We start from the raw sequence: 72,089 nt of genomic DNA, 5'->3' as shown, positions 1-72,089 counted from the left end.
TTGAGTGAATGTGGTAGGGGGACGCGGACATCTCGTCAAAATGCCTGTCCGAATTTCACACCGGCCAAGACGAATTTCGTATGCAGTTGCCATGATTAATATTCGAGAAGCAGCGGTGCATTTCCGGCATTTAACTACGTAAGAAGAATAACTTTAATTAATTTCACTGAAGAAATCATTTTAGAGTAATTAATAGGAGGAAAGGTGTCGTTCTTAGTTTATGCCGATTTCAGAGTAAAATAAACAAGTGAGGAATAAAGTAGTCTTAATATGAAGGTGAGTGTCTAAGCAGCCACAGTTGGTCAAGCACTCGAATATCGTGCTCAGGTTTCCAGTCAGATTCACTGTCACCCTGAGGAAGACATTTTAAGGAGCAGTATTTCGACAATCCAACGTTTAGTAAGATAATAGTAAATGAATGAATGTTAATTACAATGTTGTAAGATGAAGCCGAGTAATGGCAGTAAAATTGAATGGAAAAGCACGTGTTAATTTTTTGCCCTTCATCTGTCTTCTTCATTTCACCTTCTGCTGTGTATTCATGTTAGGAACTTGAAATATCCTTCGACATGAGTCCCTGGTTCTTATTTGAATAGAAATTGCCAGATAATCTGTATTTCCTATCTTCTGTAATCTATGATGACAGACCTATGTATAACTGCAGATATTATGTTTGAGGGTGATTCGACTCCTTGGTTAGGGATGAGGCCTTCAATTCAGAAAGTCTCTGGTTCGATTTCCGGCCGGGCCGGGGATTTTAATCGCTTGTGATTAATTATTCTGGCTCGGGGTCCGGGTGTTTGTGTTTGTCCCAACAATATTCTCTCCTTATACAGAAAACATATCACACTACCAACTACCAAATAGACACGCAATAGTAATTACATCCCTCCATATAGGGTCAGCGTCAGGAAGTGCATCTTGCTGAAAAACAGAGCCAAATTCACATGTGTGACATAATTCGCACCTGCGAACCCACACTGTGTAATAAGCGGTAGAAGAAGAATGAAAATGAAGTTTAATAATAATGTTATTTGTTTTACGTCCCACCATATACCTTTACGGTTTTGGGAGACGCTGAGATGCCGGAATTTCGTCCTACAGGAGTTATTTTACGTGCCGGTAAATCTACCAACACGAGGCTGACGTATTTGAGCACCTTCAAATACCACCGGACTGAGCCAGGGTCGAACCTGCCACGTTGGGGTCAGAAGGCCAGCGCCTCAACCGTCTGAGACACTCAGCCCGGCAAAATTAAGTTTACGGGTGAGTACAGATGTCCAAGGACTAGAAATGAATTACTGTTTTTGTCTTAGTCTAGAATCAGTGTGAAAATCTAGAGAGAAAATCGCCACTAGGGTAGCCAGTCACTGTTGTGATATGAGCCAAGGTTCTCAGAATAATGCCGTTTCCGTACCTCTCATGAAGTATGAGTTACTATTCTCCGGTCGAAAAAGCCACGAAAAAACGGATGTGAGGTTTCGTCGCACTGATCACTCGTTACATCGTAATGTACAGACCTTCGAATTGAGCAGCGGCCACTTGGTAGGCCATCAGTGCCATAGGTTCATTTTTTTCAGTTAATATTCCTAGTTACGAAGACTGGTCACGATCATTCACTGACTGATGAGTAGGGTATTTTTCGGCATTCTCTTCAAGAATAAAGCAAGCGATTTGGGTCAGTGATTGGTAAGGTTAGTATGAGCCAGCCCGCAGCGTTACCTACTCGTAGAAGCAACTTCTGCTCAGGGATGGTACGGAGTGGTGGCGTCCCGAACTTGACTGCAACGATACTCCACACGCTGCGGAGAGGTAGGCTATATGAATTTGATCAAGAAAATTTTCTTCGATGACAATCTGCAAGCAGTTCGGAGGCTAAAATATGCAAAAAATTTGACTCCGAATTTTGAACCTGTAGTTAAGAGCAAAATAATGTAAGGGATGTGAATAAGGTAGTGGAAATATTGATAGAATGCAATTTCTAATGAACTAACAAGTACAATTGCATTACATTCCTTCAGTGTAGTCACCCGCAAAGTATATTACTCTTTGCCAAATGTCGGAAAGATTTAGAGGACCATTGGCAAGGCGTTCTCTGTTGATGACAGCGACTGAGCACACTACTGCGCGGAGTACAGATGCCACGTCAGAAAATCGGCGGCCTCGGTGAGTACGGCGGGAGTTACAAGACCTCCCAATGCCACCGTTGCAATAAGAGCTCGACATTGTTTGCGACTTGACAACGTGCGTTTTCATGCAACACGAAGGAGTGATCCTCCCGCTATAAACATGGACGTTTTGCGCAGCATAGTCGGACGCAGATATCACTCCAGAAATCGGCAATAGTAGTCACTGTTCACGGTTTGTCCCTCATGCACAGCATGCATACGAATAACACCCTCCTATCCGTATGCCAGAATCAGTATAAGCTTCATCCGACTGGGTTCCTGTCGAATTTTCTATGGATGTGGCGAACCTGGGTGAAGCCATTCTTTCGATTGACGTTTTAATTCAGGCTCTTCGGATCGTGCCCACGTCTCATCAGCGGCGAAAATACGTCACAGAAATGCGTCTCCTTCACTGCGGTACCTGCCCATATGGATGCCAGCCAGTGCTTACCGGTACCATTGCTGTACGTCGGTGAGTTGATGTGGAACAAAACAGGACGCAATATGTCTTATGTTAAGACATTTCGTCAGTATGTGCCACACCGTTCGATGACTGAGACCAGCCTCTGCGAGTAACTCCCGGCCAGTCCATCGATGGTCTACGGAAATGAGACCACTCACGATGTCGATCTGATCTTGAGGAATGGACGGTCGACCTGGCGGTCCAAATCCACACACTCATTCCAACCACACAGGAAACGCCTTGACCGATAGTGCAAACGTCCTATACGGTAATACATTGTCGCCAAAGGCTTCACGCATTTTTGCTACGGGAAACGTCAATTTTAATCCACGAACGCTGATCACCTTTTGAAGACATGCTTTGGAGCGGTGAAATCGACACTCTTCACTTCAACGCCCCGCAGCAACAACACTCCCAAATGGATGTCCATCACATGCACATTACCACATCGACAACAGCGGCACCTGACCGCTTCCACATCCTATTTGCGCATGCGCAATCTCCTGCGAGTGTCTGGACTACGTTTTCAGAACTTCATTTACAGCCGTATAAATATTACATTAGTAAATTTTTTAGAAGACCAAATGTGTTCTTTTGCAGATAATGTACACCTTCTGCGTTTACTAGTTAGTAACGCGTTAAATTTTATGAGTAAATAGCTGAAGAGATTAAGCCACGTTTCCGGAAAATATTGATTATGCATAAAATATATAATTGAGGAAGGAATCGTCCTTCAAATTTCTCGTGCCTAACGCACAATATCTACACAAGCAGAACTTGTCATCACTGGAATAGAAGTCCTTTTATTTACTGCCAAAGGAGTGGCCGAACTCACGTTAGTAAACCAAAACATAACATCTCCTGCACCAGTTCTTGAAACCACACAGTGGAGAAGAATCGTCATTTCCTGGAATCCGGTCACCCTAGTAACTTCAAGGCTTATGTTTGCAATCGCTTCGCTCAACCATGATTATTAAATTTACAGAGACGGCTTTCGCACACCTAATAACACTGACTTTGGCAAATTGGGATGCGCATTCCTTGTCTACGAGAACAACAGGAAAGTGTTTGCGGCCGAACACAAATTATCATCCAGCTGCTCAGTATTTCAAGCCGAGAAATGGGACATCAAGTCCGCTGTGCAGTGGTGTGAATACAACAGCAGTATTGCTCGGATACAAAGTGACTCGCAGACTGCATTTAATGCCCAATGTCAGTCCAGTAGCTGCTACTATAAAATCTAGAACAAACCAGTCTGTCTTCCCTGGATCCGAGGATACACCAGTTCTTCTGGAAATTAAAAGGTAGACATCGTCGCAAAAGCAGTCTCTTCATGCAACATAGAAATCACCTACAACAAATCCCCACCAACTATGCAAAAGCCCAAATCAAAACACATGTAATAAGACAGTCGAACAACCACTAAACATCAAGTACAAAAGAGTCTGTTACCAGAGAATTATTCTTTCCTGACATACATAGCCGACTCCAGTGCTAAACATCAGTCCCAAATTCATTCCCACTCACTTTCTCTCCAGCCATGGAAAGTTTAAGTGCTGCTCTGGACGCAGGCGATTACTTGTGCTTTCGTTGACCATTTACTGTTTGACTGTGCCATGCTTGGAAGAACAAGATTCGAACTTGAGTTTCACCTAAACAATTGTAATCTGGAAGTCTCAAAGCCATTATACAAACTGTTAAGTAAATCCTGCTGATAAAAAGAGTTTCTGAAATTAATTCACCACATCTTCACTAATTTAGTTTCCTAATTTTGTGTCAAGGGATAATAATTAAAAACTGATCAAAACGATAACCCTAATATATTCATGTACAATAGGGTTGAAACTGTTAGGATATTCCCACTCGCATGAAAAGTACGTAGCCGTCTAGCTAGGGCGAACTCTTGCCGTCTCTTATCTAGATAACCAATAAAAATGGAGGATCATAGCTTCCTCGTTGCGGGCACCGGCTACTGTACCTTCGTACCGTCCTTTACAGGCGGCCGAGCAAGCAAGTGACAACTTAACAGAGAACTTCCCCATCTCTTCCCGCAATGAGTTCTCCTTTCCGTCAGAGCAGTGGTTTCGTCACAGTGAGCGATTTACTCAGGCATTCCTTGTTCCTAACTAAAAGTCAGATTAAGGCAGGATGATATTCCTCCTCGATCACGGCCGAAGTCGGTGGGATTTTAAGGGCGTTTAAATGCAACAGCATCGTGACATTAAGTTATTACAAATTAAAGAATTTCCTTTCTACAAAATTCTGACAGTCCCTTAAAATTTGTAGCAAATGAAGAGGTGTTAAAGAAATAATATTACTGTTAAAAATTATCTTTTTATGTTCAAGGAATATCATTCGTCAACGATCAATATGTCCGGCCCCATGTTTAGTTTACTCGCCTTTGATCTAGAGGTCCCGGGTTTGATTCCCGGCCGGGTCGGGGAACTAACCTTCATTGGTTAATTACGACTGCTTGGGGGATGGGTGTGCATGCACCATCCTCACAGACCTGCAGGTCACTTATACGGCGTCCACTCGAAAGACCTGCACCAGGACTTTTCCGAGGCCACTTCAGAGGCCACACACCATTATTAACGACCAATATGAATGTAACAAGGTATAGCAGTCTTTCTGTCTGAGGGCCGCTGGTGTATTTGCGTCCACAATTTTTTAAAACTATAATCACCATCATTATCTCCAATTGCTGCTTTGTTTCACGAAAATATGATATGATTCCAATTTGTTTGCCTTCGATAATGCAAATAACTGGCAATAGTAATCATTCATGGGATTTTAATAAGATTTATGAGCAATTAAATGGGGGAGAATTATCAGTTAATATAGCTTATTTTTTCCTCTTAAAAGCCTGTTTTACATTTTACCTCATTATGAGCTCATTAACCTTTGTGTGCAGTGATAGAGCAGTAATGTTTTTGTTTGGTCCTAATTAGGTAGAGGATTGTTAAAGTAGCGAACAGTGGTTGGCTCATAGTAACAATACAGATCATCATACATTTGTCCTCGGACACTCCCGGCACTAAAAGCCATACGTCATTTCATCATACATTGGCCATTGGCATTCCGATTGTTGCATCAGTAGATTGGCTGTTTTATTGAAATTTGATAGGGTAAAGGAATGTCGGGACTCCCAATCGGCACAGGACAAAACATCAGGAAAAGTCTGCTAGTGAATCAATAAAATTAAGACCGATAAATTCATGTGATGAGTAATTAAATTGTTTAGCTTCCTTTAGCGAGCGAGTGGATGAGGGGTTTGGGTTACGTAGAGAGTGCATTCGCGAGATAGTGGGATTGAATCCCACTGTCGGCAGACCTGCAGGTGTTTTTTCATGGTTTCCCCTTTTCACACGTGACAAATGCTGTTGATGTACCTTGATTGAGGGCATGGTCGCTTCCTTTCTAATACCATCGTCAACATAAGAACTATCTGTGCCGGTGTAACGTAAAGCAAAGTGTAGAAAAGTCTCCTTCCCTTCCATTGCAGAAGATTTTAAGAGTCGCCGGGATATGGTAATTTTGTCTCAAATGCGTTTTAGCCCGGTTGAGCCACTCAAACTGTAAAGCGCTGCCCTTCTGATACCAAGGTAGTGTGTTCGATCCCGACTCAGTCCGGTAGCATATGAAATTGTTCAAATACGCTAGCTTGTTTTCGGTAGGTTTACAAGACGTAAAACAACCCATACACGACAACATTTTGGCACCTCGACATTTCTGAAAATTGTAAAAGTAGATAGTGAGAAGTAAAAGTATTAATTTTACCCGTAATCTAGAACGTTTCGTAACGTGCCAGGAATCACGACCCAGAGTTACCGCATTTAAACTTACCATTATATTTAATTTTGTGAACACGTTCCTAATAATTGTTGAAATGTTTGAAATTATGTTAATGTTTACCCGTACTGTGTTTTCTCTGTCGTCACTAGTCCAGCTCGGACTGCAGTGCGTTGTACCTGGTGACTCGCCAGTTAGCCTGTTTATCGGTAACTTTCCGTTACATCATTTTCCTGTGACGTCATCGGCTTTCACAGACTGTACTTGTGGCCTTTGATTACTATTTATAATAATAATAATAATAGTAATAATAATAATAATAATAATAATAATAATAATAATAATAATAAATTGTTTTGGAATTATTTGGGTGGTGTATTAGTGAATTAATACATTACATCGTCGTTGCGCCTAGAAAAATGGCTATGTGTGGTATTTTATTTTGGAACTCTAACCAGAAAGTATCTGTCATCTAAGGTTCAATATTGCATGAACTAGGCCTACATCAACGATTTTTCATTTCTGGTGATATATGTGCTGCGGGTCAGTGTTTCTCCGAAAACATTGTCACATGACGGTATTTCGAGGCGCAAAGACGATATGATTTACTGGAGTTTGAATGGTTTACTGATGTGCGACATATTTTAGAAGAGTGAATAGGGGGGAAACTTTTAAGTGTATGTGTGATCGTTGAGGTTGTTCTGGTTGGCTTTTATCGCGATGTACATTTCTATTTCCTCCTTCACATTTGATAATTTTCTATTATTTTCAACGTGTAAGATTTTAAGATCTGTTCTGATATCCGTGAAGTGATGACCATGGCAATACATATTTTCACAGAAGACTGGATTTTTGCGTTCATTGTACCTCGTGTGGAAATAACGTTTTGTTTGGTCGCCATATATTGCACTACAATTTGTTACTTGGTATATGAGTGTCCGCCTCTGGTTAGTGTGATTAGCTGCCACCCTCGGAGGACCGGGTTCGTTTCCCGGCTCTGCCACGAAATTTGAAAAGTGGTACGAGGGCTGGAACGCGGTCCACTCAGCCTCGAGTGGTCAGCTGAGTAGAGGTGGTTTCAATTCCCACCTCAGACATCCTGGAAGTGGTTTTCCGTGGTTTCCCACTTCTCCTCCAGGCAAATGCCGGGATGGTACCTAACTTAAGGCCACGGCCGTTTCCATCCTTCATCCTTCTCTATCCCTTCCAATCTTCCCATCCCCCGCAAGGCCCGTGTTCAGCACAGCACGTGAGGCCGCCTGGGCGAGGTACTGGTTATCCTGCCTAGTTGTATTCCCCAACTCACCGTCTGAAGCTCCAGGACACTGCCCTTAAGGCGGTAGAGGTGGGATCCCTCCCTGAGTCCGAGGGAGAAACCGACCCTGGAGGTTAAACAGATAAAGGAGAATAAGAAGAAGAAGAAGATATTTGAGTTAATATATTCCTGACCTGGAAAAAGTGACGTTCTGTTTTAGATTGCATTTGCTAATTTGCCTTTTAATGTGATGTTAGGTCTGAATGCTATAATGGAATATCCAGTACCGGGCACGTTATTTTAAAGGATATAAATGCACAGTAAATTTCTTGACAATGATAGAGATTATGCGAGTTATTTCTGTGGAAAAAAAAGGCTACGCTATGTTTCCCCTACCTCAACTTCTTTCTTCATACTAAAATTGTGCAATAGAAGAAATGTCAGTAATAGTTTCCATTTTTTAAAACGCCTTCTAATGTCATTTTTCAACTAAACACTAATATATAATTTAAGCAATATGTATTACAGCAGGAACATCACATTTCACATTCCGTGAAATTGCATTGTGAGCTTGGTACACAGAAACGCAACATTAAAATGTAATATTACAACTGTATTCTAGCCAAGTACTCATATTTCAGTCGAGCTCTTCTCCAAAATTTTCGTCTAATTGCGTTGGTTGCCTGCCGTGCTACGAGTCCACAACTCCACGTAGTGTAGAAAGTGAGAGTGGGCTTACCTGCAAGCAAACAGAGAGAGAATACGGTATTAGTTTTAGGATTCATATCGTAACAGAGAACAATAGTACGTACACATCAAACCAGCCATTATCCTTTTATTCAGTGAAAGAGAGAAAATAATGTTCCAGACCGCTTGCATGTTCACAGGTACAGAATAGCAAATGGTGATCCCCACAACGATTTGCTTTAATTAAACTCTAAACTCAGACATCCTCTTTTGAAACTTTTAACGCCATGAAAACAAAAAATGAAATTTCAACACTGCAAGTATACATGGTGTACGTTTAAAATATAGACAGAAAACACATTGACACACATATGAATTGCAAAGCAGGGGTGGCCACCATGAAACGACCGAGGCACACGAAAACACCCTCCACTCATGGTACTGTTGGTAGGACACATTTATTATTTAATTCGGGGTATGTGGTGGTTACAACCTTGCGTTTGTCGCTCATCCGATAGTTTTGTTTCTGATCCTTTATCTTAGGTCACTGCAGTGGTGCCCGGCTTCATGGCTATATGATTAACGCGCTGGCTTTTGGTCACAAGGGCCCTGGGTTCGATTGCCGGCAGTGTCGGGGATTTTAACCATCATTGGTTAATTTTGCTGCCACGAAGGCTGGGTGTATTTCTCGTCTACATCATCATTTCATCCTCATCCCGACACGCAGGTCGCCTACGGGAGTCTAATCAAAAGACCTGCATCTGGTGACACGAATATGTCCTCGGACACTCCGGGAACAAAAAGCCATAAGCCATTTCATTTTTACCGCAGTGGTATAGGTCGTAGGGGTTCGGGCAAAGGCTCATATTTCACAGTGCTCTTTCTATCCATTATCTTCTTAAGACTGGTCACTCCTCCCAGCCATATAAACTTACGGATATGCAGTCCGCCAGAAAAATTTTCGTTGTTTTCTTTATTGTATGCTAATGTGTAAAGGAAAATGAACCTTAAGTACATTACAGTGTAGGATTGCGTAAATAAGTCGTGCAAACATACATTCCTAGAGTGCAGTGCGGTAATGGTTCATTTTCCTTTACGTAAGCATAGGAAAATGAACACAACGAATATTTTTCTGATGGTCTGCATATACGCCTACATATGTGGCTGGAAGGCATGACCAGTTTTAAGGAAAATAATGTATAGGAAGTGCTTTGGGACATATGACCTTTACACCGAACAGAGACGAGTTGTTAGCTTAGAAATTTCATTCTGGAGATAGTGGGTTCGAAGACCACTGTCGGCACCTCTGAAGATGGTTTTCCGTGGATTCCCATTTTCACACCAGGTAAATGCTGGGGCTGTACCTTAAATAAGGCCACGCCGCTTCCATCCCACTCCTATGCCTCTCATATCTCATCGTCGCAATAAGACCTATCTGTGTCGGTGCGACGTAAGGCAACTTGTAAAAAACTGGAGATGTTTCAACTAGAATGTGAAGATTTAAATACAAGATAAGGGCAGATTAAGGAGGAAAGGGATGCTCGCCAACTGCGATCTGCAAAAGCTATCGCTTAAATTTGCCGGTGTGGTAGACCACATCTCTATTGGTCGACATTCACTATTTCCCGGAGTGCCGTTCTTCCTCCAGTTCGACACGACCCAATATTTGTCTTACCACGGCGAGCCAACGAGGTTTGAGGAGGGGGAGGGGCGATAAATTGTGAGCAGATGGCCGAGGTTTTGTTTGTCTCGCACGAGCAGCTATCAGTAGCCGAAGGTCCTTAAGGTTCTTGATCGCCCGCAGGACTTGCACAACATTATCCACCCAGGTTCGATTGCAAACGAGAAGCACCGTCTGAGCCTTGCTTCCGCACTATAGAGTGTAAATGACATGCGGTAGCAGTTTTGAAGGGGTTGTACCTCGATACAGGACTATGAAATAGACCAGCTGCGTTCTTGCTGATATTCAGTTTGGAATAATGAGGCACCTGTTATCTCGTCAGTGGTTTAGGGACTCTGAGTCTTATAATTAAACTTAATAAAACATGAACCATCAGAATGATATGCTATATTAGATTTCGTGTTCTGTTTATGCATGTATAGTGAAATATTATTATTAATACTATTATTATATGTTATTATTGTTATTAATATGCGTGAATGGTCCCTTTCTGAGCACACGAAGCTTTATTTATGATTTCGCTTGTGGAGGGCCCAGGATGCTTTCATATGTTCACTAAAGATCTTCTTCCTTTCTTCCGTTCACTTGGCACCTGCTCTTTTTGGTACTTCATTCTCTGGAGTAACTTCCCACTTGTCTATTTTCTTTCTATATATATTTCGATTCAAAATTTCTTCAAGTTGAATTTGAGTGTTCTTCATGTCTGCTTTTGCTTGTTGTGTCCAAGGGAAATTATTCAGTTTATCAACTCTTCCAAGAATTTGGTGGGTTAGTCCGGTTTCCGGAAGCTTTTTAACATGCCCATCAAATTTTATCCTTCTTTTCCTGAGGTCTGCCAGAATATTAGATAATTTTTCTGTTGATTTCCGGGATTAGAGGCTGTACCCTACTTCCGTGTGCCTTCTTCCTAAAAATTTCCTCATGATTTTTTGCTCTCCTTCTAGGAAATTTTCGAGCTCGCCCTTTGATGAAGCTTAGAGTTTCCCCTGCATATAAAGCCTCAGATTTGATTTCTTCTTCTTCTTCTTCTTCTTCTTCTTCTTCTTCTTCTTCTTCTTCTTCTTCTTATTATTATTATTATTATTATTATTATTATTATTATCATTATCATTATTAACCGAGAAGGGCAAATCTTGTCTACAGACGCTAATATGTTAATCTTAATATTTAGACCATGAGTTTTAAGGTAATAAGTTAATTATGTTATAACATTAATTACTATATATTATTAAATAATTATTAACGTTTCGTGGGGTGCTAAATAATGGTGGTGTCAGAAGAAAAGACTATCGCCGAGAGTCAAGAATACGGAAGAGAATACTGGAATTTCCTTGCTTTCTCCTTTGTGTACGAGTTCTCGTATAAGTTACAGCACATAGCAATGGGTTGCCGACCGCTGATGTATAATTGTATTGTTATGTTCCAGACCTTTGTCTCTAGCCTACCTTCAGTATTTCCTGAAAGGCAAGGGTAAGCAAGGTCGATGATCTCCTAGACGTCCCAAAGACATGCCACGGAACACGAAACGGGATCTCCGATGGTTCTAGCACTCCATCACCAGGGAAGGCAAGCTCCTAACAGCAAGAGTGTAGTCGAAATGGACAGCAGTAGTGCCGGCTGTCTTCGTTGTTGTTAGTGTTGTTGTTGGTGGTGGTGTTTTGTAGTATTTGAGTGTCGAGTGCGTGGTGGTTGTTCCACCATTCAGTGTTAATTGTCGTTGTTGTGAGTAGTATTGTAGTGCTGGTTAACACTGTTGAGTTGTTGCTGTTATGTGGCCATAGTTTAGTTTTCAGTGGTGAGTAGTTCACTGTGTGGAGCTGTCTTATTGAGTTAATTTAGTTGACTGAGATGATTTTGTTAATTACCGGACTCATCTGGAGTCGGGCCAGGAACAGTCGTGCGCCGTGATTGCTAACAAATTCTAGGTTCAAACCTGTCTGCATGCAACTGTTGTGTGAAGTGACTGGGCGCTCAGGGTGAAATGGGTGTGAGGCCTCTCAATAAGGATTAAAGCCCGTTCCAGGTAAAGACTGACCAGCTGGAATCCTCCTGTGAAAACATTGAAAATAGTCACTAATTAGGGAACTATTGCCGTCGATTCTCAGATATAATTTTGTTTACTAACTGGATTATCCCGAATTAAATTAGGCCGATAAAACAAATAATAATTTATTCCTAACTATCTACATTGACAACAACACAAGTAGGCTACATATTTTATGTTCCCTATCGACAAATGTTGGAATTAATTTTGTAGGTACTTGTAAAGTATGGACTGTCAAAATAAATTAGCCATTCTACAGTGTTTCTTGACGTCACATCTCATGAGCATAAACCTCGGGACAGGCAATCTTTCATGATATCTAAATTAGATGGTTTTAGTTTTCAGTCTTTAAAGTTTAATGTGCACTGACCAAGAAACGAAGGAAATCCCGTTGATAATATGGCAGTTATCCACACCCTCCTAGTCGAAAGTGAGCCGACTCATTATATTATTATCCAGAAAGAAATAGACATTTCGAGAAATATGAACATTTAAATACGTTATGGAAATTAAGTCGGTAGAAATAGAGCTTCAAGAATTTAGATCTGGAAGTTTGGTTTTTCATTACGAAGAAACAAAAAGCGATTACGGGACTATGCTGCTGTATTTCGCGAAGCACGTATGACAGGAGGTCTGGTTGATAATGTTCGGTCGAGCAGGTGTACTGTATTTTTTCGCACGTTGCACGTCAGGGGAAGAATAGTTGTTGAGCGCGTTTCATACTGGCTGATACTGCGGGATCGAATCGTGGGATAGGAGGGTATTCAGCATTCGATGGTGCTTAAATGTGGTAGCCCCGTGTTGATGCATCTCCCTCCACGTTAATGAAGCCGTTTTCAAGACCAGAATCTAGCACTCCTGCTTCTGAGAAGATCGACAAATATCAAAGCGTCGTTAAACACATTATATTATTACTTAAGCACCACGATCTATTTTACAGTGTAAATTATCGTAATATGTTTAATTCTACTCCGCTAGCTTAAATGTAATAAAATTCCATTTTTAGATGAACAATTAAAAATCTTTTAAAAAGTTTAACTTCAGTTACTATTCACTAAACAATGTTCAGATTTGTAAAGCCCTGTAATTACGTGTAAAAGTTAATCAAATTTGCATATAATTTTCCGAAGCGAAACCGAGCAGGTTTGCCGAGCGGACAAGGTCTTGCAGCTGTGAGCTTGCATTCGGTAGATAGCGACTTCGAAACTCACTGTCTGCAGCCCTCGTTTCCCATTTTCACACCGGGCAAATGCTTGAGCTGTACTGCTGGCGTTTTCTTCCCACTCCTAGCCCTTCCCTATCCCATCGTCACCATAAAACATACCTGCGTCGGTGCGACGTAAAACTAATTATAAATTTTAAAAATTTGCAGCCAAATAGGAGTTTGTATTGTAAATACTACACTTCATACAGTTCATCGAATATTTACAGGATTCATTCACTGGAATGGTTTAAATAATGATATTAACAATCCAATGAAGGATACCGGGCGGGTTGGTCGTGCGGTTAGGGGCGCGCAGCTGTGAGCTTGTACCCGGGGGATAGTGGGTTCGAATCCCACGGTCGGCAGCCCTGAAGACGGTTTTCTGTGGTTTCCCATTTTCACACCACGGCCGCTTCCTTCCAACTCCTAGGTCTTTCCTCTCCCATCGTCGCCATAAGACATATCTGTGTCTAGCAATAAAATCCTGAAGAATATTATTTTCTCAATCGTTCCCCTAGGTTCTTGTTTTTGTTACATTTTGTTCCAGCCTTCGTACCACTTTGAAAATTTTGTGGCAGAGCAGGGAATCGACCCCGGGCCTCCGGGGGTGGCAGCTATTCACACTAACCACTACACTACAGAGGCGGACATTATTATTATTATTATTATTATTATTATTATTATTATTATTATTATTATTATTATTATTATAGCGTGAGGAAGAATGTAATGTCTTCTTCTTCTCCTTCATCTTCTTCTGACGAAAAATCGTAAAAGTAGTTAGTGGGACGTAATGCAAATCATTTTCTTATTCCTCTACCGTTTTACCCACATCTGAGGGGTCGCTCGTGAAAAATGTGTAGCACATGCGGACTTGGCCCCGTTTTAGGGCGGGATGCCCTTCTTGACGACAACCCTATATGGAGGGACGTAATCACTATTGCGTGTTTCTGCGGTTGTTGGTAGTGTAGTATGTCGTCCGAATATGATGATAAAAGTGTTGGGACAAACACCCAGTGCCAGAGCCAGAAGAATTAAACTGACGCGATTAAAATCCCTGACCAGGTAGGGAACCGAAACCGGACCTTCTGAATCGAAGGCCTCAAAGCTGACCATTCGGCCAATGCGTCGGACGAGTAAGGAAGAAAAGTATAATTTCTTGATCCATAAAGGTATAGCTTCTCTCTTAAGGTGAAGCATGTAATTATATTTTAATATATAATTAATAGAGAAATTTGAGACACACATTAATTATCTCTGCTTTGTTCGTACGGTCCCACGATCTCGACAAGTATCATATTTCTGAGATTCCTCTCGAAGTGTCGCGATTAAGCAGGCCGTTTGAATGTCACTGCTCCCTGGGAAGATTGTACTATCTCCATGTCACGAAAGAACAACAGCAGATTGGTACTTCAGCTCTCCACGCCTTGACTTCCAAGGGCCACTTCAACTCTGTGGTCGATATACGCCTTTTCTAACCCTTCCGTACAATGTTGGTTGAGGATCTCTCGACCCGGTAGCTCTCCGCTTGTCGCACGCTTCCCCTCTCATCCTTCCTGCCTTCCTTCCTGCCTTCCGTCCTTCCTTCCCTCTATGTTTTCCACCATTCTCGTCTGCATACCAGTTTTTCTCCTCCACCGGCCAAGCCAAACTGGTGGAGCGACTTCCTTGTCTACTACAACAGTCTTGCAGTGAAGAAAGTAACATTTTGAAATTTCGACTCTGTAGTTATTGTAAAACTTTGAAATAGGTATTTTATATTTTGTCATGGAGAACGGTTTCTCTTAGATTAAGGTCAGGAGTGATATTCTAATTGAAATTTCTTCTTCTTCTACTCCTTACTGGCCTTTTCCCAATTGCCTTGTATGGATTTAGCCTATATTTCAGCCCGATGCCCTTTCCGCGTCCAGGGTTCTATTCACTGTTGCGTGTTTCGTTGATTGTTTGTAGCGTAGAATTAACCACAGTTGAAATCCCCGACAAGGTCGTGAATCGAACCCGGGGCCTTTTGAACCGAAGGCCATTACGCTGAGCATTCAGCAAAGGAAACGAACGATTGAAATGTCTCCTTGCCAATTATTATTTTCAAAATGTTAATCTTCTTTTTCGTTTTATGTCACTCTTCCCACACTCTGGTGTGGTCGCGGACACGACCTGGGTAGCATATGGAAAATTGGCCCAGTTTTACGACCAAGTTCCCTTCCTGACGCCGACACTATATACTACATTTTTCTGCGGTGTTGACGTGAGAGGTGCGTTGTAGTAAATGAAGAGGTATCTATTAAATAAGCACGAACACCCAGTCCTCGAGGCAGGATAATTAACCAGACAAGCGCTAAAATCAACGGACCTGCTGGAAATCGAACCCAGTACCCTATGAGCCGAAGGCCACCACGCTGAAAATCCAGCCAAGGAGCCGGACATTTCCAGAATATTAATAAATCTCTAAAACTGTTGCGCAGAATGCAAACCCTCCATGTATATTTTTGACATTTTCAGGTAAAAATATACATATTTACAATTATTCACTGAATCTGTTGTACAAATATACTTTATCAATTTCTCTCTCAATGCTTCCTCACACAAAATTATATTTCTATCTCCTAAGTCAGTATACAACTTGATATTAGTTTTTCCTGTCTTCTGTAACGTTGATGAATTTGACGAGGAAGGCTTACATTATACACTATCGAAATGTTTGTCATTAAAAGAAGGCGGGATACTTTTTATTTATGGGAAAACAAACGAATAAGCCATCTCAGGCTAAAATATGAACGGGAGAAATCTATCTATCATTCCATACGTTGCACATCTCATTCTAAATTAAGTCTGACTTTTGTAGAACCAGATAGGGGGAGATAATAATAATAATAATAATAATAATAATAATAATAATAATAATAATAATAATAATAATAATAATAATAATAATAATAATAATTGTACCGGGAGGTACACCTCAACGCCGCGCATTCAAAATTAGCGCCTAAATGAACTCCTCTATCGAACTAAAGTGGAAACTAATACAACTGGAACTTAGAACTTTAGTCAGAAGATGTCACCACCGAAATACTATGTAATTTTGTTATTGTGCAGTTTCCGAAACTGAGTGAATTTCTCCTTGTTTTGCTTGCCATTCATCAAGAAGTTTGGACATTCTTCCATAGATGACACTGCCAAGAACTATAATCATGCACCCTGGTGCAAGGTGTAAGAAGTTATAATTTAAAGAAGTTTTGTATTTCTAGGTTTTTTAACTGATTGATGTTCATTTATTTTTGGGTTGGCAAAATTTTAATTTTCTTTCCGCCAGTTTTGAATTTAGCCAATCACTAATTTCTGTAATTAATTTTCAACCTATCACAGGCTTCTTGTTCGATTCTGAGTGTAACTTTGAGATCAACCAATAAAATTGAGAGGGTGTGGCTAGTTTTGTCTTGAATGATCTCGAACCTTCTCTGAGGGTATATAAACTGCGGCTTTTCACGTTTCTTGGCCAATTGATCGTCGTCTATCTGAGTGTGTGTGTCAAGCAGGAGGCGGGCGGCCTCTTTCGCCGGCGACTAGAACATCTATAAGGTAGTGGCCACATAACTTTATTTTTCCTTGCAACCCCCGCATTTTAACCCGAGGGAAAGGTCCGAATCTTTAATTATGTAACAAACTTTTCTAAAATGTAAATCATCCTTCGGCTAATGTAAAAATTTCATAAAATCCTTAACTGTAAATCGGGGATAGAGAGTGAATTACCCTCACGATCTCCCCTTCATCTTGGTTTGAGGTGACTACGTTTTGTAACCTTTCTATCCTTCTGTAAGGTTTTAAAGTAAATTCTATACGAGTCACCTCAGTAGTTTAGGAACAGTCCCTGTTTCAACGGCCTAGAGCCCTTTAGGATTGTAAGTGTTCATTATCTTGGAACGCAGTGTGCGCCTCTATTCATTTTATGTTTCAGGCCGTTTACTTAACCTGTTCCTTTTCTCAAAGGCCCCGTAGGTTGGGTATTAAATACCCCTGTATAAATTATTTTTCTAACTATAAGTGGTGCCCTGAAAGGCCAGAGATTGTATGTTGCCTTGAGTAGGCTTGAGAAACTGAGAGCCTGTTAGCTCATTTCCAAAATGTTGCAAGAGTAACGAATGCTTCTTGAAGGCTAGATGTTGTAATTTTGGGAACAAGTGCTCTTTGAATTAGGGGATTTCTGCCCTTGAATAAATTTGTGCTCTTTGGTAAATTTCAGCTAAGAGCTCAGGAATTGTAAAACGAGGAGCTTGAAGCCCAGAATCTGTCAAGTTCACTAATCTTGTTTTTTCCTTGACTTGTTTTAGGATTGCCATTTTACCTGATGTTTCATTATTATGAAAAATTGTTAAGTTTGAAGTTCTGAAAATATAACCTTCAAGTTAAGTTTTAAATTAATTTTGATATAGTAGTTACACCCATTCAAGCCTGCACCTTCTTTCGCCTTTCGTTCCACAGATAACCCCGGAATAATAATAATAATAATAATAATAATAATAATAATAATAATAATAATAATAATAATAATAATAATAATAATAACGTGCAAACTTTTACTATTATAGTTAAATACAAAGCAATGGAGGAATGCCTTGTTTTGCACCGGTGTTAACAAAGTTAAGGCCTATTCATATGGTTCGAATTTCAAGCATAAATTAATGTCCTTTAGCTGCGATCACGATATGAGCAGTCACGCAAAACTGCAAGGTTGGTTCGTTTAGTTAGTTTATGAGCCTGATTAGTGCGAATTTCATAGTAGCGGGAACGCAAGGTAGACGATAAAAAGGAAAGCGTTTAGTGTTCATGCTTTTGCCGTAGAACTGGTATGTATCCTATTACTAGAGTTCAAAGTTACCATGCCATGCAAAGAAGAGTTATCAGACACCTCGAAGGGGCAAAATTCAGGTGACGATACCGTATGCCCTACATGTTCCAGAGAAAGTAATTTCTAGGATCTGACAGAAGTTTTGACATGGTGAATGTCAGTCAATAATTCAACATAAGTGTCCCAAAAAGTAGAATGCCAAGAAATCATCCTTATTTGAGCATAAGTGCCAGACGAGTAGGGAGAGTACAACAGTCTATCGCGCAGCAGACCTGAGAGGAACCACAAAAACAAGCATTTCCTGAGTGTCTGTATGCCTACGCTTGTATCAAGCGGGACAGTTTGTTGAGAGGCCTGAAAAATATATTCCATTGACCACTGCCAATTAGCGTGGTATAAAGAACATCAGCTCGGACTAGAGGTCATGGGGCTATGTACTGTTCCCAGGCAAAGATATACTAAGTGTTCGCAGGAATTCCCGAAGTTTAGACATAAAGTAGCAACATAAAAAAGTACAAACCAGCTATCATCATGAAGGGGACCATCAAGGTTATGGTGGTGTCTTAGTCTAAGGAGGCATCATACTGTTTGGGCTGATGTACACCCACCAAAGTGTGTCTCACCGTAGTACTTAACACATAAAGTTATAGATTATGGATGGCAGTGCCTATCCAGGTCAATCTGTATTGGTGGCTGATAACAGGAAACGTACGATAAGGTTCGTTTGGATTAACTGAGCCACTCCATTTCGTTTAGGATTTACCCAGGCATCGTATTGCAAGGCGTCAGGTGTCTCAACGAGCCATCCTGCAATCCCAAATGACTTTCATACATGAATAGTACTCTACATCCAAAGCAACGGAGAGGAATCTTGTTCTCAGAACGGAAGCTCGCTGTAAATTTGTTGGTAACACATGTCGTACTGCCTCACTACAACTACTACTACTACTACTACTACAGTACCGACATCGGTGATACCACATGGTATATGTCCATGTTACTCCTATCACCCTAACCAGGTAGAATTTCGGCCAGTTGTCAACGTATTCCGTTATCACTAACAACATTTCGGGCAAAATTCTGTTACGAATGTCCTCTTAAACTTAACTGGCACAATTTGTTTCTCTTTATACAAAGTACGAACCTAAATTCTTATTTAAGTTTGAAAATTATAGGGTTGGCGACAGGAAGGGTATCCGGCCGTTAAAATGGACCAAATGTACATCAATTGTCGAATTCAATCTTCTTCTATCGCTTCTCCCACATCTATGGGGTCGCGGAGCGAACTGCGTCGCACATGTAGATTTGGCCTTATTTTACGACCGGATGCCTTTCCTGACGTCAACCCTATATGGAGGGAGGTAATCACTATTGCATTTATCTGTGGTAGCTGGTAGTGGGGTTTTTTGTCTGAATATTAAGAGGAGAGTGTTATGACAGACACAAACCCCAGTCCCCGAGCCAGAAGAATTAATCTGAAGCGATCAAATTCCCCGAATTGGCCCGGAATCGAACCCGGGTCTCTTTGAACCGAAGGGCAGTACGCTGACCATTCAGTCAACGAGTCGAACAATTGTCGACCTCAATAAACGGCGAAAATGGCCAAGAACGAGAGGAAAGTTTATTTTAAGTACATAATGATAAAACCGATGGGAATCAAGCTTAGTGTGTTGTGCGGGAAAGCATACTGATCGGAGCTCATATCCAGAAACGCACGGCTAGACGCTGTAGCGCATCGAAGTGTGAGATGAGTGTGCGTTCCATATGTCCTCAAGAAACCGAACATGAGTAGCACATCAGGCTCATTACAAACTGGGTTCGAACTGTGTACCTTCTACACCAATGCAGAGCCTAGGCCCTATATCGGCGGTGCTGAGCCTCACGCACATGACCCAATACGTGCGATTGTCTTTGGAGAATGTCTATCGCTCCGTGGACTCGAGAAATTAGGTAATCCGTTGACGTTACCGGAGTGCCATACGCCATACTCTTCATAATACCCCACAGAAAGTAGTCGAGAGGGGTCAAATCTAGCGAGCGTGCTGGCCATGGAACTGGTCCACATCTACCAATGCATCGATCTGGATATGCGAGGTTGAGGTAATTCCGCACATTTTCATCAAAGTGTGCTGGAGCTCTGTCTTGTTTCAGCCATATTACCTGCCGAATATTTAGTGGCACTTCATCCAAAATGGTACTCAAAACATCTCTTATATATGTAAGGTAGATCTATCCTGCAGGTCTATTTGGCAGTAGATATGGCCCAATGATATGGCCGCCAATTATCTCAGCCTAGATGTCAATACCGAACCTTTTTGGTGATTTCGAATCACCTACGCACGCGGATTTTCGTCCGTCCAAACATGCATCTTGTGCCAGTTTAATACGCCGTCTGTAGTAAAAGTGCATACATCCATGAATCCTTCCGAGCTCGGGAAATGCGGCTGGAGGATACACCGTTGTAAATACCACTGCGCAAACTGTACTAGTTGTGGGTACTTCCTGGACTTTCTGCAGATAGTATGGACGGAGCTGCTGTTCATGGACAACACGCCACACAGCATTTAAATCTGTGTGCAGCGACTGTGCCACTAGCTGAATGCTGGTGGATGGGTCTTCTTAGAATATTGTTAGCACGTCCTCCTCGAACTGTAGTGTTCGAGCCGAGCGTGGACGATCCGCATCACGTTTATGCACCTAACAGAGGACAAACATTAGAATGGCGATAGTACGTATTCGCAAGTAACAAGTACAAAGCGCTACTACTTTACCATACAATGGACACACCTCAGACGGAAAGTACCTACGTGGAACTGTCCGGCTTCTCTTAGACATCTCTCGATGGCCGCGAACGTGGAATGGCGTGGGATCCGTCTGTTTGGGAAACTTTCGGCATACAGTTTTGCATCAGTTTTACCACTTCAACGCGCTTTGTCGTATGCAAGCACCATGTCGATCATTTCCGCTGCTGCGTACTGGTACATGCCGCACTGCTGTTAACAACATTACTGCGTTGGCAGACTACAGTACACAAGTAACGCAGTAGGATGCGCACCATCGACTGCTTGGAGGAATGTAGCGCATGCGCAGGAATGTTATTAGTCTGAGGTCATCCATCCGCAGTACACATATGGCTAAATGTTTGCATACATTCCGTATTAAGACACCAAATCGGAACAAATTGTCAAAACCGTTCTCAGACTTGGACGCTCTCCAGCGCCCGAACCATGCATTTCCGAACAGGGTCCCTTGCTTGAAAATCGATCAGTCCTCCATCCTAAGCCTTGTCGGTGTTTTTGGGGACACTCTGTATAATAGTAATGGTGATAACACATGATAGGTAAAACGTGTGAAGGAGACCAAATTTACGATAGCAGTCGTAATGTAATTACAGTGGGCCAGTATCCAATGCAGTGTACACTAACATTCCAAAAGTCAGGGAATAGGGCTCCAGGATCGTGCAGGCCCTCCTCTAGCTCGGCCATATGCAGCATATCACCGTGGCATCGACTACGCTAGTGTAAGAAACACCTATAGAGAGATTCAGACCCATGCCGTCTGGATAACTACCCACAGCTTTCGGCTATTCTGAGGTGCAAGGTCTTGGGTGGGAATAGACCTCGCCACCATCTCGCATAAATGCTCGACAGGGTTCCTAACAGGCTAATGACGTGGCTACAGCAGTCACTGAAACACTTCAGAACGCTCCACGAACTAGTTCGGGACAATTTGGGCCCGATGACAGTGCATTATCCTGCAGGAGTACATCAAAGTTGTATGGATTCGCGAAGTACATGAAGGGCTGCAAGTGGACACCAATCTGTTCAAAGCAGCAGTCGCTCGTCAACGACCTATTCAGGAGGATTAGGGAATCCAGCTCTTGCCACAGAAACACACCCCACATCATTAAGGAGCTACCACCACTCCGTACGATGCCTTGTTGACAACCGGGGTCCATGTCTTCGTGGGGTTTGTGCCATACCCGTACCCAATCATCACCTCGAAACAACTACAGCAGTGACTCCGCGCACGAAGTTACATGCCACCGGTCCTCCAGAGTCCAATTAGCAACGTCACGTGCCAACGTGAGACGCTGTACTTGGAGTAGTGGTGATTACAAGAGCAGTCTGATAGTTCTTCTGCTCTCATATCCCACTGACGTTAAAGAACGCTGCACTGACCTTCTGGATGTGCGTCTAGTGCCTCCTGTATTGAATATGGATGTGATTTGAACCAATTTGGCTTGTCTGTTACCACGGACAATTCTAGCCAAATACAGTACCGCTAATCGCGATCATTCCGCATTCGTGGTCAGTCACTTCGCTCTTCCATGAGATATTACCGATACAAAAGTGACTCCGCCGATCGAGGAATGTTAAATATTCGCACAACTTCGACAGTAGAGTGTTCCATTCTTTTGGACCCCACTATCATGCCCCTTTCGAAAGACGATAATTCACGTCGCCTTGTCACAACCCGCACAGACGGTGTACTACCAAGATGTCGGTGGCGCCACCGACTATCACAATTAGAAACTTATATCCCATGACTTTTGGCATGTCAGAGTATAGTGTAAAACAGCGAAAAGTGAGTCTAGGTGGATGGTTTCTTGTCAGAGATACGTATCTTTTAAGTGTATTGAACAAGTGTAAGAAGTAGAAAACATAAATCGCTATGTGTGTAATGTTAAAGTTGTACGTGCGCATGCAACTACTTACGAATTATCCTTGTATTCTGTTTGGTACGGCGACTTCATCAGTGTACGTCTTAACAGTTTAAGCGGTTTCAAACTCTCTATTCACACTCACATCCACGTAAATACGAGAAAGCAAACGTCTACAAAATGCCACTCAATCAGCGCACGAAGTAAAAGTTACAATGTAACTATAAGTTATCGTGTGCGAAAGCAGCCTTTCACAGCCAGATGTGGGCGAGTGCTGTAAATGTTGCCTGCTATGAGGCATTTAAAAAAAATGGCTTCCGTTATCGTTATCATTATTGATTGGCGAGGTATGTGGTGTAACCAGAGCGGCGTTGGTCTCCTGAACAGAAGCTGCGAGATTAAATCCCGATGCAGTCCGTCGTGTTAACAGGCTTTATTTGAAAGATCAGCGTCGGCAAACTTACTTGTGGGTGTATCAACCTGCTTTAAGGGGAGCGTGTGCTTTTAATACCGATGGTACTCTCAAGGGATTTAAGTTCATGGTATAATTATTTCTTTTTGTGATAGGTTTAACATATTAATGGTGTTCGGCGACGCAAGGATGGGAAAGGGCAAGGATTGGAAAGAAAGCGGAGTAGATACTTTACACGGGTTCTAGAGCCTTCACCTACACACGCTCCGCAGAAGCCTCCTCCGCATTGACTGCGCTGGCTAAGACTGCGTGCTTAACCTCACATCCGCCATCTTGGAGGGGCTTAACCTTACTTTTTACGCGTAAGAGAGCAAGCCTAACCATATGAAGGGGCCTAACCTCAGTTTTACGACGAGATGCCCTTCCTGATGCCTAAGAGAGTGAGCTGAACTTCACAGGCGCTATCTTGGAAGAGCTTAACCTAACGTTTTACGCGCAAGACAGCAAGCCTAACCTCAGAGCTGCTCTGCTTCTGCGGAGCGTGTGGAGGTGGAGGCGCTGAACCCGTGAAAAGTACCTACTAAGCTGCCATGGCCCTAAATAAGTTAGAGCCCGATGCAAAAATGGGAACACAGGAAAACTACCCTCCATCTTACGAATGCATGCTCACTCTGTATTATTATTATTATTATTATTATTATTATTATTATTATTATTATTATTATTATTATAACGGGCTACTTAGTATAATATTTATTCAGAATATTCACATATCTGATTTTAGTTACTATGTACCAAAATGCGTTACTATACGATGGTGATTTACTGTAATAACATGGTAACAACACCTCCCACTTCTACAGAGTCAGTCAGTCAGTCACCGAGCCCGATAGCTGCAGTCGCTTAAGTGCGGCCAGTATCCAGAAATCGGGAGATAGTGGGATCGAGTCCCACTGTCGGCAGCCTTGAAGATGGTTTTCCGTGGTTTCCCATTTTCACACCAGGCAAATGCCGGGGCTGTACCATAATTAAGGCCACGGCCGCTTCCTTCCAACTCCTAGGCCTTTCCTATTCCAGCGTCGCCATAAGACCTATCTGTGTCAGTGCGACGTAAAGCAAATAGCAAAAAAAAAAAAAAAAATAGTCAGTCAGTCAGTCAGTAAATCAGTCGTTATCTTTCTGTCTAGAACGTAATGGTTTTATTCCGGTTGACGTCAGTTGTATTTTACAGCGTTAAAGTATGCTAACTCGAAACTGTTGCTTCCCAGGACGGAACTCCAACTTCCTAGCGTCTGGAAGATCTATTAGTAGTTTTTGGATGATTGTACTTTTTTAATATTAATAATATGGCTCTGCAGTCTATGGTTAGTGTGCCTGCCTCTTACCGGGATACCGTGGCTTCGGTTCCTGGTGATTCCTTCGTGGTGACACGTAATGACTGTATTCGTTCGATTGGCGTTTCAGTTGTGGCTCATACGATTTGGACCATGTCTCATTCAGCGTAGAGATACGGCGTAAGAACAGCGTCGTATCGTAACAATTTCTGCATTTTCGTCAAATCACGTGGAACCCATCGTGATGTAATATTTCTCATGCTCAGGCCTTCAGAATATGAAGCACGTTCATATGCACTAATCCGGGGTCTCGGGCCAGCTCAAGAATTATATGGCGTCCATCAGTGTCCAGTAACGCGGCAAGAGCATGCACTACTTCAGTCGTACTAGGACGACGTGGCTGATTCATATCTCCCATATTTTGGTTCCCTCTTTAAAGGCTTTTACCAGCTGAGCCACTGTTCTGTAAGGCAAGGCAGATTCCATGCTAGCCTCTTGAAGACCTTGATGACACTGTCGTGCTGTACGACCTCTGTCACATTCAACACTTATCCAGCTCCGTTGTGAATGTTTCGTGACAACACTAGCTTTGGCCGCCAGCTAACGCGAGGCTCTGTCCCTCTCGCCGGTTCGCTTGCGCGTGATGTGGGAAGGGACAGTCCATGTGCTCCGAGGTAACATAGGTACGTAACTAACGTGTGCTATGAAAATCCACAGCCTGCTTCGAGTCATTTGACCGAGTCAGGAGTGGAATGAATGGATCTCCCATATAGCGGTGAGGATAGGAACTGTGCCGGCTGCCGAAGCCTGTCGCACTCCTCTGGGGCAATGATTAATGACTGACGGGTGATATGAAATGATATTGGAGAGTGCTGCTGGAATGAAATATGACATGGGAAAAACTCTTTTTCCAGCACAAAGCTCACATGGAATGACCGGGATTTGAACCGCGGAATCCAGAGGTGAGAGGCCGGCACGCAGCTACCTGAGCCACGGGGGCCTTCGCTAGCAGCGACGTTATTAGGTTCGGTTGCGTGGCTTCTGTACAGCGGTGCTGCCACTATTTATACTTCGAAAACTACTGTATAAATGGGTTTAATATTACATAATCTGTTGTCCATCTCACTGGTTGCGTTCTATGCATAGCAGCCTTTGGATTATAAACTTCCAGGGTCTATTCTTGGCCAGACTGGAGATTTTAGTCTCTTGCAGTTAATTCTTCCGACTCGGGATCTTCATTTAAACGTAACACATCACACTACTCAGAAAACCACCACACAAACGTACAATATTAAATACGTCCCTCTATGTAACATTGGGATCAGGAAGGGCATCCGACCATTAAAATGGGCCACGTCAAAATGCAGTGCATCTCTAAGTAACTAGGAATAAAATCAGGTAAAAGAAAGAATGTATACAGAAACTTCATTTAGTTAAGGTCACAGTAACGCAATAGTTTCCTGCGACGAAGCAATGGAAAAGGGTTTGGAATAAGAAGGAAGCGGCCGTGGGCTCGAATGCACAAGCTGTGCATTGCCTTGGTGCGAAAATGGGAAACAATTAAAAGTTCAAACCAACCATCTCCGGAATTCAATCTCACTATTAAACTACCTTCACCATTTAGCCACTCACTCGATTTACATTACGTGATATAATTCAATAACAAATGCGGTGTGTTGCTTCATATTTACTTGGACTGATTAATACTAGACAGGGAACCATTACACGAAAATGAAATTACCAAATGCCGCAAAGAACTGTGAAAATAACGAAAAGTAAGGAGAGTGATGAACAAAGTGTGAATATCTCAATATTTTGAAGCATTTGTAGAATGCGGAAAGTGTATTTACTCATGACCTGATTTGCTTTAAATCTGACTGAATATCTGTATTTTATATCTACATCACGATCGGCTAGCCATGAAAGAGATCCCTGGCATCGATACCAGGCTGATCAAGTGAAACGAGGAACACTTTTTCTATTTGTTTAATGTCGCAGTAACAGATAGAGAATCTGGCAACGATGGGACAGGAAAGGGCTAGGACTGGGAACTTATTTAAGGTACAGTCGTGCAAAAATGGAAATCTTAGAAAACGTTTTTTCCAGGAATGTCAATGGAGGTGGTCGGACCCATCAGTCCACAAGCTGTACTCTGCAGGAAACTTATTCTATACTACGGCAAGCGGCATTTCCCTTTAATTCATGCCAATTTTTCAGAAATAGATGAATTAAAACTACGCGCTCACATATCAGTTCTATCTCTAATTGGATATTACACTGAAACATGAAGACTTTTCTCATTTATGGCAGGATCCTCGCTGCTTCTCTGACATTAGGCGAGAAGTTTAAAAGGCTGGATGCCTTTCCTCTCGCTACGTGATTGTTCAGGTTTTTTACTTCGTGTGGCTATTTCTAGCCGAGTGCAGCCCTTGTAAGGCAGACCCTCCGATGAGGGTGGGCGGCACCTGATATGTGGAGGTAGCTGCGTGTTATTGTGGTCGAAGATAGTGTTAGGTGTGGTGTGTGAGTTGCAGGTATGTCGGAGACAGCACAAATACCCAGCCCCCAAACCATTGCAATTAACCAATGAAGGTTAAAATCTCCGACACGGCCGGGAATCGAACTCGGGGCCCTCTGAATCAAAGGCCGGTACGCTGACCATTCAGCTAAAGAGTCGGACATTTTTCAGGTGAAAATTACAACATGGTATCCCCTGGGATTCGGATTCTAGCCGTCCGGGTAGGAAGTCATCAGATATGACACCGAGGTATACAATTTTTCTGAAACACGTAGACATATAATCTGAAGTGTTTTGAGAGTAGGTTACATCTACAAATATGTAAAGTACATCACATTCTACTTTGCAATAGCTACTGAACCGCAGAATATTTTATTGTCCCCTGTACATTACCGATATGTTTTCTTATTTATTATTTTTTATATTATCTCACTATCAAGCCTTGCCCATTCAGCCAAGACTGTTTATTAGAAAATTAAAATTACAAGAGAATCAAAGACTTTAAGTACTGGAAGCGTAATCGAGTCCTTCGGAGTCCAGCATTGTAAGGAAAACCTGGGAACAAAAACAAGACAATCACAAACAAACCACACTAAAAGAAATCATTCCAAGTGATAAATGATGGGTCGGTAGATGTAGTCTCGACCCATAAGTGGCCACGGCTGGTCCGTGCTCTAACAGCTCTGCACTCTGACCGGCCAACCGAGCAGTGGAGGGGTGACCATGGCTCTACCGTGGTTCTACGCCTCTATCTCCTTCACCGTAACAAATCTCCCGGCCTGAGAGACGGCGTCACTGTCTAAGAGGCCCGTCTCCCCTTCAGGGGAGGAATGAAAACATTTTTACCAGTTGTTTTACATCGCACTGACACAGATAGGTCTTATGGCGACGATGGGATAGGAAAGGGCTAGGAGTGGGAAAAAGCGGCCGTGGCCTTAATTAAGGTGTGAAATGGGAAACAACGTAAAACCATCTTAAGGGCTGTCGACAGTGGGGTTCGAACCCACTATCTCCCGGATATTGGCCGCACATAAGCGACTGCAAGTATCGAGCTCGGTGAAAACATTTTTAGTAGTAGTGGTAGTGATAAATGATGTCTTGTAGACAGGGCATAAGAATTCATATTTTTCGTAAGTCTGGTCCAGCCCGTAAGGATAATCACAAGGTTTGTTGGTGATATGTGACCGACTAAAACAAGTTAAAATACAATATCATCAAAGACTAAGTTGAAGAAGTAAGCCAAACAAAACCAAAATAAAACACTCTTCACTAAATAATAAATGAAGGTCTTATGGAAACACTTATACAAGTTCACCCAGATGAATTTCTCTGATAATTAAAGCGAAAAGAAACATTTTAAGGTTAAAACACAGCCTATTCTTCACCGAACCAATGGTGTTTCTTCCTTCTTATGGGTTTCTACCATGAGAGTGAAACGTAGATAGAGCACACTGTTAGACAAGGAACATAGTTGACTGTGCATCTTTTAGCAGCGCAAAGAACAAACCTACATTTGTATACGTAACTCGCTATAGTTCAAACAATTTAAATAAATGCGCCCTTATATATTCCGTGTGAAGCAGATCATATGTTTGTCTTAAAGAGAAGACTGCAGATGAAAATATTCTAACTAGACAGTGGCTTCTTGCCCTTTGGGTCCAAGTTCGATTCCTAACTATGCCAGGTATTTGAGCCAGGCATTACAAACTAGAACCAGGAGCATGCAGCCTCAATTGATACATACAAGAAGAAAAATGTGTTATTATGTGGCTTTCAATTTTGAAAGTTCCATGCGAAGTACAGTCAATGACCCTTTTTCAACATACCTGACATATCACACACAAATTACAATTAAACGTTTACAACAACAACAACAATAACAACACAATTTGTTGAACCGCACACTTTAATCATTTGTGTTTGCTTCAGCCAGGCCAGGCTAACACAGTTGAATGAAAAACCGACAAAGACGAAATGGACGTACGATAAATTCCTTTACCATAAATAAAAAAGGAATGGTTCTATACCACTATAAGAATATGAATTACCTAATAAATCCCTACATGAACATCTTAGAAGAAACCTCCTCTGCTAATAACATCCCGAATCCACTAAGTCTAGTGGGAAATTTGCTAAATTAGCACCACAAATTTAGATTCTCTCTGAAACAGTGAAAACCAAATACGGCACGGAAATTTCTCTCTTCTGTTAATATTTTCGTCATATTATGTATCTTTATAGCTTCATGCAGATTCCGCCATGAGAAATTTTCTTTTCGCCATCTAGTGTACAGAATTTGAACTAGATGGAATATTTACTACAGCGCAGAGGTGTTTGGTCTCAAAATCTTTGTAACGTTTGTCAGGCGTTTTCACCTTGACCCCCCCCCCTCTCCTCCTCACGCAGCTGCAAGTGGTGGAGGCGAAAAGAGAGAGGAAGTCCCCAACTAATATGTGACGATTGCTACGTTGCCAGGTTTCTTCCAATAAACAGTAAAGGAGCTTAACGGATAAACGCTGAAAAAAGCGTCTTTTAAAGATAAAATAACGGAATAAATTAGTGTTCTTTTAAATGCTTCAAGAATTGTATGACACGTGGCCGTGTGACCTGAGGGTCGAACCTCACTGCTAATTAGTAGCCTATACCTTGTAGACTACCACTATGACTTTTTTTTAGGTTGCTATACGTGTCACCGACACAGAGAGATCTTATGGCCACGATGGCACAGGGAAGGGCTAAGAGTGGGAGGGAAGCGTCCGTGGCCTTAATTAAGGTACAACCCCAGCATTTTCTTGGTTAGAAAGTGGGGAAAACACGGAAAACCATCTTGAGAGCTGCCGGCAGTGGGCCTCGAACTACTGTCTCCCGAAAACTGGGTACTGGCCGCACTCAAGCGACTGCAGCTATCGAGCTCGGTAAGAAGAGATACGAAATCGAATTTGGGAGAGGAGAAGGATTTGGCGAAATTCGACCAAACGAACAGATAATCAAAATGGCAAATGACTTTGAGTGCCGCGAATGTCCGAGGACAAGACAGGTGCAGGTCTTTTGAATTGACATCCGTAAGCGACCTGCGCGTCGTGATGAGGATGAAACGATGATGAAGACGGCACATGCACCCAGGTCTCGTGCCAGCGTAATTAATCAATTATGGTTAAATTTCACGAACCTGTCGGGAATTGAACCCGCGACCCCCGTGACCAAAGGCCAGCACGCTAACCATTTAGCCATGGAACCGGACAAAAGAAGAGATGAAATGATAGGATACACCTTCAGACACCCAGTACTTGTTCAGTTGGTTTTTGAGGGAAGTATATCGAGTAAAAACGGTAGGCGTAGACCAAGGTATGAATATGACAAGCAGATTAGAGTAGATTTAGGATGTAATAGTTACGTAGAAATGAAACGGTTAGCTCAGGATAGGGTGGGATGGAGACCTGCATCATTTTGTCTGATGAACCAAAACAACAACATCGAAGCATAAAAGAGTGGGGCCGAATTAAAGCACTGTTCTCTGTGTTAACTCGTTCATTACAGGAACTTAACATTGACACATTCTCGTACATGTTCACCCTTCACCCTTAAATGCACAACATTGCATATGTGGAAAGGATAATATACTTGTTTGTTATACCTGCTTTATGATTTTACAAGTGTATTAACAATCTTTCATTTTACGATTTTTCTTGCTAATCAGCTGGAGTGGTGAAAACTTTAAACAGTTAAGGTAAAACAAATAAAATGTTGTTTATCTCAGAGAATTCGTGATCCACGACATCCCTAAGGTTGAAATCTGGCAATAGCTACAGTAATCGAACAGTTTTGCATATACTGGTACGTAAAACATTCAAAAACTCTTGACATTTTTACTGATCAAAATAAATAAAAAATATTAATTTTGACAAATAATTTGTTAAGTACTTTTCTGATAATATCTATTATTTTTGAATGAAAAACCATCATATTAATAAAAATAATAAATTTAAATAACTTATCAACGGCGTAGATATAATACCTCGTTTCTGACAATACTGTTCTTCTTCTCTTTCTACCGCTTTTCCGCACCTGTGGGGTCGCAGGTGCGAACTTTGTCGCACATGTAGATTTGGCCCTGTTTTATGGCCGGATGCCTTTCCTGACGCCAATCCTATATGGAGGGATGTAAACACCATTGCGTGTTTCTGTGGTGGTTCGTAGTGTAGTGTGTTGTGTTGTGTGAATATGAAGAGGAAAGTGTTAAGACAAACAAAAACACCCAGTCCCTGGGTCAGAAAAATTAATCAGAGGCGATTAAAATTCACGACCCGGCCGTAATCGAACCCGGGACCCTCTGAAAGGAAGGCCTCAACGGTGACCATTCAACCAATGAGTCGGTCTCTAACAATACTGTTCCTATCATTTATTTCCCTCAAGAAAGGTCACGCCTCCCAGCCACAACAATTTTCGTTGGATTCAATTTCTTATGCTGATGTGTAAAGGAAAATGAACCTTACCGTACTCTAGGAATATGAATTGTATGACGTTTTTACGCACTCCTACAGAATAATGATTTACGTTTCATTTTCTTAACATATACGCATAGGAAAGTGAAGATAACGAAAACTGTTCTGAATTTACTGCATATCCATACGTGGCTGGGAGGCGTGAATAGTATTAACGATAATAATGTGTATGAACAGCATTGCCAGATACGTGGTATTAGAACTAGGCAGTCGTTATGTTTGTACTCTAATGTATTACTGCATTGAAGTCCGGGTTCTTGATAGATCACACTGATAGTGATGATTGTGTCGAAGATGGTGGCGGTGATATACGGCTTTTGTTTAAAAGCTATGCACTCTTGTGAGAAATAGGAAGAGCAACTCGGTCTGAAGTACGCTTACAAACATGAACGTGTCAGTTCTGCTTACCTGTTCGTCTCAAACTTCGAGAGCGTGTCGCAGTCTGTGAGAATAATGAGGGTTCCTTTCTCTCTCTCTCTCTCTCCCTCCTATGCTCAGATCGATATACTCATACGTTTGGTGGTACCGGTAGCTGTTTAGCTAATAACTTCGTAAAATATTTACTCTCACTTTCCAAGGAGGGAAATAATGCAAAGTATGATTCTAGTGCAGGATATTCTGTGAGAGAACGTTGCTTTGAAGGAGAAAAGAAAACTTGGCTTCTAGAGCGCTACAACAAACCCTGAAGCTATATCTGTAGAACTCGTGTAAAATTCAGCAAGTACACACAATGGAAGTGAATCAGCCTTGAAAAGCAGGAGAAAAGGTAACTCTGGTATAATACAATAACACATAAGACATGAGTAACTGAAAGAATACATATATAATTGCAACGAGTTAACGCAATAAAATTATTCCAAGTTTGCTACCGTGACCAAGAGGTAAACTTCGGGCTGGGATGCCTAGGGTTCGATTTCTGGCTTGATACACATTAAAGACTGATCTTATGCACTGAAACGTGGTGTATTTAGCCGTTGGACGTTATAGAGTTAGTTTCCCACATCATTACTAAGTGAATGTTAGGACGGTATGCAATACATGGATTACGGTAGCTTTCTACTCAATCCTGACTCAAATTTGTCATCAGTTAGCTATTAACTACAGTATAAAAACAACATTTTACATAATAAAGTCATCACACAGGAATTACATACAAACCAGTATGGGAGTCAGGACTACAACATTCCTAAACTCAAAACGTAAATCAAAAATAACAAAATATTATCCTAAGTTATCTTCTGTTAATAGCGTATGGATTGAAAATAATTTCACTTCCTTGCGAAAATCTCTCGAACACGAGGACACTTACTGTAATATAATTTAAACAATGGTACGTGGTGGTACCTTCCATCATAGTTGGGTGAATGACTCCAGAGGACTGCAGGAATACGGAGCTATACCGTTTGGAAATCAGAAATTCAAGAACTGGCTTTGAAAGCAGCTATTTTGAATATTGACTTTTCTTTGGATATTAGATGTAACCCAGGAAAATTCTGAGATAGCATCGATTCCAATTTCTTGAAAACAGGTCCAAACCCTAAATGTGTAAACTTAGAAGCCGGAGTGATAAAGATAAAAGGGTTTGCTATCAATCATGCGTGCACTGAACCTCGATGCCAAGGGCGATTATCAATTATTCGATGCGTGGAATCGCTTGCTGTTGTTGTTGCACTTGCATTTAAAATAACCCGAGCTTGGCTAGCGAACAAAATTATTCATATTAATAAGTACAAGTAATCTAACGTGTCAGCATGTCCTGGTATAAAATTTTTGAAAGCAGAAGTGACTCGGAATGGCAGACTAGAGACTGTTTACAGACAGAAAGTTTTAAAGTCATTAAAGCATGAGAACGAGAGAGAGAGAGAGAGAGAGAGAGAGAGAGAGAGAGAGAGAGAGAGAGACGGACAGAGGCTCGTGCAAGTAATTCAGAGACTATCGAGTGAACTGAACGATGATCCGGGTCAAAACAGAGGCAGATCAAGGAAACGCACACGGATAAAAATATATCCACCTTGAACAGTTAGATAACAGGAATTACAAAACCCCATTTCAAAACAAACAGAAGATTTATAGCAGTCCAGCAATTCCAGCACCAAGGAAAATAACAGTGAAACGCTTAGACTTTAATGGCCACTATTTTGAAACATGGATTTGGTTAAGTAGTGCACAATTCTTGTAAAATTGTGAACAGTACCTTACTAATTGACAGCCATAAACAATTCAGATCATTAGGCATATACTTAAGATTAAAAACAAAATTTCACAAACTTTTCCACCACGATCATGATGATGATGTTGATGATGGTATTCATATACAACTGGACGTTCTGAATCGACATTTCACTGCTAGATTGGTTCATATAGAGTAGACAACCATTCAGCACTCCACTGAGACCTTTCTCGGAGAAAAAGAATGAGGGAAGAACAGTTGTACTTTTCACACGCAACTCCAGGAGAGGTGATGCATGCATCGATAGGATGTGATGACATTCTTGATATAATTCTTTTTTTTTTTTGCAAGTTGCTTTACGTCGCATCGACACAGATAGGTCTTATGACGACGATGGGAGAGGAAAGGGCTAGAAGTAGGAAGGAAGTGGCCTTACTTAAGGTACATCCCCGGCATTTTCCTGGTGTGAAAATAAGAAACCGCGGAAAACCATCTTCAGGGCTGGCGACAGTGGGGCTCGAACCCATTATCTTCCGATTACTGGATACTGGCCGCACTTAAGCGACTACAGCTATCAAGCTCGGTGATATAATTCTACCGAACTTAATACACGTAATTACAACCTCACACATGACTAGTATATATCTTTCCCATTGGAAATTAGCTGTTGTCCACTCAGTACTAAAGACAAGTAACCAATATGAATCACACGACTTCCAACCAATTAGCATTCTCTCCTAGCTATGAAAAATGTTGGAGAAAAACGTACACAGACGAATAACAGTGAACCTGATCCGCAACAACCTTCTTGACGAACACCAATCAGGGTTCGCAACACATCACAACACAACAACATTGCTTAAAGTTACAAATGATATTCGTATGACTATGGATACAGGGAAAGTTATATTCTTTACTCTATTAGATCTTAGCAGGCCGAATGTGTTGAAAAGGACATTGCTTCTGGTTTAAAGCGACACTCCGGAGATAAAAATCGATATTTGGTCTTTTTTGTGATTTTTATGAATGAAATTGAAAGGATTTGGTTCCTTTTTTCTTGTCACGAAGTTATTCCGATGAATTCAAACAATTTATCCCGGTAATGGTGCTTAGTTTGCCGTTTGTAATTTTACATTTAAATCCCATTTTTTCCCCGTTATATTCTTCCATATGTACGAACTTTGTATGGTATATGTATCACAGATATGTATATTAAGAAACCTGTGTATGGAATTTTTGATTACAAATTTTTTTTAGTAGTAGGGATTTTTGAGTCCAAAATTTTAGAACGTAAAATGTACACAAACTTTAGTACGATATATCCCTTATGTAAATTATGTACAGAAAAATCGATACGTAGTGCATTTAAAAGAAGTATTATCTACCTAATTGAGAATTTATATTAACATGTTAATTAAATTTCATGAAAAAATGGAATTAAGATTTCAAAAACAAAAATTTATTTTGAAAAAACTATTAATTGTATACGAAAGAAATGTTCGTGATATGTCTACTTTTATGTTGGCAACAATTCCGAAATGTTTCGTGAAAATCCATGCATTTTTTTGCTAGTTGTTTTACGTCGCACCGACACAGATAGGTCTTACGGCGACGATGGGACAGGAAAGGGCTAGGAGTGGGAAGGAAGCGGCCGTGGCCTTAATTAAGGTACAACCCCAGCATTTGCCTGGTGTGAAAATGGGAAACCACGGAAAAACATTTTCAGGGTTGCCGACAGTGGGGTTCGAACCTACTATCTCCCGAATACTGGATACTGGCCGCACTTAAGCGACTGCAGCTATCGAGCTCGGTAATCAATGCATTAGGTAAAAATACATTTTATCTCAGGAGTGTCAGCTTAACGTCGCGCTAACACATCGAAGGTTTTCGGTGACGGAAGGATGGGAAGGTAGCGGCCGTGGCCTTAATTAAGGTACAGTCGCAGTATTTACGTGGTGTAAAAATGAGAAACCACGGAAAACCATCTTCACAGCTGCCGACGGTGCGATTCGAACACACTACCTCCGGAATGCAAGCTCACAGCATGGGTAACTCACTCGGTAAAAGATATTCTACGAACCAATCTGTGCAACGTCAATTTCTCAAGTAGTGCGTTATTCTGGATGTGTTCCTACCTCTCAGGTCGCCAACAATGCCTTTTAGTATGTGGCAAGCTCTCCTCGCCGCAAACTTTTGAGGCTGGAATACCACAGGGATCCGAGCGAGGATCTCTCCTATTTTCGGTAATTGTCATGAGATTACCACGAGAAAAAAGAGCAAATACCATATCAGTGCCCTGCAATCTACACACCTTCTCATCCTTTGGACCTCCATAGCCTTATAAATGACATGAATGAAGACTTGAGACTCATATGTCAGTGGACTGTTAAACGTGCATTTAAAAGGGAATGTATTCCGATAGGTACCCAAAAAACTCACGCACAACTTAATGGACTACCCATTCAGCCAACAGTACTCTGGAATTTCACAGCAATGTAAGACAGTCAAAAACCTAGAACTTCCCATGGATAAACATCTCAGTTGGATGAGCTTATCGTAAATAAATGGCAGCAGGTGTTTTATCTATCGGAAAGCTCAGTGACTTACTGCATTAAAGGAAAAGAAATTACCAGTACAAAGTATCATAATGCCTATCCTTAATTACTGTGACATATTTTACAATAACCTAAGCACGTCACCTAAGTACAGCGAGCCCGTAATGCATGTTAGATTTATCCTTAACGTGAAATAAGGTAAATAAAAAGCATCGGTGGCTGTACTCGTATCATTTTCTTGACAGACAGATGTATACACATAATTTCTGAATCGGAGCGGAGAGAAAAGTTCTCTCGTTTCCAACCTACAGCTCTTCAGTGACTCCTTGACTATCAGTCACAGCTGGTGGTGGATCTGTCAGGTATTCAAAACATTTCCAGGCTGGAGACTCATTTTATAGTATTTAATACATTTTGGAAATTGAAATAATTTACAGTCAAATCATATATTAAAACTTTGCACAAAGTTGTCTTTTAGGTAAATGAGAGGGGGAGACACACGAAGAGGGAGAGAGATTGGCAGAGAATTGACCTCCTTATCTGTGGCAAAGCCAGGTATTTAGGCTCCTTCATACAGGTAACTACTACTACAATTAAAATGTGCAATGTATAATAATAATAATAATAATAATAATAATAATAATAATAATAATAATAATAATAATAATAATAATAATAATAATAATACTGGGCGAGTAGGCCATGCAGTTTGAAGCGCACAGCCATGCGATTGTATCCGGGAGATAGTGGGTTCGAACTCCACTGTCGGCAGCCATGAATGTGGTTTTACGTGGTTTCCAATTCCCCCCCCCCCCGGGAAAATTCTGGGGCTGTACCTTATTTAAGGCCAAGGCCGCTTTCTTCCCACTCCTAGGCTTTTCCTATCCCATTGTCGCCATATGACCTACCTGTGTCGGTGAGACGTAAAGCAAATTATAAATAAGAGGAAGAAGAAGAAGAAGAGGAAGAAGAATGGGTTTACGACACCCAAACTACTTGTACGGTTTTTGGTGACGCCGAAGTACTGGAATTTTTCCCGCGGTAATTCCTTTCCGTGCCGACAAATCTACCGACACGGGCTTGGCGTATTTGAGCACCTTCAAATACCACCTGAATGAGCCGGATTCTAACCCGAGAACTTGGACTCTGGAGACCAGCATGCTAATCTCTGAGCCACTCGGTCACTCGACCATTTAACCATTTACTAGCATTAAGCAACAAAGGATATTCAGCTTAGTTCATTCTCACGTTCAATGATTCTCAGTTTATAAAGCAAGGCAGTTGGACCTATCCAAAATTAATTTCGGCAATCTGGATTTAACTTCGTAAGCGGAGGTAGCCTTCATATCGGCGTGAGAGTATTTCCCAACGTAGGCTAAGAGGGAGCGAATCTAGGCAGCAATGAGGTTTGTATTGTGCGTGCACAGTATGCGAGGAGTCTGTTATGGGACGATAAGTGCACTTAGTTCGAAAAAATATACTTTGATATTCATAATATTTGGTAATCTGACCTACTTCTTGGCTAAATGGACAGCATACCGGTTTTCGGTTCAGAGCGTCCCTGTTCGATTCCCGGATGCGCAAATATTTTAAATTTCCGTCTTTCTTTTTTAATCCGTTTACCGTCCAGGGTTGTTTTTTTTCCCTCAGACGCAGCAAAGGATACCACCTCTAGCGCTATAAGGGCAGTGCCCTGAAGCATGAGAATTTAGGTCCGGGATACAAGCGGGGAGACGAACCAGTACCTTTCCCATGAGGCCTCACCTACTATGCTGAATAGGGGCCTTGTGGTTGGATAGGGAGATTGGAGGGGATAGACAAGGAAGAGGAAAGGAATGAGCCGTGGCATTACGTTTGGTACCACCCCGGTATTTGCCTGGATAAGAAGTGGGTAACCACGGAAAACCACTTCGAGAATGGCTGAGGTCGGAATCGAACCCTTTCTACTCAGTTGACCTCACGAGGCTGAGTCGACCCCATTCCAGTCCTCGTACCACATTTCAAATTTCGTGTCAGAGCCGGTAATCGATCCCGGGTCTCCGGAGGTTGCAGCTAATCACACTAACCGCTACACCACAGCGACGGACTAGAGATTTTAACTGCGTATGGTTAATACGTCTGTTTCGGGGAAAGGATGTTTGTGACTGTCTTAATGTCGTCGCTGTTCGGGCAAAAAGTCATATCTCACAATGCTCTTCCTATCCATTATTTTCCTTAAGACTAGTCACGCCTCCCAGCCGCATATGGATATTTAGTCCATTAGAACAATATTCGTTGTGTTCAATTTCCTATTCTTATATGTATAGGAAAATGAACTTTATCGTTGCGCACTCTAGGAATGTATATTCGCATGAATTATTTAAAATTAATATTATTATTTGAGTGAGCCTCCGTAGCTCAGACGGCAGCGCGTCGGCCTCTCACCGCTGTATACCGTGGTTCAAACCCCGGTCACTCCATGTGAGATTTGTGCTGGACAAAGCGGAGGCGGAACAGGTTTTTCTCCGGGTACTCCGGTTATCCCTGTCATCTTTCATTCCAGCAACACTCTCCATTCTCATTTCATAGCATCTATCAGTCATTAATAAATCACTTTGGGAGTGGTGACCTCATCGTACTAATAGCCTATATCTGCCTCATTCACTCCATCCCTGACCCGGTCAATGACTGAAAAACAGGTTGTAGGTTTTTTCATTATTATTTGATTTACGTCCCACTAACTATTTCTTTTACGGTTTACGGAGACGCCGAGGTGCCGGAATTCAGTCCCGCAAGAGTACTTTTACGTGCCAGTAAATCTACCGACACGAGGCTGACGTATTTGAGCACCTTTAAATACCACCGGACTGAACCAGGATCGAACCTGCCAAGTTGGGGTCAGATGGCCAGCGCCTCAACCGTCATACCACATTCAGCCCGGCATTATTTATTTACGCACTCCTATAGTATAATGTACTTAAGATTTATTTTCCTTTACATATTAGCATAGGAAAATGAACCCAACGAAAATTGTTCTGATGAACTACACATCCATATGTGGCTGGGAGGCGTGACCAGTCTTAAAGACAGTAATAGAGATAGGAAGAGCATTGTGAGATATGACCTTTTGCCCGTACAGTGACGATATATTCCACTTCCTTGACACGTAACGCAGAAACACGCAATGGTGTACACATCATCCTACATAAGGTTGGAGAAACGAATGTCATCCGCCCGTAAAATTGCACAAAATTCACATGAAGTGCTGGCCCTAATAAACTGGGAAAGAGGCCAGGAAGAAGAATAAGGAAAATGAGATTTAACGTTCTTAGTACTCTGTACGCAAGGGATAATACCACTGAGGTAACCACTACTGTACTGGAGAGTAGGCTTACACTAGATACTGCTTCAACTATGACACACGTCCAGCCAGTGCTGCTGCTCTCACTTCATCCAGAGAGAATGAATACTTTATAGATTTACAACTGTTATTTTTACGTATACTTCATGTTACATATTATATGAGAATAGTAAAAAGCTCTATTATCGTAAGCGTATTTTCACTAAACCAATAAGCATAATGGAACCATACTACGAAATATGTACTGTATTTATATTAACCCACAGTTAATACTCCTGAAAACGGTTTCATTAATCAGTGATGTTATATAGATTTATACATTAATTATCCTCACATCTCAAACATGACACTTTCAATATTATTAACATGCAATATTTAAAACATAGCCTATTGTCTGTGGTGTGCCTATTCGAAACGCATTCACCCCACGGCGGACGAATCAAGACGACGACTAGTCCTCTTAATAAATTGGAAACATTTAATAGTATTAATCCATTCAATTATTATTATTATTATTATTATTATTATTATTATTATTATTATTATTATTATTATTATTATTATTATTATTATTATTATTATTATTATTTCCACCTCCGTAGCGTAACGGTGAACACCATTAGCTGCCATCTTTTGAGGCCTGGGTTGGAATCTCGATACTGCCAAAGATTTAAGAATCGTAGGAGTTCTGGAACGTGGTTAAAATGGTGCACGCAGATCAGCTCCATTGTGGGTGTGCGTGAAAAGAGCTGCACCATTTCAGGATGAGGACACGAATTTATTGTCATTATTATTAATATTAGGAGTAGTATTATTGATTGATTTACAATTGAAACATGGATTTCCTCCTCACCCGCATTAACGTAAGAATGTGGTGAATATTCACTAATATATATCTTCTTCACCATCTTCTTCTTCCATTTTTTATCATGCCTTTGTCTCTCACATTATTTTGTATCTTTTATCTTCTTCTAGTCAATTACGTAACAATTGCTTATAATTTTTTAAAGTTTATTTCTGCCTAACAGAATATTCAACTATTGATTACCGGCCTCACTTGCGTCGTCGTATGGTCATCATATGGCCATTCGGCATCTCTCCCAGGATAGCAGATGCAGGTCCGGCTGAGGTGGGAGGCATTTGAGGGTGTTCGAAAGCAACAACTCTTTGCCGTTTATAGCGGGTTTGTTAAATAATTCTTGCACAAAAGTATCTGACACCCCAATATCTACTTAATTCAACAGCAATTGAATTATAATAGTACGAACATTCAAAACTTTATTATTATCATTATTATTATTATTATTAGTATAAATAATATTATTTTAATCGTTAAGCCATCAAAATCGGAAATGTTAGCTGCGGCTGGTTTATTCCTGTCTTGGGGACTGAGAATTTTTGTTAGTCTTAGTGTCTTCATTTACACTCAAAATACCTCACTACGAAAAACTACAGAAACACATGAAGGGATGTGTTCACTATTGCCTTGTGTGGTGATTTTTACGTAAATGAAGTGAAGAGCACAAACACCGAATCCCCGAACCAGAAGAATTAATCTTACTCAGTAAAACTCCCTGAGTTCCCAACCGGGAATCGAATCTTGGGCCCTCTGAACCAAAATCTAGGACACTGATCGTTCAGCCAAGGAGCGGAACTTTCTCCTTTAACCCATTACTGTGCGAACTCTATTTAAGTGTGAACGAACATGTTATTTTTAGTTTTACACATAATATGAATTGAGCGTAAAGAGTTTCATTTGTAAGTATCCCAGTGTTTTGCCACAACCATCTCGTAGCAGCCAGGCCTGGTTTAAGCGAATGTTGTAACCTGGAATGATGCAGGTGTAGAGCTCTCTTCGGACTTCCATCAGAACTCAACGGTGATCTTTAGGCATTACTGAGGTGAGTGACGAGTGGAATTGCAGCAATGAAGAGAAAGGTGGACGAAAGTGTCACGACTGTGCAGTTTATACCCAATAAATACGATCATTTACTGCGAGAATTTGAGCCGAGCCGGAGCAGTGCGATCGTTAACTGCTGGAGGACGAAGGACGTAAGGTGGTGTTATTGCGGACCTCGTTACAGAGAAGCATAAAAATAGAGCGAAACAAGAAGCACCGTCATGAATCGACCACGTGTAGCGGCTTGAAACAGGAACTAGAAGTGAGACAGTAGAGGATTTAAAGTAACGTGAAATATCTCTAAGGTCTGTCTTCCAAGACGGTAGAGCAGTGCTTGTTTTACCTGGCTGGACGTGGATTCCTGTCCTAGTCAGGTGGATGAAAAATGTATCAAAGTTTGCATAATATTCAGACAGGGACATACCAGATGTTTTTTTTTTTACCGGAAACGAATACGTGGTAGCTCCTTTTGGACAAGAAGTTACGTACTTCTCAACCATGGTGAACTACTTTTCAGTGGTGTTCATGTCCATTTGTTTATACTGAGATAGACATTTTTTAAGGTGCTAATATGTGGCAACTGGCACAGATGGAGGATTAACATCGTGCTAATTCAGATAGGTTTTCGGCGACAATGGATAGGACAGCGTGAGCAGGAAGATGCCATGGTCTTAATTAAGGCATATCTCCTGCATTTACCAGGTGAGGGATTTCGTATTCAGTTTGGCCGATAGTTTGGCTCAAACTCACCATTTATTGAACGCAAACTTAGAGCCTCGTAGCCTGTACCGCTCATACTTGGATACTATTTCATTAACGGAAGCCTCCTGGCGCAGACGGCAGTGCGTCGGCCTCTCACCGCTGGGTACTGTTGTTCAAATCCTGGTCACTCTATGTGAAATTTGTGCTGGACAAAGCGGAGGCGGGACAGGTTTTTCTCCGGGTACTCCGGTTTTCCCTGTCAACTTTCTTTCCAGCAACACTCCCCAATATCATTTCATCTGTGAATCATTAATCATTGCCCCTGGGGAGTGTGACAGGCTTCGGCAGCCGGCACGATTCCTGTCCTCGCCGCAAGTTGGGAGCATCATCAATACATCCCTGGCCCAGTCACTGACTGGAAAACAGGTTGTAGGCTTTAATTTCAAAATTTCATTAACCTTATTATACTTGCCATTGTACATGTTAATCCAATGTATCTACACTGACTGACGGAGCAAATGCAACACCAAGAAGGAGTGGTCAGAACTTTATGCCAATTGCAGGGTAGACTGACGTCACTGAGGTATGCTCATGATGTAAAATGCGCCGCTGTGCTGCGCACGTAGCGAACGATAAATGGGACACGGCGTTGGCGAATGGCCCACTTCGTACCGTGATTTCTCAGCCGACAGTCATTGTAGAACGTGTTGTCGTGTGCCACAGGACACGTGTATAGCTAAGAATGCCAGGCCGCCGTCAACGGAGGCATTTCCAGCAGACAGACGACTTTACGAGGGGTATGGTGATCGGGCTGAGAAGGGCAGGTTGGTCGCTTCGTCAAATCGCAGCCGATACCCATAGGGATGTGTCCACGGTGCAGCGCCTGTGGCGAAGATGGTTGGCGCAGGGACATGTGGCACGTGCGAGGGGTCCAGGCGCAGCCCGAGTGACGTCAGCACGCGAGGATCGGCGCATCCGCCGCCAAGCGGTGGCAGCCCCGCACGCCACGTCAACCGCCATTCTTCAGCATGTGCAAGACACCCTGGCTGTTCCAATTTCGACCAGAACAATTTCCCGTCGATTGGTTGAAGGAGGCCTGCACTCCCGGCGTCCGCTCAGAAGACTACCATGACTCCACAGCATAGACGTGCACGCCTGGCATGGTGCCGGGCTAGAGCGACTTGGATGAGGGAATGGCGGAACGTCGTGTTCTCCGATGAGTCACGCTTCTGTTCTGTCAGTGATAGTCACCGCAGACGAGTGTGGCGTCAGCGTGGAGAAAGGTCAAATCCGGCAGTAACTGTGGAGCGCCCTACCGCTAGACAACGCGGCATCATGGTTTGGGGCGCTATTGCGTATGATTCCACGTCACCTCTAGTGCGTATTCAAGGCACGGTAAATGCCCACCGCTACGTGCAGCATGTGCTGCGGCCGGTGGCACTCCCGTACCTTCAGGGGCTGCCCAATGCTCTGTTTCAGCAGGATAATGCCCGCCCACACACTGCTCGCATCTCCAACAGGCTCTACGAGGTGTACAGATGCTTCCGTGGCCAGCGTACTCTCCGGATCTCTCACCAATCGAACACGTGTGGGATCTCATTGGACGCCGTTTGCAAACTCTGCCCCAGCGTCGTACGGACGACCAACTGTGGCAAATGGTTGACAGAGAATTGAGAACCATCCCTCAGGACACCATCCGCACTCTTATTGACTCTGTACCTCGACGTGTTTCTGCGTGCATCGCCGCTCGCGGTGGTCCTACATCCTACTGAGTCGATGCCGTGCGCATTGTGTAACCTGCATATCGGTTTGAAATAAACATCAATTATTCGTCCGTGCCGTCTCTGTTTTTTCCCCAACTTTCATCCCTTTCGAACCACTCCTTCTTGGTGTTGCATTTGCTCTGTCAGTCAGTGTATTTAAATAAGCATATGTGTTCTAAATTTCTGGAAATTAATGAATTTGTTGATTTAAAAGTTTCTCAAATATACCAGGTGAACAAGCTTCCCCTACCAATATTGTTTTATATGAAAAACCGCAGTTTAATCTACCTCCTGAAAATACTTGCCCTTCCGGCACGCACAGTAAACACAGCAAAACTGATCTGTTTTTATTTACTGCCTACACAAATATAGGAAGCTGTTATGCCAAAATATTATCCATTAATAACCGCTATTGTGCTCTGTAAATGATGTGATATTTACATGAAACATCTCTGAAAAACGAAATGTACATTCCCACCGTGCTGTAACTATCACATGTGCTATAATCTATATCCATTTTGCTGTGGTGCAGTATAGCGTGAATTGTAGGAACGAGTAAACGCTATGCTACGTGAGACTTACATATGATACTTCAAGTCTGGAGCACGGACACTTTTTTATTTTTGAATAATTTAGTTTTTACTGTCTCTTAATGTCCATGAAATAGCCATGTTTATGTACATTTTCAGTGAATGAAATTGTATGTGGCCTTAAGGAGGGCCGATACGCCACCAGGGTCAGACGAAGACGAGATAGTTAGTAGTTATGAACCAAACTGACTGAAATGAATAGTTATATTAGCAAGTGCTCGAAATGATGACTTGATTGGTTTATGCACATCCGAGCACGGCATTGAATGGATTTCCTAGTGCGCTGTAGCCTACCTGGTGTCATTTATCTGCAGGTTTCGGCGATGAGTTGTCGAAGGCGCTGGAGTTTTGTTTTCCGGCTCCTATAGATTTCAACCGCCACTGACATAAATTCATTTGACCTTGGAAATTCCGCCCGTGGAGCCCCTGGTTTAGCTGTAGATAGTAGGGGTAACATTTATGTGTATGCATTTATGCGAATGTAGTGTTCGTAAAACCTAAGCCTAGCTAATGTTCATCTGCAGTGACAGTGGACTCGTGTGTGGGTTATTGCAGTCTGTGTCCTAAACAGCCTCCTCTTCGCACTGGACGTTACGCTCTTTTCTCGGAGGGGTGGTATCACCTAAAGTACACCTATTTACCGTAAACATCTTTCAACACTGCGGAAAGTATTTGCAGTCGGATGGCGCCTGACCGGATAGAGCGTTTGACCACAGATGCACGACTTGCATTAAGAATGCCATAGAGTACGGTGCTTCTGCCATTGCACTGAATCCCGAATGCGCTGATGCGGCGGGTTGATGCAATTATCAATGCTAACGGAGGGCATTTTAAACATTTCATGTAAGAACATGTTAGTGTGGTATGCTAGTATGCACTGTTCCTGGGTGTTTTCCATATTTAATGTACTCTGTACAGTTGTATAAAATGAGTTCTAACGTGGAAATAAGTAGTTTCCAGACCCATGTCCACGTAACATGTTTTCTTCTTCTACTTGTGAGGAATATGTCCTAGAGATTCGGCAGTATCTTATTTTTACACCCAGTTTAACCGAAATATATCTTACACATCGTTAACAGCGAGCGTATTCGAACGAATTCGTAACTCAATGCAACGAAGAGCACAGTATTGCGTTCAAGTAGAAGGACTGCATTTAGAGCACCTCCTATAACGGTTATGTGTCTAGTAATGTACGATGTAACATAATGCTTGTTCAAATCTGTAGACCAGACACTGTGTTTAATTATCGCTATTGCTACCTAACAAGTTGTAAGATATGTTTCAGGTTATTTGGTGCTAACAAAGAGACTTTACTAAAGTGTTCTCACCAATTCGAATATTTTCAATATAATCTTAGGCCATGACGAGAATTTCCACCAGTTCAAATTTTAAGGTGTAACTCTCACCGATTTACAAGGAAATTGAATTTGAATACTTCAGAGTGCTTCATAAGACTAGCATGCGGTACATCCCCACAACGAACGCGCAGTGCAACGAGGAAGCTCTCCGCTTCACCAGCTCGTGTTCCACGGATTGAATCTCTCCTCCATAATATTCTTGTATGTTGCTCTTTATCAAGAACCCGCTGTATGTTCCACTCCTCTTGTCCGTTGTAGTAACACAGCGATGTACACCATCTTATAAATAACAGACAAAAGTATATCGACGAAGATGTGTAAAAAATGATTTTATGAACGATTCAGTTACCAAAATGTAACACAAGAACGGCTCTAATTCCATTGTGACACCAAATTCGTAATCATCAGTTATAACTTTACCTACGTAGTCCTTGAAATAATCAATATTTTAACAATAATATACTGATATTGTCAATACATAACGTCCGATTTCTCGCAGAGAAGCAGTCTGCAATAAGCACAGTAGTCAACACTTGTTGCTAAATGCATATCATCGCGCATGCATTTAATACGTTTTTAATGCCATCGTCGGCTGCAACTCGTATCAAAGTATATATATTCTTCAGAAGTTTTCATTTCCACACTCGCAATGTTTTGTGAATATGTTTCATATGACTTAACAGCCAAATCTTGGCATGAAACATACGTCCACACAATTCACACGCAATGGCTGGGGGAAGGTGGGTCTGAGCTTCACCGAGATTCCATTCTTGTCGTTTAGTCTCCTTACGTGTACGTCGTTCCTCTTCAAACACAGTAATTGATATAGAAATAGTGCGTCGCCAAAGTGTACGTTTCTCAGCAAGTGTATCCCAGGTTTGAGAGTTGATTCCAGCTGTCTTCCTGGCATGTTTTAGCTGGTCGTTGGACCGCCTCAATGGTGCTCATTGAAGTCTTGTGCCGGAGTAGAGTTCACCATACAGGAGTTGACGAAGAAGCCTAGTATCACTTAATCGACGGATGTGCCCTATACATCTGAGACTATGACCAATGATGGTAGCCTCAGTGCTTATAGCATACGCTTTCTCAAGAACAGCAAGTTTGGCGACGCACTCCTCCCATTTGATTTTCAAGATGGAACTATGTTTTGCATTATGGACGCGCTCTAGCTTTTTCATATCTAGACGGTAGAGGGTCCAAGTTTTACAACCGTAAAGCAGTGTCGATATGATTTTAGCACGGTAAAATATGATCTTGGTTTACACTGTAAGGTTCTTATTCATGAAGACACGACGGGATAAACGTCCAAATTCTGAAAGGGCAGCACCAGTTCTATTAATATGCAATTTTACGGACAGTTCAAAAAAATTAGGGGAACATGTATTGTAACGTCTCTTATGTGAACTCAAATTTGATAGATGAAGTTCCAATGATTGTACAGAATACCTTGAGATCTCAGCTACTCAGGGTATGTCAAATTGAAGTTATACTCTATATGTAGGCGTAGCCATGCATTAAACTGTCAGGTGACCCCTCAAAACAAAGTGAATAGCAGTGCGTCCGTGTGTCGTTGTGAGGTACACAGACTACTGCGATCATTTGAGCACGTTGTACGTCAACCAGCACATCCCATGAGACTTCTTAAGGAAGTTCAAGTCGCAGGGGCCGTCACTTTGATCCAGGAAGGATGGACTTTTCGTTCGTATTGCTGTGCATCTCAATGTCTCTCCGTCAGTTATTCACTGCTTCTGGAATCGCTACAGTGAGACAGGTCAGTTCACAAGGAGGTTTGGACGAGGTCGTGGGCGCATGATAACCTCACAGGATGGCCAAAATCTGACAATCTGTGCATTGAGGCGTCGTTCGCAATTGCCAGAGAACTGCAACAAGACCTCAGGATGGTCATTGGAGTCATGGTGTCTGACCAGAGAGTAAGGAACAGGTTAAGTGAAGTGTCCTTACGACCCAGACGTCCTGTTCGAGTGCCTCGTTTAACTCAGCTACATCGCGCAGCTCGCCGTCTGTTTGCCCGTATCCACGTCAACTGGCAACTTCGCCAATGGAGACCTGTGTTGTACACAGACCAGTCCAGATTTCCCCTGACACAGCGTGATAGATGTCAACGTATATGGAGACGTGGTGTGCAGTACATGCCAAATGTTGTCCAGGAAGGCGACCGATTCGGACAAGGTTCTGCGATGGTGTGGGGTGACATCAATATTGATGGCCGTACGGATCTTGTCGTCGTCCGTGGTAATCTTACCGCTGCGGGATACATCGAGGTGATACTGTTACATCATGTGTTGGTTGCTGCACACGGTGTTGGCCCTGAATTCGTACTCATGACGACAATGCCAGGGCTCGTTTAGCGCGCATCACCAGAGCTGTCTTGCGAGAACTGGACATTCAAGAGATGGAATGGCCAGCAGTGAGTTCCGACCTTAATCCCATCGAGCATATGTGGGATATGCTTGACAGAAGTGTTCGTGGGCGTCCTGTTCCACCATAGACTTTCCAAGACCTCTAACAGGCTCTCATTGAAGAATGGGACCTGATACCACAACGTGACCTCCGTCGACTTATACGGAGCGTACCACGTAGGTGCCAAGCTATGATAAATGCTCGTGGAGGACGTACACCATAATGAAGCTCTCCAACTGTGATAAATATCCTCCCTGGAGGACTGTTATCACTTTGTTTTCGCCCCTATTTGGACACTTTCGTTTGTGTTCTGAAGATGAACGCGAATCCATCGATGTTCTTTTGTATACTTCAACGGTAAAGAATAAAGGTTTAGTTGGTAATATGCCTGGGTGTGAGGTATTGTTTCGTGGAGCATGGAATACCTTCAAAAACATGTTCTCCTAATTTTTTGAACTGTGTATATGCAAATAACGTAAAAACTGAACGTTAAAACAAGCCCATGAAAACACTACGAAGTTGAGATTCGATCCGTTAATCGCAGGATGGAGAAGTAGGAATGTGTCACTTATTTTTAAATTTGTTTTACGTTGCACCGACACTGATAGGAAAAGGAATAGGAAAAGTTTAGGAGTTGGAAATAAGTGGCCGAGGCCTTAATTAAGGTACAGCCCCAGCATTTACCTGAAGTGAAAATTGGAAACTACTGAAAAGCATCTTCAGAGCTGCAGGCAGTGGGGTTCGAACCCACTATCTTCCGGATGCAAGTTCACAGCTGCGCACCCCCAACCACACTGCCAACTCGCCCGGTAATGCGTCACGTGCTGGTATAGTGAAGCACTATCAAAATATTTATTTCTTCTCTGAAATGAGCGGGAGTTGCGTCTTCCCATTTGAATAGGTAAAGTTGTTGCCCTGCCCTGCTGTTATACTGAAAAGGGCTCAAACAGGTGGAAAAATGTTCGCGAGGTCTCCTTGTAAGTTAGACGACGGCATCCGATATACGTACAAACGAATACAACGTTCAGTTTTTCCACGTGTGCAAGCAACCACGACTGTGGTGAAGAGTCAGCATACGTCCAATAGTATCTAGCGAACAGTTCGATTGGGACCGCATGTTCAGTGACGAATTTTTGCTTCTCCTTTCGTGTACATTCGGTCATTTCGTTTTGTGCCATAACATCTGGTAAACCGTGTGTACTAGCAAGAGCCTCGGGAAAAGGGTGTGCTATGATGTGAGGGTAGCAAAGCAGTAAGTAATGTCTACAGTGGTCTTCCTGAGCCAAAAGAAGTGTCCAAACGTCAGCTATCGCTTGGTTTTCCTGCATTCGTCCCTTCAGCGCCACATTCACTCATTTCTTATGCCCAGAGCAGTGTCCAGCTTTAATTCCATGGAATTTGCTGCGAATATTTATCAAAATATTCTTGTGGACCAGATAAAAAATGCTGTACGTTAATAAAAACTGTATCCTGACGTAAATGATTTTGTTTATAAAGTACGTTTTCCGGGCGTAAGAAACCTTTCATTCTCAAATAAACATAGGGTAGATGAAGGGATACACCGGATTTACTTAATATTACTTAACATAAATCAACAAAAGCAAACAGAAATAACAACAAATACAAAGCGTGATTAGAAATCAAAAGAACATACCAGGAAAATGAGACTAGAAAGCAAAGAGTCCAAGTAGAAAATATTTTTGCAATGCTTGTATGAAGTCAGCTAATGTCACTAGAAATTTGAGGGAGCAGATCGAACGTATAAAACCCAACTGTAGGTCTCCAATGTGTAATTTGAGCTGCAATGTCGGTGATGTTATCTGTGGTCACATGCACGGAAATATTGAACATCATAAAGGGAATAAATAAACATCGTACTGAGTGAGTGTATCTGGTATTGGCGTCGTTCTGAAATATTTCGCAAGCATAAACCTGGTTGTGATAATTATTCTTGGGGGACACAAGAAGTTTGGTAGCCCCGTGGTATAGGAGAAGAGTTCTTGCCTCTAATCCGGAGGACCCGGGTTCGATTCCCGGCCAGGTCAGGGATTTTTACCTAGACCTGAGGGCTGGTTCGAGGTCCACTCAGCCTACGTGATTAGAATTGAGGAGCTACCTGACGGTGAAATAGCGTACCCGGTCTAGAAAGCCAAGACTAACGGCCGAGAGGATTCGTCGTGCTGACCACATGACATCTCGTAATCTGCAGTCCTTCGTGCTGAGCAGCGGTCACTTGGTAGGCCAAGGCCCTTCAAGGGCTGTAGTGCCATGGGGTTTGGTTTTTATACAAGAAATTAAGGGTATATTCTTCGTCGTCCGAATATAAATTTGAGCTGCGCGGAGCATTTATTAACTTGACTACACTCACCTGGTTTAGCAGATCAGTTTTCGCTAGCCACTTCTAAATATGGTATTCTGATCTTGATTTTTTCATTTCAGTAATTTTAATAGCGAATGATAAATACCCTTCTCTTTTCATCTTGATCACATTATAGGTATATGAAGATGATGATTTTTATTTTAAGGGATCTGATACAGAATTTATCGGTCTCACGGTACGTTTGAAGGGTCACTGAAAGACATTTTAGTGAAAAGCATGTGATTAAAAACCTAACGGGTGAGTGAAATCGTCACTTGATTCCCTTTAAGGTGGCAGTGTTGCCAAAAACGCTTTTTTACTTGTTTTATATCGCACTAATACATTGAATATTTTCGCGCATGAAAGGATGGGAGAAGTAGCGGCCGTGGCTTTAATTAAGGTGCAGTCCCAGCATTTGCCTGCTGTGAAAATGGGAAACTTCAGGTCTGAGAACAGTAGGATTCGAACCCACTATCTTTCGAATGCAAGCTCTAAACTCCCTAATTCTTACGGCAGGGCCTACTCGTTCCCTGGCAGTGTTTCTAGCTCAGGCTTTCTGCAATTTTTGCAATGAAAATTTACTATTCTCTGGTTCGGATTCCACCTAAAACTGGAAATAATAATAATAATAATAATAATAATAATAATAATAATAATAATAATAATAATAATAATAATAATAATAATAATAATAATTGTATCTGAGGTACACCAACCCCGTTCATTTAAAGTGGGCGCCTTTTAGAAGGCCAACTGCAATACGCACAGTGAACTTTCTTGCACAAGAAGTTTCTTATTTTATCATCAGGTGTCTCTACTGTCGACTTATTCGCCCCCTTTGGTGGGAAGATGAACAATTAATCTTCAAATAAATTTTTGGTTTCTCAGTTTGCAAATCTGTATTATTTGTAGATTATTTTCTGTGTTCTTGGGTTACTAGCACTGCTACCCCTTCCTTCTTCATGTACATTTCCACCAATAAAAAAAATTTAGTATTTAAGTCTGTAAGCAATTAAAATCGTGGGCGTGTACAGGGCTTCGGGCTAGATATTTCTGGAACCTTCCTCTCCGCCATAATAGCTGGGACCTTTTGGGCCATGTTGTCTTTCGATCGCTCCAGTCAAGAGGTATAGAGTGAATTCGTATAGGAGGCAGGGGGACAAGCATTGCCCGTCTCCGGAAGGCCCACCAGCTCAAGGTAATGGCAGACATGTTGTAATCATTTAACACTCTCGGAAAACTAACTTGAAGGGAAGGTTTCAAACTTATTTCTTAATGTAAAACACAATTTTCAGTGTAAACTTTCAAACAAGTCTATGATTTTATTTTAACTTCGGGAATAAAGAGTGTGAGCCCATATTTCAATTACCATTCAACTTGGTATTGGGGTGACTAGAACTTCGTAAACTTTAAACTTTCTCTCTTCCTTTTGTAATTTAAAATTTTCTCTCCATCTAGTCACCTTCGCAGTGTAGGCTTAGCCTCTGTAACTTCGAGCCATAAGCCCACAGAGGTGTTTAAGAATTTTCAAGTGAATTTCAAAGGAGTACAAGTGTTCGGCTCCTAACATTTTTATTTACGGCCAATATGTTAACTTTTTCTTTTCACTAAAGCCATGTAGAATGGGCAATTATTGCTACCGTTAAAGTTAACTCTTCTTATTTAACTTCATATTTAAATGTAACTGTCGAGCGAGTAAGACAGTGAAAACTGTTTGTATTTGACCTAGTGTAAAATTGAGATTGTACCTTGGAGAGGCTATATTGGAATATGTTTTGGAGAATAGTCTCCCAGAAAGTCAATTGTGTGGAGCGAAGGTGCTCTTTGGAAAAGCTGTAACGTTGGAGCTTCAAGCTCACTCTGTAATTTATTACGTACCCACTTGTTTTAGGGTTGTCAAATAATTCTTGTTACTAGGGCTAATGAGCTCAACCTTGTCCAACCTACTGTTATTGGTGTTGTTCAGCAATGTTTCATTTAGAGAGAAAAACAGAACCAGGAAAGAAAGAAATGAAATGTCAAATTTTACAGGTTTAAATTCAGATTTGATCTTTCCTCTGTCCACACATTCATGCCCGCACCTTCTTACAACTCTGTAAACCACATAAGTTCCGGAATAATAATAATAATAATAATAATAATAATAATAATAATAATAATAATAATAATAATTGTATCGGATATTTAAACTGTGCCCCTCCTATAAGGTCATCTATGACAAGGGACTTAAACTTGTAAACTTCCAATGTTTTGTCGTCTACCTTTAGATTGCTAGACCATCGACCTGTAATTACTTGATAGAGTAATGCTTATTTTTAAATTTTTAAACCTGATTCTGATGATTGGTTTCTTTAATGTATCGAAGTTGTCAACACTGTCAGCTGGTTCCTCCTCGATTGTAGTCAACCTACTGGGTACTTGGAAAATATGTTCCCTAGCCAATTAAAATCGGGGGTGTGTACAGGGATCCAGCCTATCAGTAAAGAGTTCTGGATGCTTCCTCATAGGCTATTATAAAATCAGGGCGCTTTAGGGTCGTATTGTCTGAATGGCCCCAGTGCTTGGGAGTGCGACTTGTCCGAAGGGAGGCAGGGGCGAGGCCTGTGTGAGGAAAATCCAGCGGCACAAGGTAATGGCAGAATATACCTAGATATGTGAAAGCTCCTGCGTGTAGTTTGATTGGATGATTTCAACCCCATGTCTTTTAATATAATTTTGTAGACTGGTGGTTTCAATGTGGAATTTTTGGCAAGTCTGAGGACACTGGCTTTATACCCTACTGGGAGATATATAATGTGAGGGAACAAAGAGTAAAGTCCTCTCTCTGTCCTTTCCCATTCAACCTTGCACGGGGTGACTAAAGCTTTCAAACTTAAAATTTCGTAAATGTTGTCTTGGCATTAAGGCTTCTCATTTGGTCACCCCGGTGTAGTATAGGATTAGCCTCTGTGTCTTCGGGCCGTAAGCGACTTAGGGTTTTAACAATTTCGATAAGGAGTGCTGGTGTTGAGCTTCCTTGCCTTTTGTTTAAGGCCGGTTGTGTGCAACCTTTTCTTTTTACCATTAACGCCACGTAGTATGGGCAATTATGCCCCTGGTTACTTACTTCGGTGTGTAAATATTCCTTTGTGTTAGTTCCCTTTGGAACAGTGACTAATGTAACTGTTGAGCACGAGATAAACTTACATCGGGGAAAATGTGTATGAATATTTTAATGTGAGGCCAACTGATAAGTTTTCAGGTGGAATTTTAGTGCGCCATAAAAAGGGAGGCCTCTGCGAGGCTAGACTATGGTATATTTGGAGTGCAGACTCCTATGTAGTGTAAATAATTGGAGAAAATCGTGCGCTTGTAGAATATAGTTCCTGATACTTTTAGAGCTGACGAACTCATTAGTAACTTGTTATATTGTCTGTTATTCATTGAAATATTCTATCTCTCAATTTTAAACTAGAAAAAATAACAGAAATAAAATTTCCAAATATGTTGTGTGAAGTTCTGCTCTGGTTAATTTCTTGTCCAGTCATTCAACCCAGTCCTTGTTATCCCTGTGTAAACCACGGAAACTCCGCAGCAATGATAATAATATTATTCGTTTATGTCCTAATACGTTCCGGTTTTCGGTGACGCCTATGTTCCGTAATTTTGTCCCACAGGATTTCTTGTAGGTGCCAGTAAATCTACCATAGCGAGGCTGACGTATTTGAGCACCATGAAATACCATCGGACTGGGCCAAGATCGAACCTGACAAGTTGGGGTCAGAAGGCCAGCGCCTCATCCGTCTGAGCCACTCAGCCCGGCTAAAACTGGAGATACTCTGGCTACATTAACATTCACATGTCGCGCCCTTCCAAAATATACAGAGTGATTTGGCCGTGCGGTCAGGAGAATGCGGCTGTGAGCTTGCATCCCAGAGATGGTGGGTTTGAATCCCACTGTCCGCAGCCCTGAAGATGGTTTTCCGTGGTTTCGCATTTTCATACCAGGCAAATGCTGGGGCTGTACCTTAATTAAGGCAACAGCCGCTTCCTTCCATCTCCTAGGCCTTTCCTATCCCATCGTCGCACTAAGACCTATCTGTGTCGGTGCGATGTAAAGCACTAGCAAAAAAAGAATGCAGCAAGTAGTTGTAAATAAGAATTGTTACCCGTTATTCCGTAAGTGGTACTGGAATTAAGAAAATTAGTTTTACGTCCCACTAACTATTGTTTATAGTTTTTTGAGACGCCTAGGTGGCAGTATTTTGTCCCGGAGGAGTTCTCTTGCAAGGCAGTAAATCTAACAACACGATTCTTGTGTATCTGAGCACTACCGAATTTTACATTTCCGGGATCAAACCCACCAAATTCGGCAGAGAAAGCCAGCATTCTACCATCTGGGTCAGCGGTTTTAGCTGTGGTATTATCTGATTATCTGTCGTTCCCTTGACTGAATGTTCAACATCGAATTCTTCAATGAAGACTATTCGATTCCCGGCCTGTCCAGGGCAACCCCACTAGTTTGTAAAAAAAGTGGCAAAGGACAAAAGGAAATGGTGGTAATCTAGTCCAGTTTTCTTTATTTTAATGAATGAGAGATGAAATGAAATGATATTGGAGAGTGTTGCCGTAATGAAAGATGGCAGGGAAAACCGGAGTACCCGGAGAAAAACCTTTTCTGCCCCCGCTTTTGTCAAACACAAATCTGACACGGAGTGACCGGGATCTGAACCACGGAACCCAGGTTGTGGATGTTCATTATCAGATCAGTTTACAGTCCAATGGCTCTCGCATTTTTATCACCCATAGCAGCTAAAAGTCTGACAAGTAAAATAAATACAGCATTTTTGCTGTTATGTTTAGCATATAGAATATATTGCATACGTCCACATCACACTTCTGTGCGACTTCTTGGTGGAATGGTCAGCATAGTTGCTTTTGGTTCAGAGGTACCCAATTCGATTACCAGCCGCGTCAGTTGATTTTTATCATTAATGGTTTAGTGATGTCTCCAACATCCCTGCAACCCATACTCTGCCCACAACACTATTGTCGACCACACGAACACGCTGTTTTCGATAGACGCCACCCATCCTCATCGGAGGGATGGACGGTGCAAATAACAGCGACACGAAATAATAATAATAAACATATATTAATTAATAATAAATAGATGGATATTATTAATATCATTAATACTCTAAACAGGTAAATGCCCTAGGGAGGATATCTCATCACATTTACTGGTGTCGCCGAACTTAGTACAAAGATGGGGAACACCACCGAAATGCATGCTATAGCGTTGGGACTTCCTATTAACGGGGGAAGTGAAGTGTGATTTATCTTACTTCTGTACGGAGAGAAAGGCCAAACCACTCGATATATTATGCATGATTCCATAAAATAGCTCAGTATGTGACAAGTGAAACGTAAGAATTGTTGACAAAATTTTTCGCTAAGTAATTTTGTTACTAAATAATTTTGTTAGTAGGAAATGTCGACTAGCCCGCTCTAACGTAATATAGTGGGAGTAACATAAATTGTAGGGGATCTAATGGGACGCATCCTTAATGTTTTTGAAAACATCATAGCATTAGCGTCTTGCGGGTAGACTCTACTTATTACTCGCTTCAATAAGTTTGCATTCTAACCTATTACAGCATAAACATCCGGGCCCTACTGCTTCTATACGTCCTACCAACACACACTGGCTGCCTGTTTTCATGAACATACCACGACCATCACTAAGGAGAACAGAATGGAGGAAAATTGCAAACAATCTGTGTTTACCAATCCACGTAGATACGTTAAGAACTACAAGGAAGCGACTGAAATCTCGGCAACCATTACAGTGAACCGCAGACAATCTACTTCGGAGCTCTTTCAACAAGGTCTCAGATGCCTGGAAAATCATTGAAAATAATTTTCTTCTCTGACATACCGTGAATACGTTCAAAACTCATGTGTTCAGCCATCTGAGAGGAGACGTCAGTATAAAATTTTCAATCGAATACGAACTAATCAAGGCAAATGTGGTGCTACACTCACCAAATGTGGATGGCGAACTTCACCGAACTACGACTGTGGCGAGCAGATACATAGAGTTCAAAATATTGCCTCCGAGTGACCACTTCGAGCTTTCCACTTTCCAGTGCACTTTGACAGATATTCATATCGCACCTTATGAAGCCATCGTGTCGATTTCCAAACTCGATTTGGATTTGTAACCAATATTCCGATGTCGTGATCTCGCTGCCTCTCTCTTTGATTATGCACATAACTTGTATTTACTTTCGTATTGAAAACCTACAACCTGTTTTCCAGTCCTTGACCGGGATGTAATGAATGAATTATATATAGGCTATTAGTACGATGGGGTCGCCACTCCAAAAGTGATTTATTAATGACTGATAAATGCTATGAAATGATAATGGAGAGTGTTGCTGGAATTAAAGATGTCAGGGAAAACCGGGGTACCCGAAGAAAAACCTGTCCCACCTCCGCTTTGTCCAGCACAAATCACACATGGAGTGACCGAAATTTGAACCACGGTATCCAGCGATGAGAGGCCGACGCGCTGCCGTCTGAGCCACGGAGGCTCTACTTTCGTATTATCATGCACTAATTGAATAAATAAATAAATAAATAAATAAATAAATAAATAAATAAATAAATAAATAAATAAATAAATAAATAAATAATACGTGTTGTTATTAGTTTTCTTCAATGTAATAAGAAATTCGCTAATAGCTTCCCGGGGTAGATGAAACATTTGAGTTATTTCCCTATTAAAATAATAATAATAATAATAATAATAATAATAATAATAATAATAATAATAATAATAATAATAATAATGGTAATACACTGGCGGAAAAAATAACCAAACACCATGAAATAAGGAATGTCGCATATGGAAAATTTGGCAATATATTTGTAGAGGTAACATGTTTAATTGATTAAAGATACAAGAATACAGGTTAATATCCGCGCGAGAAAACCATAACAAATATGCCATGCTGGTCCATTAATAACCGGTGTAACTGCCTGGCTGTTGAATGCAAGCGTGCACACGTGCATGCATTGTGTCGTACAGGTGCCGGACGTCAACTTGTGGGATGGAGTTCCACGACTATTGCACTTTGTCGGTGAATACAGAGACGGTTAATGCTGGTTGTGGATGACGCTGAAGTTGGGGAGAGATTGGGGATCGAGCAAGCCAAGGCAATATATCGACACCCTCTAGAGCACGTTGGGTTAGAGCAGCGGCCTGGGAACGTGCATTATCCTGTTGGATAACATCCCCGGGAATGATGTTCATGAGTGGCAGCAAAACAGGTCGAATCACCAGACGGAGGTGGTCAGGGTGCGTGCGATAACCACGAGAGTGCTCCTGTTGTCGTAGAAAATTCCTCCCCAGACCAGATCTCCCGGTGTCGGTCCAGTATGTCGACGTGCCGACAAGTGGAAATCAGGCGCTCAACTGGCCTTCTGCTAACCAAAACACGGCCATCACTGGCACAAGGCAGAACCGGCTTTCATCGGAAAACACAACGGAACTCCACTCCATCCTCCAATGAGCTCTCGCTTGACACCACTAACGTCGCAGACAGCGGTGGTTTCGGGTAAGTGGAATGCACGCTGCAGGACGATCTGTCTCGGAACTGTCCTTCAAGTAATCGATTTCGAACAGTTCGTTGCGTCACTGTGGTGCCAACTGCGGCTCGAATTGCTGCTGCAGACGCAGTCTGCTGATTCACAGCCATATGCCGCATACGGCGGTCCTCCCTCTCGGTGATGCCACGGGGACATCCGGAGCCTGGCCTTCTTGCGAGCGTACTTTCTCGTGACCACTGCTGCCAGCACGCATGCACAGTGAAGACATTCCTGCCAAGTCGTTCTGCAATAGCGCGGAAGGAAAATCAACCTTCACGTAGCTCTATTACACGGCCCCGCTGAACCGCAGTGAGATACTGATACTGGCCTATTAGTGGTCGTAAAGGCATTATTGACCCACTCACAGTCATTCCGTCCAATCTCACGGGTAACTAACGCTCTCGCACAGTACAGCCCGTATTTAAAGCAAACCTGATGCGCAATGTCATGGGGCCGCTACTAGCGCCACGCTAATGCGATTTGCGGGAACTTTCAATCAACGTCATCCTTCAGATGTATTAACCCGCCTATCAACGTTCGTTAATCTAGCAAAACCCCTTCTTGGTATGTGAAAAAAAATTTCCGCCATTGTAATAATAATATGATCGTCGCCATAAGACCTATCTGTGTCGGTGCGACGTAAAGCCCCTAGCAAAAAAAAAAAATAATAATAATAATATGGTGTTACAATGCATTTCAAACTAAACCAGGATTCTGGTAATTCACCGAGCCAGTGCATATGAAGACATGGGTTATACAGGACTATTTCAGCGGTTTGAAGTGCCAATCGACGGTTCTGGACTCGATGCACACATTCTTACACGTAAGATAAGAGCACCAGAGACGTTCAATGAGCGAGTCTGCGATGATTTCTTTGGGTTCAACTACTCCACCTCTACTAATCAGCCAGTTTGATCAGAGAACGACCCTCCTACTGGAAAGAACAGAAATACAGCAGATTTATAAATGAACGAGTCCAGGCAGATTCAAACGAGAGTCGTTGGTGCGTAGCCAAAGTGGGCGATATTTGAATCTTAAGTAGCATCCGTCAACATAAACACGAAACTCAATGACAGGCTCGGTATGCCCGTATCCCTCAGCAGAAGACCAAACTACGAATAAGTGATCAGATTAATAAAATTCAGGACACTCCGTCGTCAAAAATTACCACTGTTTCGCCCCATGGGCATGAGCAGCATGGATACCGCAGCTCCCCAAACACTGGCCAGCTAGCCACACCACTGCAAGCTCTGCATGTGGTAAGCACAGTGCAGTGCCGACTTACTATCGGATAATTGCATCTTCACTTACTATATATGCCTCCCATGTTGGCATGACCGAATATACGGCTTCGACGACCTTCCTGTCCTCCGCATTTCAGCTAAGAGCTAGACTAGTTGGAAGAGATGATCATTACGGACAGCGTTGTACGCATGGAGAAGGCGGGAGCTTACCTGAATCAACAATCTACCCACTGCATATCTGAACTACTGTTTTTCAACTCAAATATGAAACAATATAATATGTAATATTAATATATTCTCCTTGCTAGTTCCTCATATTCAAATTAACATCTGCTGCCAGAAATAACTGTAGACCTAGGAGGAAGCAATTATAAGTCCGTTCAGTTGCATCTGAATTTGAAGTCTTAAAAATTAACTCTTCGCTGGAGAGAATTCTACGTACACTACTGGTTATTGATATTGTAAAAATAATCTAACAAGCAAGCCAGTATGTAAGCGAGGTCACCTTCCACCCAATTGTTGATATAGAGGTCATAGATAGCCTATACTTTAGGTATTCAAAGATATATTTGGTAATCAGCTCAGAGTGCACAGATTTTTATGAACTATCTGATAATTATATTAGCTTATAATCAGATTTCTTGTCCGGCTCTATGGCTAAGAGATCAGCTTCTTGATCTCTAAACGACGGAGCCCCGGGTTCGATTCCCGACCGTGTCGAGGGATTTTAATCTTAAAAGTTTAATTCCGTTTGCTCGTGTGCTGTGTGTCCCCCAGCACACTTCGGATCACGTTCCACTGGTTTGGATTCCACGTAAAACTAGTGGTACCGTGGCTACGATCACTATACCAACAGTTATGTAGAACAATAAGTTTGCTTTTTGTTTCAATTCGTGCGAAATTTGACCATTTATTTTCGATAAAATATGAAATGCTATCGTAAATTGCCGCTTCTATTAATTCCAATTTCCGTACTCTCAAAACTAGGGTTGACCAGATGTCCCGATTTCAACGAGAGTGTCCCTTCTTATAGTGCCTGTACCATTGTTCCGACCAAAATTTAACGGGTCGTACAACTGTTCAGTTTATTCTTTCAGGCAAGTATCTCGTACGGATCAAAGCCATCGTCATTAAAAAAACTCACTTTCAAGATGTTCCTAGTAATGAATTCTATGGAATGTTGTTGACCACTAAGGTTCTGGGTCACATAGATTCCGCAGATAAATACACTGGCAGAAAATAAAATTCCAGCATCAAAAATATATTAGTTTACGGGAAAGCAATGTAGGCTATGCAATTGTCAAGGTAACATCTTTATTTTTCCAGATCATAGATTGAAGAAGGCGTGAGAAGGCATGCGACATGGTGGTACATTAATGGCCGCTGTAGTCTCCACGAGTTTGCAAGTATGCAAACATACATGCTTTGCGTCATACAGGTGCCGTATGTCATTTTGTGGGACGGAGTTCCACGCCTGTTGTATCAGTAACGGTTAATGATGGTTTAGGAAGACGCTGGATTTTCGCCCCATAATGTCCCGTGCATGCTTAATAGGCGAAAGTTCTGGTGATCTCGCAGGCCAAGGCAACTTGTCGGCACTCTGTAAAGCACGTTGGGTGACAGGAGCAGCATGAGGTTGGGCATTATTCTGTTGAAAAACACCCCGGTGAATACTGCCAATGAATAGCAGCACAACCGATTCAATCACCAACCTGACGTAAAAATCTACTCTGAAGTTTCTTGGGATAACAACGAGAGTGCTCCTGCTGTCAAGGGAAATCGTTCCCCAGACCATAATTACTGGTGTGGGTCCAGTCTCTCGACGTCACAGATCGCTTACCTGGCCTCCTACTTACCAAATTACGGCCATCACTGGCACCGAGATAGGAACGGCTCTCATGTGTGAATACAACTGATTTCCACTCCGCTCTCCAATGACCTCTGGCTTGACACCACTGAAGATACAAATGGCAGTGATTCGGAGTTTGCGGCATACACCTGGTTCGGAGCTGTCCCTAAAGTAATCGATATCGTACAGTTCGCCGTGTCACTCTGGTGCCAACTGAAGCTCTAATGACTCCTGTGGATGATGTACGATCCACCACAGCCATGTAGCGAATACGGCGGGCTTCCTTCTCCGTGGTGGCTCAAGTGCAGCCGGATCCCGGTCTTTGGGACAGTGCCTTCCGGTGTGAATTGCATTGTGCATACATCCCTGCCAAGTCTTTCAGCAATATCACGGAAAGAACATGAAACGTCTCATAGCCTGTCACATGGCTTCGTTCAAACTCAGTAAGTTACTGATACGGCCTTCTTCGTCTCATTAAAGTAATGTTTGAATCACATATACTGTACCTCTTAAAGTCAACATCGGACGATGACTAATGCTCACGAAGTGTACATCGCGTATTTATACAAACTTGCTTTGCAAGTTCATAGTGGCGCTATTAGCACCACTCTTCGTCAACTAGCGCGCTAGTTTGAATATGGTTCATCTTTCAGAAGTGCAAACACTCCTCCCGAATTTCGTTTATCTAGCACAACTCCTAGGTGTTGGGACGTCATTTTCTGCCATCATACAAGAATGGGGCTAACTCAGATGAAACGGATTTGAAACCGTCAACATCTTACTACGTTCGTAATAGGTCTTGTTAAATAATGTTGGATTTGAGATATTTATTTTGTGAAGAAATGTTGTGTAAATTGTTTAAAATTACAGTACGTATGGTATTATTAATTATTTCTTTCTGTATTCCGTAAGATTAGAGCTCCGTGGCTTAGATGGTAGCGCGCCGACCTCTCACCTCTGGGCTCCCTGGTTGAAATCACGGTCACTCAATGTGAGATTTGTGCTGGACAAAGCGAAGGCGGGACAGGTTTATCTCCGGGTACTCCGGTTTTACCTGCCATATGTCATTCCAGCCACACTCTCCAATATCATTTCATCTGTCAGTAATTAATCATTGCTCAAGAGGAGTCCGAGAGGCTTCGGCAGCCGGCACAATTCCTATCCTCGCCGCAAGATGGGGCTTCATTCATTTCATTTATGACTCGGTCGACTGACTGGAAACAGGCTGTGTATTTTCATTTATCATTTTCATTTCATTCAGTACAATTATTACGGTGTAATGTGTCACTGATTTTATGAAATTATATCATCGGATTTTTGGAGAAAATTGTCCTGAATTTTCCTGATTCTAGACCTTGTCACCGCACTCTAAGTATCGTATATATTATTAAGGACACGTTTGTTAGTTCAGATAGTAATGATGCTGAATATAATAATGTCCAAATGCCTCCTTCTTATACTTCCATTGATATCAACGATATAATCCGGGCGTATCCTTCTGTAAGCATTCCTAACTTACGATTAAATATTACTCGTATATCGTGCACTCTGGGAGCAGTCTGGGACGGATACAACGGTTTGAAGATTGCTGTTGAATGCAGGCACAGCATTGTCTGGGGAGAGCTCTCTCACAGGGGCATGTTGTTTATGTAGGCATGGTTCATAATTGTCCTCCAACAATGGGTATTCGCCTCCCTAAAGAACGGCATCCATATCTTGCATATTTAACAAGATATATCAAAGGGCCTCCTCACTGTTGATCCCATGCGCTCATGAACTAACACATGCTGTGGAGTCAGTGAGGTTCATAAAGGAACATGAGTAGCCGTACTCAAACTCTACTGTGGGATTTGTTTTTCTTTTCCTATTTGTCTTACGTCACACTGACACGGACAGGTGTTATGGCGGCGATGGTATAGGACAGGGGTAGGAATGGAAAGGAGGCCTTAATTAAGATGAAACCCCAGTATTTGCCTGGTGTGAAAATGAGAAAGCGCGGAAAAAATCACCGTCAGTGCTGTCGACAGCGAGGTTCGAACCCACCATCTCCCAACTGTGGATTTTTAACAATTGTGTCTCTACTGTCGAATGAGATAAGTCCATCCCATTTGCAGACCCGGGAAATCAAGTTACAGTTTTAGAGGGAAGTAGTCAATGATGGGGTACCTCATTTATTTCTATAATACTGTGTTTTGTACTACTTATATTGACTAATTCTGCAAGTGGCTAGTTGCATGGTGTAGAAATAGGGTGCCTGCCTCTTACCAAGACGTCCCCAGTTCGACTCACGATCATTCCAAGAAATGTAATTCTGGAACAAAGGCTGATATGTTGTTCACTCAGCGTCATGCGACACAATATGCTGAACTTTATTCATTTTACACCCGAATAATGACATATTAATGGTTATATGAGACGAATAGCTGCCAGAATGTTGTCCTGCAAGAGTTATTTTATGTGCCCGTATATCTACTGACACGTGACTAGCGTATTTGAGTACCTCCAGTTGCCAGCGCACTGAGCCCAGTGATTTAGCCTGCAAAGATGAGTTCGGGTGCGCAGCAATATTGCAGCCCGAGTTGCTCAACACGACCTCCTCAGACCAACTGAGAAGCCGTCTCATATGCGAGCACCACATCCGGTCACCAAAGCTAAGCTAACGGCTCGGGATTTCGCCACGCTGACCAGTGTCAGTAGATACCTGCATGGACAACAGTCTTCCCAGCACGCCAAGGCCCTCAAAGGGCTCTTTTTTTTGTTTATTCTACAACAATTCCCTTGTATTAAGTCTGCATTCATTTACCGGGCGAGTTGGCCGTGCGGTTAGAGTCGCGCAGCCGTGAGCTTGCATGGAGAGATAGCGGGTTCGAGCCCCACTGTCGGCAGCCCTGAAGATGGTTTTCCGTGGTTTCCCATTTCCACATCAGGCAAATGCTGAGCATGTACCTTAATTGAGGCCACGACCGCTTCCTTCCCACTCCTAGGCCTTTCCTATCCCATCGTCGCCATCAGACCTATCTGTGTTGGTACGACGTAAAGCAAATAAAAAAGTCTGCATTCAAATTAGGCGTAATTATGTGCAGGAATATATCGATAAGCTATCCCAACAATTTTTGGTTCCCTCAAAATGGGGCATTGTAACATTTCAGATTTTTGAGAAACCCTTCGCAACACGTGAGTTTTCAGAATGCGGTGTTCTTTGTCATAAAACTTGCAATTTCTGAATGACAACGGGCCAATGCACATTCAAAGGAATTAACTGATGTCAGCTTTTATATCCTGGCGAGTTTGCTCTTACGATACCGACAACTCTGTGGTGTACAGAAGTACCAAAAAGCAAACCCCATGGCACTAAAGTCCCGAAGGGCCTTGGCCTTCAAAGCGACCGCTGCTCAGCCCAATAGCCTGCAGATTACGAAATGTCGTGTGGTCGGCACGACGAATCCTCTCTGTCGTTATTTTTGTCTCTCTAGACCGCGGCCGCGTAGGCTGAGTGGGCAATGGAGAAAATGGAGAAAATATTGTAACTACATTGCTTACAAAACCAATTATTTACACAGAATTACATGCCGTTACTGAATATTACGGTGTGCTGATTCAACGTTCTGGGTTCAAATTCAAACAAACGTACAGTTATATCCTGGTATTATTTCAAGAGTTGCGCTACTTTTTTCAGTCTACTTGTTCAGTGAAGCATTCATTCACTGTTATTATTATTATTATTATTATTATTATTATTATTATTATTATTATTATTATTATTATTATTATTATTATTATTAGAGCCTACGTGGCTCAGACGGCAGCGTGTCGGCCTCTCACCGCTGGATACTGTGGTTCAAATCCCGGTGACTCCATGTGAGGTTTGTGCTGGACAAAGCGGAGGCGGGACAGGTTTTTCTCCGGGTACTCCGGTTTTCCCTGTCATCTTTCATTCCAGCAACATTCTCCATTATCATTTCATAGCATTTATCACTCATTAATAAATCACCTTGGGAGTGGCGACCCCATTGTCATAACAGCCTATATACATACATACATACATACATACATACATATCTTTATTACCCACCCTAGAATACACCATCGGCTTTACAGGTAATAAAGACAGACAGAGCGAAACCCAAAAACAAAATAACAAACAAACAAACACTAGGCACTACATCTCTCCTAAAACTACTTAGCTAAATTATTTACCTCTAAATCTACTCAGTGTCCTCCCACACGCACGCGGATAGCCGGCAAACGTGCAGAAAGCACCGCACTACAAATTACCCTATTTCCCTATTCCCCTATTCCTACCAACCACCTAGAAAAAAATATATATAGTAGACCGGTCTCTGCGTCAGCCCTGGTATGGAATACATGCCCACCAACCCGTTGATCGCAGGGACCAGCCTCGCCACGTGAGAACTGATCTTATTTCTCACCTACACCTGCTGACAATGTATTCCTTACCTACCATGTGTGCCAAGCCAGCTTGGCGGAAACCCGACCCATCACATGGCTTGTCACACACTTCCGCTATATACGTCACACCTTCTCTATTCATTGTCAGCTCACTACCTTCCCTCTTCTTTTTCTTTTCTTGCCGTGCAGACATGCTAAGCCTAGCTTCTTTGGGTTGGGTCAAGCCCCCAACCCCTCCCTCTTCCCTTGATACGCCACCTTCTCCTCTCTCGCACTATTCCTGCCCACTACATCTCACCTTCTTGCACTTAAGACTTAAACATCAACAATTTTTTTTTTCACTTACACACAAACAGACAGTTTCCATTCCAAGTCCATCAGTTCACTCAGTCTTCACAATCTACAACACCACACTTGCCTCAAACTGTTAAACTTAATTTTTATACTTCCAACCTTTTCTCCTTAACTACAGTCCCCCTTAATCTATCTAAATTACTATTACACACACCATCTTTATCCTCCCTCCTCACACAAATACTTTTTTTTACACCTCATATACACACAAACAAATAGTACTCCATTCCAAGTTCATTAGTTCGCTCAGCCATCTCACAACTTTTTTTTTTCATTTTTTTTTACCTAAGCTTCATTACTACCATCCACGGTAAACTTAAACTATAGAACAGCTTCTTAAATTTACACTACCCTCAAGCCAACTCAACCTCCCCTATTCTCAACTCTTACCTAATTTTCTCAGTCTTTCCCTTGTTACCAACTCTTCTCTTATACACCTCTGCTCTCATATTCCAGAAGTCATTAATCTATCACCTCCTCCCCTCCTACTACTTCCCTATCTACTTCCCAACACCCTGCCCCAGGCGGATCACCTTTTCCACAGGGCAAGGTGCTCACCCCCTTTCCCCTAACACTACAGCCCCCTTTTCTGATATCATCCCCTTCCCGCATCTGCTCAGGGCGGATATCCATTCCTCTGAGCAGAATGCCCTCCCCCTTCCTCCCTCGGCAAGAACCACCTTATCTGCACATCCCCTGTTACTCCCTCAATTTCTTTATAAATATAGCTCTGGCCACATTTAAGAATTTCGCTATATTCGTTCCTTTCTCCCACTCTCTACATAACCAAGATGTCATCTTATAACTTTCCCCTATCAAATCCAGCTCCTTCTTACTCAGTAGTTTAATCTTTATCTCCTCCAAAGCTCGGCATTGATTAAAAATATGCAGATCCTCCCACATCCCTCCACATAACACACATCTATCACTATTCTCACTGCCTACCCATCCCCTGTTCCTCGGCACCCCCAAAACCCACCAATACAGACCTCTCTTATCCCTTCTACCCTCAAACTCCGTTTTCGGGTTTATTACTTCCACCAATTTATTTAATACTGATAAAGAGACTCTCTCTCTACATTCCCCTATTAAGCTCTGTCTTTCAATATCTAGTAGTCTTCCCTTTATCCTTTCCCATACCCATTTATTCCTACCACCCCCCCAGGCCTCTCCATATTCCCCCAAACCAACCTGTTGTAACCATTTTTTGCACTTATTCACCCAGTAACCTTCATTCGTCATACCTTTCTGAAACTTAAACGTTTCTTGTACTAATGCCCCGCCCTTCCCTTCCTCCAATCTAATCCAATACTTAAACACCCTCTTAGCTATTTCAACCTCTATCGATTCTTTACAGACTAATCTGGCACCGGCATTGGCTGTACAGTTCGGTAGGTCCATCATAATCTTGCTAAATTTCGCCACCACCTGGTTTAGTTCACCCCTGCCCTCCTCCATTCCCCATACTTCGACCCCAAATAGCATTTTGCCCATTACCAGTGATTTGAACACCGTTTTCTGAATTTTGTATTTAACATTTGGGAATTTCTTCTCTAAAACCCCCACTACCGCAAGAGCTCCTCTACCTTTGAATTTTGCGTTCCTACACTGATTTTTCCAAGAACCATTCTTACTAATTATTACACCTAGATATTCCATTTTTACTCCTGGTCTAATATTTTCCTGGTCTAGCCTCCAAACTTCCTTATTATTTCTTCCACCCCTTTTCCTACATACCATTATCTGAGTCTTCCTTGCATTTACTTTGAGAGACCACTTCCTAGTATACTCAACTACCTTGTCCAACCCTTTTTGCAATCCCCTTTCCGTCAAAGCCAAAATCAATAGGTCATCCGCAAATAACAACCCCGGAACCTCCATTTTTCCTATCCAAGGGCACTGCCAAGCCTCTCCACCATGACCCTCTAAAATATTATTTATAAATAATATAAATAATATCGGGGATAGTTTACACCCCTGTCTCACCCCACTCTTAGATTCAAAACACTTACTCAACCTTCCATCCTGCAATTTAATCATCACAAACACTTCCTCATAAATTGTCTGTATTGCCACCCTCATTTTTTTTGACATTCCAACCTCTCTTAGTCTCAAAAATAGCGCCTCCCTACTGACCGTATCGAAGGCTTTTTCTAAATCAATCGCTGCTACATATAATTTACGCCCTGCAATCCTCACATACTTTGTAATCAAAGTGTCCAGAATCCAAACATTATCGACTGTGTACCTTCCTTTCCTAAATCCATTTTGGAACTCAGATATCCTACCGTACTGTTCCGCCCATCTTGTTATCCTATTCGCCAAAACCCCTGTGTACACCTTCGACAACGAGTCTAGGAGTGTAATTCCTCTATAGTTGTTAGGATCGCTCCTAGCTCCTTTATTTTTATAAATAGGGCATAATACCCCCTTCCTCCATTCTCTAGGAAATTTCCCCTTTTCCAGCAACCTATTAAAGAACTTCACGATCCCCCTCAACATCGATTCATTTGCCCCAACCTCCTTCCATACACTATTGGGAATATCGTTCACACCTCCTGCAGCCTTGGGTCTAGCATTTTTTAATACTCTAATTACCTCCTGACTTGTTATCTCCCCATCCAAAATTGTAATGCCTACCTCCAATTCACTTCCTATATATGACTTGTCTAATTCTCTACCCAATTTCCCCTCCCCTTCTAAAAGCCTTTTAAAATGCCTAAGCCATTCGTTTTCTCCTATTTTATCCCCCTTCCCCACCGGTTTCGTTCTTCTGATCTTGTTTATTACCTCCCATATCCTCTCAAATTTCTTCTCTCTACAATATCTATTTATTTTATTAGCTTCTGCCTCCTTCCATCCTCTTTTCTTCTCATTCAATATCTCCTTATATTCCCTTCTCAATTTACAATATTCCTTCCTCTTTTCTTGCTCACCTTCCTTCCTAAACTCCGCTAGGGCTCTCATTACAACCTCACGTTTCCTCCTGCATTCTTCATCAAACCATCCATTCATTTTATTCTTTTTTTTCTCTACCCTCCTCCTTACTTTCTTTCCTACCCTCCATACAGGGAGTTCTATTAATTTTACCACGCTATCCATGTCGTTCTCTTCTACCGCCCTTTCAATTCCTACCCTTAATATATCTCCCTCCTCTTTCAAATGTCGTCCCAATTTCTCTTTAGTATTGTCATCCCATAGATACTTCCATCCACCATTCCTATATCTCTCCCTACTTTCCTCCATCTTTCCCTTCTCATCCGCAACCAAAGTTCTCAATTTTATTTTGATAGGCATATGTTCCGTTAACCCACATTCTAACACCTCAAAACTTATTATTCTCCTTAACGCTATCTCTGAGCTTATTCCTATATCCACTGCACTTCCTCCATTTGTTGTAATATACGTCAACTCTCCCACACTATCCCCCTTCATCCATCCATTTAAAATAAATAAATGTTCTATAGCACACAGCTGTAATAACCTTTCTCCATAACTATTTACAACATTATCCTTACTCTTCCTTTGCAGTTCCCCTTCTACTTTTACTTCTTTCCCGTACACCGGTACCCTATTGCTCACTCTCGCATTCCAATCCCCCAATAAGATCATCCCATCTTCTACATATATCCCTTTAATTGTATTTATTTCTTCAATCAATTCGTCAAAAAAATATTTATTAGCATAAACTGAATCGCTCGGATGGTTATACAGCAGTGCCAGACAAATTGCTTCCGTTGCCCCCTTCCCCATTTTTACTCTCAGCCACACTACCCCTTCTACCCCAGTCTGTAACGTCTCCACCCATTCCGCTACCTCATTTCTTATTAAAACTACTATGCCCCCTGGATTTCGGCCTCTCTTCCCTATTTTTTTTCTTAACACGTTAACTACTCTATAACCGTCCCATGTAATTTCAACCCCTTTCCCTAACCACGTCTCTACTAGCGCAATTATCTCAAAATCTTTCACTAGATCCACAATTTCCCTATTTCCTAACTTCCCCATCAATCCCTCAATATTCAACACCCCTATCGCCATCTCTAGTTACTTATTTCCTCCCCCTCCCTCTCTATTCTGCGTTTCACCACTTCCCCCCTTACTTCTCGTAATTCTTCCTTTTGGCTCCACCACGTCACTCTCCCCTTCCTTCCCTTTCTTCTCCCCCCCAATCCTCCCCTTTTCCGTGCCAGAGCCTTTTTTCCCACCCCATAGATCTTTTAAACTTAACGATCTCGCCTTATTCAACGCCTGTTTTCTCTCCAGGTTTCTTTCTGCATTTCTCTTATTCGGGGAGGTTGAGTCACTACCCTGACTGCTTTCCCTTCCCGTCACCTCTTCACTACCTGTATCCACTTCACTTCGGACTAGTGTCCTACTTGTTGATTCACTCCTTCCTGGGTTGTTCTGACTCACCAAGGACTCTGCTGTCTCCGCCACCTGACCGCTGACACCGCAGTCCCGTCTTCTCTCTTCCTTCTCCATACTGATGTCGCCCTGCTCTCGATTTCTGCAACTCATTTCCTCCTCACATTTCTCCATCCTCAGCAATTCCTCCTGAGTCCACGATCGCGACCAATTTCTGCCTGAAGTTACCAGACACCTCCCCACAATCTTGGTTCGCAATCCCTGAGCTCTAGCCCGCCAAATATGCCGCTTATAGACATCCAACCGCAACCTGTCTTCTTTCTCTGTCTCAGCTTTCAAATAAATGTTCGATCCTTTTAGATTTCCAGCATTCCTAAGAAGTATATCTGCCATCAGGGTTGAAATTAGCCTTAACTTCACCGGCCTATGACCCTTGTTTCTTCCTACTCTATATATATCATCTATATCAACTTCAGAAAAGTTTATCTTCATTTTGTTCGAAACTATGTCCACCACTTTCAATACTAATTCCACTTTTGATTCTGTTCCTTCCTCAGGTACACCATACACAAACACATTTTTTCTTGCTGATTCGCTCCTCGCTAACCTCACTTCTCTCTTCATTGCTGTCAATTCCTCTTCCAGTACCACCACCTTCTTTTTCAAGCTTCCCAACTCATCTTCTATCTCCATTACCTTACCATTTAGCCCACCAATTTCTTCTTTTATAAAATTTTTTAAGTCCTTCATCTCCTGCTTTTGGTTTGCCTGGTGTTCCTGCATCATTTCCTTTATTTCATCTCCTTTACTCGCTTCCTTCACCACTCTCTTGATCTCTTCAAGTTCCTCCCATCCGAACGGTCCCTGGTTTGGCCCCGGGTTCATTTCTATACCTCCTACCACCAGCATTGTCGCAATCACCGCCGCACACAACATCATCTCCAACCGTCCTTTATAACCACTAATTTCTCTCCCTCTCTCAGGTCCACCTTCCTTCCAACTCCCTCTTGCACCATGCCATCTTCCAATTCTCATCCTGTATTGCTGTAGCGTTATTCCCATATTGCGCACCTCGTCTTACTCACACGTCTGCACTTCCCGATGTCTCGCTCGTGACTGATAACAGCCTATATATGTTTCATTCATTACATTCCTGACCCGGTCAATGACTGGGAAACAGGTTGTAGGTTATCATTTTCATTATTATCATTATTGCCACGACCAACAACTATGTTAGGATAGTTATTCTTCAGTAAAATAAAAGTAAACGCCTATCTTATCCTGGTACATCTCTTTACAGTCACAGCCTCAATGGACGTGAGATGCATGTACCTCATATTATCTACCAGTATATACCAGAAGTCCTGCCATTCATGAATCTCTGAAAGCATCGGGAATATAACCCGGACCTCCGAGGACGGCAGCTAATGATGCTAACTATTACTATACAGAGATGGACATTTCTCAGAAGATGGGAGAATGTTGAACACGACAGATAAACA

Source organism: Anabrus simplex, chromosome 2, assembly GCF_040414725.1.
Source record: "Anabrus simplex isolate iqAnaSimp1 chromosome 2, ASM4041472v1, whole genome shotgun sequence".
NCBI classification, from domain to species: Eukaryota; Metazoa; Arthropoda; class Insecta; order Orthoptera; family Tettigoniidae; genus Anabrus; species Anabrus simplex.
This window is presented reverse-complemented; position numbering follows the sequence as displayed.